The following is a 72089-nucleotide window of genomic DNA, read 5'->3' on the forward strand; positions in this document are numbered from 1 at the left end:
CTCCACCCCCCTGAATAATATTACGAGAGCAGTATGTACGGGCTATTCATGCCCGTGCCACCTCTTGGGTGGCTTAATCTTCATCAATCGAGAGCAGTACGTCCTAACCAGACGTTATATGATGATATCCTGAACAGTTGATAAATAAAAGTAATTGCAGAACTCCAGTTATCTAATACTTATAATAAATGGTATAAAACCTTATCATAAGCCAAGGGATTTGTAGATCAGTGTTTAAAGGGAATTCGGAAGTAATAATAATACAGCTGATGCCATCTGTCGGCAGAAGAGAACACTATCAACTAGCTGGTCAATATATAGTGGCCATAAGATACAGCTTACGCCATCTGTTGACATCAAATTACACCTTTAACAAATTACCCTGCAAAATACCACTAACGCCATCTCTGTTTTTTCCAACGCACTATAAATAGCCAAACAGCAACCCATAAGGTGGGTTGTTGTGCTCGGGTAGGAGGTTCCAAGCTCCGCCCACAAATGGTATGGGGGTGCATAATAAATGGCATATCATTGGCAGATATTCTTTGTTGACATTCACACAACAGCCAATCACAGGAAGGGATCAGCTAAAGGCTCCATCCACTTAATAAATCATATTTATTCAGCACACCATCCTTGCTTATAACATTCTGCTTCAACTTTAATCTACCTAAAAAGTGAAATGTTAAGTATTTAAAAGTATTAATATAGTGATAATTAAATACTGCAGGATGTAACGAGTGTTACAGAAACATGGGCTGGCTACCTAACTTGTGACGTCATCAGGGGGGGTTGCCTCACACAAATAATGATACACTGCTCTGCCCTCTTATTAGAGTAAATTATTCAGTTAGATGGAGATTTCTGTCAGGTGTAAAACAGAAATTGTTGTTCTTTTTCACAACAACTTTGTTGTTGTGCACAAGGACCTATTTCTTAGTTTAAATATTATTCATAAAAGAGTGTTGGTATTCAGGCGATGAGTCACAATAACGTGGCTGAAGTATGTTGACCAGACCACACACTAGAAATTGAAGGGACGACGACGTTTCGGTCCGTCCTGGATCATTGAGAATGGTCCAGGACGGACCGAAACGTCGTCGTCCCTTCAATTTCTAGTGTGTGGTCTGGTCAACAGTGTTGGTATTCCCCGCAACAGCCAATCACAGGAAGGTGTCTCTGGAAGCTCGGCCTCCTCGGACTCAGTACATCGTTCTAGCTCATGGCTCTGTTTCATCTCTTGTATATACAAACTATGACTTTTTTCGATTAGTTATAATTAATAATATGAGATATAAAAGTTTTTACACAAAATGGCTAAATTCTGCCATTAAATGGACTTTGTCTGGAATACATACACCAATTTATTACCATTCATCCATTATTAATTTCAAATGTAATGTATACTGTCTAGTTTTTTTCCTCTCGCCATTACTTGGTGCAATATTTGAAAGTTGTCTATTTATTTATCGATCTATCTATTATCTTGTATTAACTCTGCATTGAATTAGGACTAATTTATTAAATAATATTATTTAGTATTAATTAATATTTACAATTATTTATAGCTTAGTTACTTTCATGTAACTCGCAAGTGTACATTCTTAACTTTAATAGCCCAAATTAGCACATCTTGCTTTTACATTAGCCCAAACAGTAGCAAGTAGCGAAATTAAAACTTTTAGAGGTTTTACCGAGTCCTATGTTTTGGTTTTACTTCGTATATAGACACAGAACGACTTTGGATCTTTCTTTATGTGTTAGGCAAGTTTTCTTTCGTAGTTCCTTTTTGGCTGATCTGATTTTCAGGGTGTCTGAGTTTAGTGCCCTTTTATATACTTCATGGTCAATGATGCTATCCTATCACTATATTTTATATTATTCTACTTAACTACTACTCTGATGTAAAAGCAATAAAGATATCAAGCCGATTTTATTAGATTTTGATGATTATTATTATTATTATTTGTTGCCAGAAACGCTATGCGTTAGTGGCTTTGTAAGAATATTTATTTATTTATTTATTTACAAGAAGGGTCAATTGTTTTGTGAGAGTACATAACACCGGTGTTCTTACATTCTTGCGAAGCAACCTTTTATTTTTTATTAACAAGCTTAGGTATACACAGCAATGTGCTGCTACCCTATTTCATATGCAAGATTACAAATGTAGATAAAAAACTAGCTATAAGTTCATCTAATATCCCCATCTCACAGGATGGTTAGTCATACATGGAATCAGGAGAGAACATGAAATACAAGGCTGATCTAGTAGCCTACACTAGCAGAATCTGGGGTACAGGCGAATATCTTCCAATATTCGTGTATTCGTGAGTGAATGAAGTACAGTAGTTTCAGAGCTCAAAGTACCTCATACCATTTGCTCTGGATCATTGATAACAGGGCAGTCACGGATATAATGTATGTCCTAACTCTTGGCCACTAACACACATAGAGTTGAGGGCAGGTCCTTAATGTAACTAGTAAAAGTGAAAACATAAATAGGTACATTGTAGCAGAATTTGAGTTTACCATAATAGCTACAATATGAATTGATGGGGATTATTACACTGGGGAAGTTGCATGTCTTAAATAAGTTCTAAAATTGGGGAAGTGGGTAGTACAAGATACAGTGTGAATGAGAGAGCCAACATCAACCTTATTACCTAGAGAAAACTGACTAATGCTGTTTGTAGGCGAGGGAGTGTTGCCAACGCATCAGTGGGCAACCTACATGCGAGCTGGTTGAGTAGAAGTGTTGCCAATCTCATTAAATTAAATATTCCTTTTGTATGCAACGTATTAGCCAATGATATTCCATTATATCTGTACCCTGAAATACAAGTGTCCTACACGCCCAGCGGCAAAAAAATAAAAAAAGCAAGGAAAACCCAGCACTCCTAAAAGCAACAACACTTGAAACTATTGATTCCTTTATGAATAACGTACGACCTCACGAGCACTATACGCTGATGGGTCTGTTCAAATGTCAACAGGTCGCACTGCAGCGGCCTGTAGAATATACAAAGACAACATATGTACACAGAACACTAGTATGAGACTCAATAACCGGCTTAGCGCCACACATGCAGAACTAACTGCACTACAACTGGCCACTAATGCACTGAAGAACAGTGGAGAAGTAATTTTCTGTGATTCAAAGTCTTCAGGCCCTTAAAAACCTAACATGCAAAATATATACTAGGAATGTTGTAACATCCATTATTGGCAACATTATTAATGCAAAGAGCAAAAGTTTCAGAGTCTCATTTGTATGTTTTTATATTGAGGCGGGTATTTTCTTCCCTGACTCCATGTATGACCAACCGTCCTGTGAGGTGGGAATATTAGATGAACTTATAGCTAGTTCTTGATCTACACTTTGTGATCTTTCATATAGAATAGGGTAGCAGCACATTGCTGTGTATACCTAAGCATGTTAATAAAGAAAAAAGTTTGAAGCACAAGGTAGGAAACTATGAGGATGAAATTAGGTACATTTTGGTTTTACTTTTGAAAAAAAGAATAGGTTGGATTTATTTTAATTAATTAGGGAGTGAGTTCCATATACTGGGTACTTTTATTTGCATGGAATGTTTGCACAGATTTAGTTTAATTCTGGGGATATCTTTATATATTTATTTCTAGTATGCTGCATCACGATCACAGACATCACGATCACAGACATCACGATTCGCTCTAGCACCCAACGCTGCCGGAGGGGTAAATATAAGGCAGATATATTACCAGGCAGAACACTACCATGCGTCACAACCGCTATAAGGTCCTTGCTACGCCCCTCGACGAGCAGACGTTCTCCAAAACCTCCCTCCTGAAGCTCCTCAAAAACGTCGGCGGCATAACACCTGTCGACATCGGTCAGGAAGGCACTGACATCGTCTTCTACTTCACAAGCGAGGAGGACCTCGACATCCTGCTGAGTCTCCGCTTTGATTTTAGCGAGACGGACCACCTTCATCTCAACTTCCCACGGCTGTACCTTGCTGCTCGAACTGTCATTATTAGTGAACTCGTGGATCGTGGAACAAGACGCAGCAAATAAAGTATAAGTATGGATGTATTTTTGTGTGGTTACAGGTTACAGTTGTGTGTGTAAACTAAAGTCTTTGAAAAGTAATAAGTTATTATGAAACGCGTTCAGGCGTCGCGTCAGACTAGAAATAAAAATGAATTTTGGAGAACTGATTTTTCAATTACCATCGACAGTGAAAAGGAACATAAGAAATATTGAGAAAATTCGTGTTAGAATTATTAATCTTACCTTTTCGGTCATATTTAACAACATTATATATATATATATATATATATATATATATATATATATATATATATATATATATATATATATATATATATATATATATATATATATATATATACAAAAAAAAAAAAAAAAAAAAAAATATATATATATATATATATATATATATATATATATATATATATATATATATATATATATATATATATATATATATATATATATATATATATATATATATATATATATATATATATATATATATATATAACTGAAAACTCACACCCCAGAAGTGACTCGAACCCATACTCCCAGAAGCAACGCAACTGGTATGTACAAGACGCCTTAATCCACTTGACCATCACGACCGGACATAATGAGGTGATAGCCGAGGCTATTTGAACCACCCCACCGCCGGCACTCGGATAGTAATCTTGGGCATAGCATTTTACCAAATCACCTCATTCTTTGGGGCACACGTGAGGAACACAAATGCGAACAAGCCTGAATGGTCCCCAGGACAATATGCAACTGAAAACTCACACCCCAGAAGTGACTCGAACCCATACTCCCAGAAGCAACGCAACTGGTATGTACAAGACGCCTTAATCCACTTGACCATCACGACCGGACATAATGAGGTGATAGCCGAGGCTATTTGAACCACCCCACCGCCGGCACTCGGATAGTAATCTTGGGCATAGCATTTTACCAAATCACCTCATTCTTTGGGGCACACGTGAGGAACACAAATGCGAACAAGCCTGAATGGTCCCCAGGACAATATGCAACTGAAAACTCACACCCCAGAAGTGACTCGAACCCATACTCCCAGAAGCAACGCAACTGGTATGTACAAGACGCCTTAATCCACTTGACCATCACGACCGGACATAATGAGGTGATAGCCGAGGCTATTTGAACCACCCCACCGCCGGCACTCGGATAGTAATCTTGGGCATAGCATTTTACCAAATCACCTCATTCTTTGGGGCACACGTGAGGAACACAAATGCGAACAAGCCTGAATGGTCCCCAGGACAATATGCAACTGAAAACTCACACCCCAGAAGTGACTCGAACCCATACTCCCAGAAGCAACGCAACTGGTATGTACAAGACGCCTTAATCCACTTGACCATCACGACCGGACATAATGAGGTGATAGCCGAGGCTATTTGAACCACCCCACCGCCGGCACTCGGATAGTAATCTTGGGCATAGCATTTTACCAAATCACCTCATTCTTTGGGGCACACGTGAGGAACACAAATGCGAACAAGCCTGAATGGTCCCCAGGACAATATGCAACTGAAAACTCACACCCCAGAAGTGACTCGAACCCATACTCCCAGAAGCAACGCAACTGGTATGTACAAGACGCCTTAATCCACTTGACCATCACGACCGGACATAATGAGGTGATAGCCGAGGCTATTTGAACCACCCCACCGCCGGCACTCGGATAGTAATCTTGGGCATAGCATTTTACCAAATCACCTCATTCTTTGGGGCACACGTGAGGAACACAAATGCGAACAAGCCTGAATGGTCCCCAGGACAATATGCAACTGAAAACTCACACCCCAGAAGTGACTCGAACCCATACTCCCAGAAGCAACGCAACTGGTATGTACAAGACGCCTTAATCCACTTGACCATCACGACCGGACATAATGAGGTGATAGCCGAGGCTATTTGAACCACCCCACCGCCGGCACTCGGATAGTAATCTTGGGCATAGCATTTTACCAAATCACCTCATTCTTTGGGGCACACGTGAGGAACACAAATGCGAACAAGCCTGAATGGTCCCCAGGACAATATGCAACTGAAAACTCACACCCCAGAAGTGACTCGAACCCATACTCCCAGAAGCAACGCAACTGGTATGTACAAGACGCCTTAATCCACTTGACCATCACGACCGGACATAATGAGGTGATAGCCGAGGCTATTTGAACCACCCCATATTGTCCTGGGGACCATTCAGGCTTGTTCGCATTTGTGTTCCTCACGTGTGCCCCAAAGAATGAGGTGATTTGGTAAAATGCTATGCCCAAGATTACTATCCGAGTGCCGGCGGTGGGGTGGTTCAAATAGCCTCGGCTATCACCTCATTATGTCCGGTCGTGATGGTCAAGTGGATTAAGGCGTCTTGTACATACCAGTTGCGTTGCTTCTGGGAGTATGGGTTCGAGTCACTTCTGGGGTGTGAGTTTTCAGTTGCATATTGTCCTGGGGACCATTCAGGCTTGTTCGCATTTGTGTTCCTCACGTGTGCCCCAAAGAATGAGGTGATTTGGTAAAATGCTATGCCCAAGATTACTATCCGAGTGCCGGCGGTGGGGTGGTTCAAATAGCCTCGGCTATCACCTCATTATGTCCGGTCGTGATGGTCAAGTGGATTAAGGCATCTTGTACATACCAGTTGCGTTGCTTCTGGGAGTATGGGTTCGAGTCACTTCTGGGGTGTGAGTTTTCAGTTGCATATTGTCCTGGGGACCATTCAGGCTTGTTCGCATATATATATATATATATATATATATATATATATATATATATATATATATATATATATATATATACATATATATACAGTATATATATAAATATATATATATATACATACAGTATATATATAAATATATATATATATATAAATTATATATATATATATATATATATATATATATATATATATATATATATATATATATATATACATACAGTATATATAAATATATATATATATATATATATATATATATATATATATATATATTTATATATATATATATATATATATATATATATATATATATATATATATATATATATATATATATATATATATATATATATATATATATATATATATATATATATATATACATAACCATTAGGAAAAATTAAACGAACAAATGGTGCACTTTCATGTATTAACTCATTAACATAAATTAAATAGTGAGAATATTTACACACAGCTCATGACAGTCTAATCATCATACACAAAGTGACATGACTATAAGAGATGACATGACTCGAACAACAGCTGACATAATACCAACAACAGCTGACATAATACCAACAACAGCTGACATAATACCAACAACAGCTGACATAATACCAATAACAGCTGACATAATCCCAACAACAGCTGACATAATCCCAACAACAGCTGACATAATACCAACAACAGCTGACATAATACCAACAACAGCTGACATAATACCAACAACAGCTGACATAATCCCAACAACAGCTGACATAATCCCAACAACAGCTGACATAATACCAACAACAGCTGACATAATACCAACAACAGCTGACATAATCCCAACAACAGCTGACATAATCCCAACAACAGCTGACATAATACCAACAACAGCTGACATAATCTCATAATTTCAAGCGGTTATCGTTGGGTGATGTTTAGGCTTCATCCCTTAGCAGGGTAACAGTGTTGCCAACAACAGCCATGAGAGTCCTACAAGCATGCAACAGGTGTGTGGCCCTACACACACCTGAAAAGTTTGCGACACCATATCTCCCTACAAATATGCCTTCCTGATATATCAGTGTAAGGCATGAACATGTTAGAGTTCATGCCTTCTTTAACTTCCACAAACTCCACATATTTTGTGCTAGAAAATGGCAATGCCAGCTGCATGGGGTGGCTCACAATTAAAAATGTGCACAGCATTAGAAGTATTACATGACAAGCATGTTATGTTATACATTTATCTGCTTATTTGGTAAGTACAAGATCGATACATAAAATATATTACAACGTTAGCAGACAGCAATTCATTTAGCACTTGCCTGGACGGTTCTTGGACTATAAAGACATGAGTGGAGTGCTAGCTAGGAATATAAGAACATGAGTGGAGTGATCTGAGACTATAATGACACGAGTGGAGCGCTCTGGGACTATAATGACACGAGTGGAGCGCTCTGGGACTAGAAGGTGGTCTGTGGGCGGTTCTGGATCCAGTCTTGTATGCCAGGAAGAGCACACACCTTCTCAACATAGGAGCGTACAGCCGGGAACTTGTTAAAGAGGTCCTCGTTGGTGAGTACCATCGTGCAGAAGGCCCGTCCGATCATCAGGTCAGCCCAGGTCACCTGATAATCATAAACAAATACAAATCAACAATCTCGGTCATGACGTGACTCATCTGGGGTATGATGTGACTCATCTGAGTCATGATGTGACTCATCTCGGCCATGATGTGACTCATCTAGGTCATGAATAAATCACTTTAACCATGAATGACTCGCCTGGACCATGAATGACTCACCTGGTCCCCGAAGTACCACTCGTGGTCCTGGATCTGGGAGTCGAGGCTGGTGAAGAAGGGCTCCACGTAGTTGGGGATGAGTTCCTGCTCTATCTTGGTGTTCCTCTCCTGCTGGTCCTCTGTGGTCCTCCTGCGTCAGACAACACTGATCTGTCACACCTCTGGCTCTCCTCATACTAGCACCCCCTCACATACACCTGGCTTTCCTCATACTGGCGCCCCTCACATACCTCTGGCTCTCCTCATACTGGCATTAATCACAGACTCCTGATATACATGTGGCTTTAGTAAACGTGAGACAAGGTGCAATTATTATTACTTATTCTGTCACGACGCTTGCTACTAAGCATGCAGGGGCCACATATCTAAGGTCATCCTGTAAGGTCAGCAGATAACTGGTAACAGTATGACGTGTTGACTTAGACTCGGCTACAAGTGTCTCTGGCAGTTCGTGCCACTTGCTGACGTGAATCTGACTAGATGTACACTATTAGCAATTTACATTTTACATACAGATAGTGACTATGTAACTAAACGTGAAAAATTGTAGACTTTAGATGTATTTCTATCACAATTAGTTTAGTTAGTTTAGTTCATTTATTATGCACCCCATACCCATCCTCTGGGCGGTGGTGGAATGGGTTACAGAGGCACATAATGGGCTCAGGGACTGAACCCCACAATTCATTTAGCTAAGCAAGTTACAATCTTGATGAGCTAGTTACAAAATTCAGTATAAGTCGTCACATCAACAATGGGTTCGAGATCGACCACAAGTATAATTTCTAAATTAAGCAACTGACATATGTGGAGAGCTAGTGTCACAATTGATAGTTTGTCCTGCACACCGCCCCCCATCCTGTGGGCAGCGGTGGATAGATTACAATCACTTAATTACTACCTACAGTTTGCAAACTGGGGATAATTGGCTAAAATTTCTATAATCCTTTAGTGCCCTCGTACCACAAAGATACTTAATATGAGAAAGGAATTTAATATTCCGAGCGTTGTTGATCGTGTTATTGAAATTAACTGTCAAATTAGTATAACAATGCTTAGGCTAACTCATCCTATCATAATTGTCCAAGAAATGTGCAGTTATTTTATGCACACATATATTGTCCAAACTTTTAGCCAACCTTTAGCCAAATATCCCAAGTTTGAGAAAATGACTGGAAGAGGCCGGGGCTGGAGCCAGCGTCGTGGCCAATGTTGTCGTGCTCTGAGGACCGGGGCTGTGGTCACCCATGCAGGCGCTGGCACCAGCCCCAGTGTGGGAGTATTATTGTGACCTCTACCCCGCCCCAACTGGTACTGGGTGGGTGTAGAGGGTGGTGGTGGTGGGTGTAGAGGGTGCTGGTGGTGGGTGTAGAGGGTGGTGGTGGTGGGTGTAGAGGGTGGAGGTGAGTGGGTGTAGAGGATGAAGGTGGGTGGAACAGGAGGCCAGTCGGGACCTACATAATCTTGTGGAGGTGAAGGAGGATCTCTGAGACGGTCTCGACGAGGGAGTCACAGAAGGCGGCCTCCAGGTTGTCCTGCGGGACGAGGCCGGCCTCCCTGGCCACGTACCTGGCGATGGCCATGGACTGCCTCAGCACCTTGTCGTCCACCATCAGCACCGGCAGCTTCCCTCCTGGGATACCTGGCACACCAAGCATGGGACTAGTGGCCTCGCCCCTACCTGGCTGACAATGTGTCAGTCAGGTAGGGGCTCCTAGAGAACCTAATGTGTCAGTCAGGTAGCTTTTACGTCCAACAAATGGCACTGTTTAAAAAAAATGTTTTTACCTGTAACAGGTGTGGCATCTATATAGTAAGTATATAAAAACACCCGGGTATTCGAATGGAACGTTGTGAAAATTTCTAAGCAATCAGTGAAGAACTTTCGAAGATTAGCGATTTCGAACAAAACGAACATTTAAATTTTTATTTATATAGATTACACTCTTTTATCAACTCATTTAATGTAAATTTTATAGTATAGCTTATATATAAATTAATCTTGTATCATCATTATTTCATAATTAGATATAATTATTGTATATCCATCCCCAGTTTCGAGAGAAAGGCTAGTACTCACTCTTCTTCCTCTCCGGCCAGTCCTCTGAGGACACCCGCTCGTCAGTGTAAGCGATGTCCGCCATGGCGAAGATCCACCGTACGAGCTCGGCCCGCCCCATGGCGTCGAAGTAGATCAGTCTGTACTCTGGCATGCTGGCGCCCTCTCATCCAGGTCACTGTGGGACCAGAGGTGGAAGTCATTTTAGGAGCAAAGGCGGAGGTTACTGTGGGAGCAGAGGTGGAGGTCACTGTGGGACCAGAGGTGGAAGTCATTTTAGGAGCAAAGGCGGAGGTTACTGTGGGAGCAGAGGTGGAGGTCACTGTGGGAGTAGAGGTGGAGGTCACTGTGGGAGGAGAACCTTTGTGTTGGTGGAGTTGAACCTGTGTGTCGATGGAGTTGAACCTTTGCGTCAGTGAAGTTGTGAAGTACTTACATATTGATTTCATCCTGGACAGCAAAAGCTCTCTCACGACAGGCAGGCCAGGCTGGCGTGTATGTTGGCGGGGTTGGACTTCCCCTCCTGGGCCCCGTCAAATAGCTACAGGGCATGTGACTGCTCATTAACATCCAAGAATTTTGGAATATTAATTTTTTTTTATCCAATGGATATAGTTTGGGCCCGTGTGTGCCACACTCCACGAGGAGCACAGAGCCCCGGGGAGCGTCCACCCCCACAACTGCTGTATGTACCAGTTGTCAATAAAGCAATAACTGCCACTATAGAAAGCGTAAACTACAACTAGTAAAGTGGTAACCACCACTAGTAAAGCGGTAACTACCACTAGTAAAGTGGTATCTACCACTAGTAAAGCAGGTACCAACGAGCCAATGAACGCCGCCACTAAGGTCTGCGAAGTATATACCGATAATGTCTGGCACACTCGGAGTCCTTCAACACTCACACTCCAGGGACATTCCCTGGCCGGACAAGAATGCCTTCGCATCTTTCATTTTCCTACTTCCTCTGTTCACCCAGTAGTAAATCAGTACACGGGAGTTACACAACTGTTGTGTCTTCGGGAAGGACAATAGTTGCCCCTTGGCAAAAATTCTATGGAAGCCTTAAAGTATATATATACACAGGTTTCCTGCCCTCGAGAAAACGAATTCTAGTGAGCCTTGGAGGCGACGGGTCCAAGTACCCAGCCCTCACCAGTACGCTGAGAGGTACTGGTGAGGGCTGGGTACTGGACACCTACCTCCTCCTCTCACAAAGTCTGGTGTGCTACTGCTGCAAGCCTGCACACAGGGTTGCCAGATCCAAATTGCGGAAAGTAGCGAGCTGACGGCCAAAAAGTAGCGAATTTGTAATAAGAGCAGCCCAATTTTTTTTTAGTGAATGATATGGGTTTCAAAGTAATATATTTTGATACATAGAGTACACTACACGATGTTAATTGTTTTATTAATATTATTTCTGCACATACACACATATTATATATATATATATATATTATTAAATATGACCGAAAAAGTAAGATTAATAATTCTAACACGAATTTTCTCAATCTTTCGTACATTTCTTTTCACTGTTGGAGGTAAATCAAAAATCAATTCTCCAAAATTCATTTTTATTTCTAGTCTGACGCGACACGAGCGCGTTTCGTAAAACTTATTACATTTTCAAAGACTTTAGTTCACAAATACACAACTGAATAGAACTGAAGATGAAGATGAAGCAACCCAAAAAGTGGCACGGGCATAAATAGCCCGTAAGTGGTGGCCATTTTAAGCCATTACCAGTATCAGGAGCTGATACTGGAGATCTGTGGAGGTGCGAATGCACCCTGCGTGACGGGAGATGTTTCCCTTGTGAATGTGTTTAAGATGAAGATGAAGCCACCCAAAAGGTGGCACAGGCATGAATAGCTCGTAAGTGGTGGCCCTTTTGAGCCATCACCAGTATCAATAGATGATACTGGAGATCTGTGGAGGTGCGACTGCACCCTGCGTGACGGGAGATGCCTCCCGGACCAAATGGTGACCAGATGAATAGAACTTAGATTGATTGATTGATGAAGATTAAGCCACCCAAGAGGTGGCACGGGCATGAATAGCCCGTAAGTGGTGGCCCTTTTAAGCCATTACCAGTATCAAGAGCTGATACTGGAGATCTGTGGAGGTGCGAATGCACCCTGCATGACGGGAGATGTCTCCCTTGTGAATGTGTTAAGATGAAGATGAAGCCACCCAAAAGGTGGCACAGGCATAAATAGCCCGTAAGTGGTGGCCATTTTTAAGCCATTACCAGTATCAGGAGCTGATACTGGAGATCTGTGGAGGTGCGAATGCACCCTGCATGACGGGAGATGTCTCCCTTGTGAATGTGTTAAGATGAAGATGAAGCCACCCAAAAGGTGGCACAGGCATGAATAGCTCGTAAGTGGTGGCCCTTTTGAGCCATTACCAGTATCAATAGATGATACTGGAGATCTGTGGAGGTGCGACTGCACCCTGCGTGACGGGAGATGTCTCCCGGACCAAATGGTGACCAGATGGTGAATAGAACTTACGCATCTCCGATTTTATATCTACATTTGAGTGAGGTGGAAGGGGTGATGTGGCATTAACACAAGACAGAACAAGATGTGGCATTAATAGGGTATTAATTTCATCAACACAAGACAGAACAAGAGTATTAATAGGGTATTAATTTCATCAACACAAGACAGAACACGAAACAATGGATATTGAATAGAAGTGTTTGTAGAAAGCCTATTGGTCCATATTTCTTGATGCTTCTATATTGGAGCGGAGTCTTGAGGTGGGTAGAATATAGTTGTGCAATAATTGGCTGTTGATTGCTGGTGTTGACTTCTTGATGTGATGTTGACTTCACATCAAGAAGTCAACTCCAGCAATCAACAGCCAATTATTGCACAACTATATTCTACCCACCTCAAGACTCCGCTCCAATATAGAAGCATCAAGAAATATGGACCAATAGGCTTTCTACAAACACTTCTATTCAATATCCATTGTTTCGTGTTCTGTCTTGTGTTGATGAAATTAATACCCTATTAATACTCTTGTTCTGTCTTGTGTTGATGAAATTAATACCCTATTAATGCCACATCTTGTTCTGTCTTGTGTTAATGCCACATCACCCCTTCCACCTCACTCAAATGTAGATATAAAATCGGAGATGCGTAAGTTCTATTCAGTTGTGTATTTGTGAACTAAAGTCTTTGAAAATGTAATAAGTTTTACGAAACGCGCTCGTGTCGCGTCAGACTAGAAATAAAAATGAATTTTGGAGAATTGATTTTTGATTTACCTCCAACAGTGAAAAGAAATGTACGAAAGATTGAGAAAATTCGTGTTAGAATTATTAATCTTACTTTTTCGGTCATATTTAATAATATATGTCTACAGGAAAGACTGCTACCAAAATATACTAATATATATATATATATATATATATATATATATATATATATATATATATATATATATATATATATATATATATATATATATATATATATATTGATTTTTTGCCGCCAGAGGTGGATAGTTCATTAAACATCCCCTATTCAACCAGTGAGTGGTAGTTTGTTGTGCACCCCGAACCCCGACCAGTTGTGTAACTGCAAGCCTAGCATGAACGAACCGACAATAAACATTCTTGAACTTGAAATGGACTTTTAATGTTTTTTCGGCAGCTTTATTTCCTTAGTTTCCGAGCTGTTTTCTTTACCGTGTATGTTGTAATAAACTATTCCTATATTTACAGTTGTTTCTCCCTGTGAAGATTATTAAACAATGGTGATTATAAGGGCCCGGAAGTTCAGCGTGGCCAGGGCCGCCAGCAGCCCTTGGGCCCGCCCCGGCAGCAAACAGTCTTTAATTTGGCACCTTTGTGGCACCTTTGTGGGACCTTGGTATAAGCCTAACATGTATATATATATATATATATATATACACTGGCTGCCTGTCCCCCCCACACAATGATTTATTATTACCTATTATTTTATCGTTTAATTTAAATATTAAATAAAATAATTTATTTAATTATTATAGTATGTACTTAATAATTTAATAATAAGTAGTAAGTACATAAAAATAATTAAAAAGTACAGTTTAGTCATAGGAGATTCCTAGATTGGAATTCACTACCAAATTTCAATATCAAGTATTTTTAGTGTGAAATGCTGTTATTATATGCATAAATTGTTGTTTTAATAATATTACGCTTAACCACTTGGGCTGGATGGTAGAGCGACGGTCTCCTTTCCTACAGGTCCGCGTTCAATCCCCGACCGCCCAAGAGGTTGGGCACTATTCCTTTCCCCTGTTCCATCCCAAATCCGTATCCTGATCCCTTCCGAGTGCTATATAGTCGTAATGGCTTGGCGCTTTCACTTGATAGTTCCTCCACCCCTCCTGAATAATATTACGAGGGCAGTATTTACGGGCTATTCATGCCCGTGCCACCTCTTGGGTGGCTTAATCTTCATCAATCGAGAGCAGTACGTCCTAACCAGACATTATATGATGATATCCTGAACAGTTGATAAATAAAAGTAATTGCGTAACTCGTTATCTAATACTTTTCATAAATGGTATAAAACCTTATCATAAGCCAAGGGATTTGTAGATCAGTGTTTGAAGGGAATTCGGAAGTAATAATAATACAGCTGATGCCATCTGTCGGCAGAAGAGAACACTATCAACTAGCTGGTCAATAGTGGCCATAAGATACAGCTTACGCCATCTGTTGACATCAAATTACACTTATAACAAATTACCCTGCAAAATACAACTAACGCCATCTCGTTTTTTTCCAACGCACTATAAATAGCCAAACAGCAACCCATAAGGTGGGTTGTTGTGCTCGGGTAGGAGGTTCCAAGCTCCGCCCACAAATGGTATGGGGGTGCATAATAAATGGCATATCATTGGTAGATATTCTTTTATTTATTTATTTATGCATATACAAGAATGTACATAAGGAATGTGAGGATACAACGTCATTCTTTGTTGACATTCACACAACAGCCAATCACAGGAAGGGATCAGCTAAAGGCTCCATCCACTTAATAAATCATATTTATTCAGCACACCATCCTTGCTTATGACGTTCTGCTTCAACTTTAATCTACCTAAAAAGTGAAATGTTAAGTATTTGAAAGTATTAATAAAGAGATAATTAAATACTGCAGGATGTAACGAGTGTTACAAAAACATGGGCTGGCTACCTAACTTGTGACGTCATCAGTGGGTGTTGCCTCACACAAATAATATCAGCGGTACAATGCCTCCGCCCTCTTATTGGTCTACATTATTCAGTTAGATGGAAATTTCTGTCTTGTATTTAACAGAAATTGTTGTTCTTTTGTACAACAACAAGGTTATTGAGCAAAAGGACGTATTTCTTATTTTGCATTTTATTCATATAAGCGTTGGCATTCCCCGCAACAGCCAATCACAGGAAGGTATTTATTGGAAACTCTGCCTTCACCAAAGTTGATTCCTAATGAACTCTAACAATAAATTCGTTTAATAAACGAGTATTTAGGGTCAAATTACAGATAAATATTATAGAATAACGGTGTTTTAGCTTGCAGCTTCGTTAGACAGAATCTCTGGTCTTAATTTTAAAAATAAAGAACTAAAAAGCGTATTTTATTGCAAAATTTTCGAGAAATAAATCCCAGTCTCATATTTGCGAACATCTATGCATTGATTTTTTGGCTTAAGTTCTTATCATAATCCCTTTTGCAATCTCAACACCATCTGGCTCGTATCTTGTAACTATCTTCGTTACTTAGCCTCAAAACCTTACATTTGTCTTACATATCCTCAACAGTAGATAATAAAAAGTAACTGCAGAATTCTAGTTACCTAATACCAGCACGGTATAAAACCTTATTATAAGCTACCAGACGTATAGATCAGTGTTTAAAGTAATAATAATACATTATTATTAATGTAATAATAGTATTAAAATAATAATAATAACACCAACAGCCAACAGATGCCATCTGTCGGCACATAAGAACACTATCAACTGGCTGGTCAATAGTGGCCATAAGATACAGCTTACGCCATCTGTTGACATTAAATTTCACTTATAAAAAATTACCCCACAAAATACAACTAACGCCATCTGTTGCTTTTCCAACGCACTATAAATAGCCAAACAGCAACCCATAAGGTGGGTTGTTGTGCTCGGGTAGGAGGTTCCAAGCTCTGCCCACAAGGTGGTATGGGGTGCATAATAAATGGCATATCATTGGTAGATATTCTTTGTTGACATTCACACAACAGCCAATCACGGGAAGGGATCAGCTATAGGTGCTATCCACTTAGTAACCACACATCCACAGTTAGATGGAGATTTCTGTCAGGTGCAAAACAGAAATTGTTGTTCTTTTTCACAACAACCTTGTTGTTGTGCACAAGGACCTATTTCTTAGTTTAAATTTTATTCATAAAAGAGTGTTGGTATTCCCCGCAACAGCCAATCACAGGAAGGTATTTCTGGAAGCTCGGCCTCCTTATGGACTCAGCACATCGCTCTAGCTCATGGCTCTCTGTTTCATCTCTTGTATATACAAACTATGATTTCTTTCGATTACTGTTATAATTAATAATATGAGATATAAAAGTTTTTACACAAAATGGCTAAATTCTGCCATTAAATGGACTTTGTCTGGTATACGTACAAACATACACCAATTTATTACCATTCATCCATTATTAGTTTCAAATGTATTGTATACTGTCTAGTTTTTCTTCTCGCCATTACTTGGTGCAATATTTGAAAGTTGTCTATTCATTTATCGATCTATCTATTATCTTGTATTTATATTTACAAGTTTCTGTGCTTGGAAGAGAACTCTGCATTGAATTGGTACTAATTTATTAAATAATATTATTTAGTATTAATTGATATTTACAATTATTATTAATTACAATTATTTATAGCTTAGTTACTTTCATGTAACTCGCAATCGTACATTCTTAACTTTAATAGCCCAAATTAGCACATCTTGCTTTTAAATTAGCCCAAAAAGTAGCAAGTAGTGAAATTAAAAATTTGGGAGCGCGGGGCTCTCAAAAGTAGCCCAATTCGCTATTTGTAGCCCAATCTGGCAACACTGCCTACATCTCTCTGCTGTATTTCATGAGAACCCATGAGGTGAGGGTTGGGGGTGGTATGTGAGGGGATGGGGATTTAGGTGGGGGTCTTGGGTAGATGTTGTGGTTTGGGAGTGCCGGGTGGGGGTAGTGGATGGGAGTGCAGGCACAATACTGAGACTCAAAATCAATAGAACGCGTATAGAAATTCACATAAGGGACAGAATAAACACAGCAGAAGCAGCGCTAGGAGGAGATTCCGAAGCCTTAACACAAACACACAACTACATTTATATATGCTCTAGTCCGGCCGCATCTAGAATATCCTCCAATACCATAAAGACAACTAACATGTAAAAGCTTCAAGTACTGCAAGATAAGTCGTCAAGAAGAGTACCAGAACGCCGTCAACCATATCTCCAGACAATTCAGGAGCTCCCTGAGCTCCTCAACACACAAACACTAAACATAAGACTTCAGTACCAAGCCATCAGGGTGTGGAACACTATCCTGATGTTAGAAGACCCAATGTTATAAACATTACTCCAAGATGAGACGCCCCACTCCCACAGCTGGTGGCCCAAGATGAGACGTCCCACTCCCACAGCTGGTGGTCCAAGATGAGACGCCCCACTTCCACAGCTGGTGGTCCAAGATGAGACGCCCCACTCCCACAGCTGGTGGTCCAAGATGAGACGCCCCGCTCCCACAGCTGGTGGCCCAAGATGAGACGCCCCGCTCCCACAGCTGGTGGCCCAAGATGAGACGTCCCACTCCCACAGCTGGTGGTCCAAGATGAGACGCCCCACTCCCACAGCTGGTGGTCCAAGATGAGACGCCCCACTCCCACAGCTGGTGGTCCAAGATGAGACGCCCCACTCCCAAAGCTGGTGGTCCAAGATGAGACGCCCCACTCCCACAGCTGGTGGTCCAAGATGAGACGCCCAACTCCCACAGCTGGTGGTCCAAGATGAGACGCCCCACTCCCAAAGCTGGTGGCCTGCCAGAGGTCAGTGGGTACCTGCCAGGGATCAATGAAAGTGTATGTGTGAAGGTCGCCCGCACCACTGTGAAGGTCGCCCGTACCACTGTGAAGGTCGCCCGCACCACTGTGAAGGTCACCCGCACCACTGTGAAGGTCACCCGCACCACTGTGAAGGTCACCCGCACCACTGTGAAGGTCACCCGCACCACTGTGAAGGTCACCCGCACCACTGTGAAGGTCACCCGCACCACTGTGAAGGTCACCCGCACCACTGTGAAGGTCACCCGCACCACTGTGAAGGTCACCCGCACCACTGTGAAGGTCGCCCGCACCACTGTGAAGGTCGCCCGTACCACTGTGAAGGTCGCCCGCACCACTGTGAAGGTCACCCGCACCACTGTGAAGGTCACCCGCACCACTGTGAAGGTCACCCGCACCACTGTGAAGGTCACCCGCACCACTGTGAAGGTCACCCGTACCACTGAAGGTCGCCCGCACCACTGTGAAGGTCACCCGCACCACTGTGAAGGTCACCCGCACCACTGTGAAGGTCACCCGCACCACTGTGAAGGTCACCCGTACCACTGTGAAGGTCACCCGCACCACTGTGAAGGTCACCCGCACCACTGTGAAGGTCACCCGCACCACTGTGAAGGTCACCCGTACCACTGTGAAGGTCACCCGCACCACTGTGAAGGTCACCCGCACCACTGTGAAGGTCACCCGTACCACTGAAGGTCGCCCGCACCACTGTTTTTAGTGGTTGATATTGAACATCTTATTTCTGATAATATAATTATTTGAAGCTGTTGGTGTGCACAGAAGCTGGGAGAGCCAGTGTCACTCAGTGTGGCCCCTGTCTCACTGTGGCCCCTGTCTCAGTGTGGCCCTGTCTAAGAGTGGCCCTTGTCTTAGTGTGGCTCCTGTCTCAGTGTGGCGCTGTCTCAGTGTGGCTCTGTCTTAGCGCGGCCCTGTCTGAGCGTGGCCCTGTCTGAGCGATCCCTGTCTGAGCGATCCCTGTCTGAGCGATCCCTGTCTGAGCGTGGCCCTGTCTGAGCGATCCCTGTCTGAGCGATCCCTGTCTGAGCGATCCCTGTCTGAGCGATCCCTGTCTGAGCGTGGCCCTGTCTGAGCGATCCCTGTCTGAGCGATCCCTGTCTGAGCGTGGCCCTGTCTGAGCGTGGCCCTGTCTGAGCGATCCCTGTCTGAGCGATCCCTGTCTGAGCGATCCCTGTCTGAGCGTGGCCCTGTCTGAGCGATCCCTGTCTGAGCGTGGCCCTGTCTGAGCGTGGCCCTGTCTGAGCGATCCCTGTCTGAGCGTGGCACTGTCTACAATGTCACCACACACCGTTATCTCCAGGTGAACTTCCCTCCTACTGTGATCTGAGCCCCTTCGGGCAGGAGTCAATCACCCTACTAAGGTGACAGGTGAGTGACACCTGGGTGACACTGGTCCTGAAGGTGACAGGTGAGTGACACCTGGGTAATACTGGTCCTCAAGGTGACAGGTGAGTGACACCTGCATGGGTAACATGAGTAGTGTCAATAACTGTCACCTTGAGAGCTTGTGAGCACACACGGCATGCGGGGCCTTGATCAACACCGAGGTGAACACTCACAGAACATTGCAATTGTTCATCTCACCTTCATGCACAACATTCACCTGTATTTTAGGCTGCTTTTCATTTCTAATATAAAATGTGTCGTGTCATTGTTCCTGAGGCTTCGGGTTTGATATTCATTTAAGGGGGTGGGGTTCACGGGGTCCCTTGGGTGAGGGGAGGGGGGTTTCTGGGTCCCTTTAGGGTGTTTGTGGGTCCCCCAGGGTAGTGGGGGTGAGTGTGGGTAAGCCAGGCACCTCCTCCCTCCACCGCCTGAGTGACTCACCTACAGGAAGCCATGTCACAGCTCCCGCCAACCCGTTCACCCACGCCAACATTACCCTCCTTTTCATATCTTCTCGGGAGCTCCTGCAGGTCTACCTGTAAACTGTGGTAGTAGATATGTGTGTGAGTCTACCCTCTGGGGGCGTCATCCGGGCCCGCTGGTTGCCACAGCACTCCATGAATAAATTGTGATGATGTTGGATGAGGCGGCAACTTGGAGGTGATTCATGACTCACCTGCGTGCGTCAAGGCTGCGTCCAACTCCCACTCGCCATATGGTTCATTTCACCTCTATTTACCATGACAAGTGAGCTCTAAAGGCTAGGGGATTAAATGAAGATCATTCTCTGTGGTATTTGAACATTGTAAACAGCAGTAGCGACGGGGGGCAGCCTAGTGGCCCCAAGAGCAACAGTGTAGCGAGGTAGAGTGGCCCAAGGTGCACCTGTAGCCTGCTTATATGGTGCAGGTGGCCCCCAGTGGTCCCCAGTGGCCCCCAGCGGCCCACACACGCCACCCAACACTCACGCTAGCCACTGGTGGGTAGTTAACAACCTCGTCTCACGGGAGAAGGCCTCTATGAATGGCACAAGTTGAGGAAGTAGTTGACAATGACCCATCCACCAGCAGATTGGCTATTTCCTACCCCCCCCTTCGTTAGGTTCCTACCCCCCTTCGCCTGGTTCCTGCCCCCCTCCCCCCCTTTGGCTTCCTCCTCACCTCCAGCACTCACACCTGCTGCTATACTCGGCGGTGTTGGTGATGTGATCAGCAGGTGTGTGTGTGTGTGTGTAAGGTGTGTCAGACGCGCGCTGCCATACATGTGACAACATGGTCAACACGGGGAGAGTATTGACACCCTCTCACAGGTCACAACTATTCCAGTTGAAGACAACACTTCGCTGTGGGAAGGACGAAGCCACACGGGAAAAGTGAACACTCTGGGTCACGCTGAGTCCCGTCCAGCAACCTGTGGCAAGCGACCGCAGTCCGCCATTTTTAAACCCCAGTGCTCATAGTGTTGGACATTTAAACCCCAGTGGTAGCTGTTGTGGCCATTTAAATCTTACGAGTGTCTCCCTCTTAATAGCCGTGGACAGTTTGGTGAGGGAGATCAGAGTGCTTGGTGTCCGCGGTGATTTTGAGCGCGCACTGTTGAAAGACTGCCTTGAGTTGCACACACTGCAATGCTTTCCAGTGAGCGTGAAGCTCTCACTGGCCAGTGTGGCCGCCAGGACAGTTACTTAAGGGTAAACTGTGTGCCTCTTAACAGGTGTGTGTGTCTCCCTCACCTGCCAGTCTCTGGCCAAATATTTACACCACCGCTGGCGCCAGCTGTGTTGGTTCATAACGCGGCCAGCGAGGGAAGGCTGCGGCCTTCTGCGGTGTTTGTTGCTTGAAGCCCTACCAGCGCTGCTGGGGGAGTCAGGTGTGTGTTTACACCTGGAGGTGGTGGCGTCAGGTGTGTGTTTACACCTGGAGGTAGTGGCGTCAGGTGTGTGTTTACACCTGGAGGTAGTGGCGTCAGGTGTGTGTTTACACCAGAAGGTGGTGGCGTCAGGTGTGTGTTTACACCAGAAGGTGGTGGCGTCAGGTGTGTGTTTACACCTGTAAGTTGTGGCGTCAGGTGTGTGTTTACAGCAGAAGGTGGTGGCGTCAGGTGTGTGTTTACAGCAGAAGGTGGTGGCGTCAGGTGTGTGTTTACAGCAGAAGGTGGTGGCGTCAGGTGTGTGTTTACAGCAGAAGGTGGTGGCGTCAGGTGTGTGTTTACAGCAGAAGGTGGTGGCGTCAGGTGTGTGTTTACACCAGGATTGTGAAGTTTCGAGGCCTGTAAATGGTTTAATAAATATAAACATTTATAGAACATAAATTAAATAATTTATTATATAAATGTAAAGCAAGATCTTTCCATGGTCTATAGACAACAAGAGGTGTTGGCTGAAGACAAATCCCTTATACTCCGTTATGGATTACCACTAAGTAGTCCAAAGAGGAACCATATCAGATATAACCACAGTACAGAAAGAATCAGTAAGAGACCAGGGAGTAACGTGGGGTGACCTTACCTTTAAAGAACACAATAAGGTAGTTGTCACAAACACAAGAAAAATGACAACAAAATCCTCTCACACAATAGATGCGAGGCCAGTGATGATACTTGTTAGTTGAGACACTATAGTGCTCTCTAGGGTGGGATATTGTTGCTCACTAACAATCCCAGGCCAAGCTAGAGAAGATGCTTACCTGGAGAACGTCCACATAACTGTTATGCCAGAACACATAACAAGTAACCCATATAAACTATTGGGGGCACTTAAAGTCCCTCAGACTATGCTCTTTGGATCCCAGGGGAGATATGCATATTAATTTACAACTGGGAAAGTATTAGAGGGACTGGCTTCAAATGGAAACCAGTCATGTGGTGTTATTTCCAAACATGGAAGTAACAGTACATGAGAGCTGAAGGTATGGCAGGAAGTGCAAAATAGCCCTATTGGAGGGCAGAGTTGCAATATGTACGCTGAGACACAATGGTACATACATTAAGGGCCCATCAGCTTCACCAGAAGCACTCCGGGGACCCCACCTCTATTATGTTACCAGATAATTGCTCCGTAAATCATAACACTGTTATTTACGATTCATTGTTCCATTTTGTGTTGATATATTTAGCACATTATTAATTAATATGCCTTTTGTTAAAGTGTATCACCCAGCTGTACATTTGTATCGTGTCACTCCTTACTCTTCCCATCTGTAGAGAATATGACTTACACTCTCCTACTCTCTCTCTCTCTCCACAGCGGAGGTTACTAATTCCAAATTACCAAAACTGAAGTGCATAATGTAATGACGCCTAACAAGGGCAAGATATTGCTGAAGAATGATAATAGTTATATTGCTGATCTTTCTTGTTTTATATCCAACATTTATATTTTCATTTTTAAGCTTAGGATTTTCAAATTCAAAAAATTCAAATTCAAATGTTTATTCAGGTAAAGTACATACATACAAGGTGTGATACAAACATTGATGGATTTATAGAGCTAGCTAATTTTGGGATCTCGATATAAGCCTAACGTGTATGAATACACTCTGGCTGCCTGTCCCCCGACACAATGAATTATTAAATTATTACTACTACTCCCAGGCTTAGAACCCTATATTTATTGGAATTAAATTGTTTCTGCAAATTTCTCGTCCATTTTAATAGCCAACCTAAGTCGAATTGAAGTTATTTTGTCTTCTTCAGAGCCTATTCTTCCCATTATTTTGTATCAATAGCAAATTTGCTAGAGTTGCTTGTTCTACAGTCAGCGGTACATCGATGTTAAAACAACACCAGTCATGATGAATCTCTTCACATGTGTGTGTGTGTGTGTGTGTGTGTGTGTGTGTGTGTGTGTGTGTGTGTGTGCACGCATGGATGCATGCGTGCGTGTGTTGGGTGCAGGAGACAGCTAATGTGAGGCGGAAGGTATAGAGCGTGCCTGCACCTGCGGCCTGCAGGGAGTACAGTATGTGGTGGTGGTGGTGGTGTGTGTTGATAAACACCTCGCTGTTTATCAACAGTTGCTGTTGCTGATAAACAACATCCGGGACCAATATCTCTCTGCTTCACAGCATCGTGTCCACGGTGGGTTTTTGTTTATTTGTTTGTGGGTTTGTGTGTATATATATATATATATATCAGGGAACTTAAATCAGGGAAACGCAAGTTCTAATCAGTTGTGTATTTGTGAAGTCTTTGAAAATGTAATAAGTTTTACGAAACGCGCCCGTGTCGCGTCAGACTAGAAATAAAAATGAATTTTGGAGAAGTGATTTTTGATTTACCTCCAACAGTGAAGCATAATGTACGAAAGATTGAGAAAATTCGTGTTAGAATTATTAATCTTACTTTTTCGGTCATATTTAATAAAATATATATATATATATATATATATATATATATATATATATATATATATATATATATATATATATATATATATATATATATATATATATATATATATATATATATATATATATATATATATATATACACACACACAAGAGTTCTTAAACCACTTGGTTTAAGTGTCGGTTGCAGGTCGGCGTTCAATCCCCGATCGTCCAAATGGTTGGAGGCCATTCCTTCCCCCCGTCTCATCCCAAATCGTTATCCTGATTGATTGATGAAGATTAAGCCACGCAAAAGGTGGCACGGGCATGAATAGCCCGTAAGTGGTGGCCCTTTTGAGCCATTACCAGTATCAAGAGCTGATACTGGAGATCTGTGGAGGCGCGACTGCACCCTGCGTGACGGGAGATGTCTCCCGGACCAAGTGGTTCGTTATCCTGGTCCCTTTCCAGTGTTATATAGTCTTAATGGCTTGGCGCTTTCCCCCTGATAATTCTTGTAAAGCCATTAGCACGCATAGCGTTCCGGGCAGGTCCTTAATTCTAATTTTCCCCGGAATACGACCCGTCAAATAGTTTACAACCAGGTATCCGTTCACTGTTGGGTGAACAGAGGCTACAGTTAAGGGTTGGCGCCAGTCAATCCTCCCCGGCCAGGATACGAACCCAAGCTAAAGCGCTCGCGAAGCGCACGGCGAGTACTTTACCACTGTGCCACGGAGACAATATAAACACCCCGCTCTGCCCCACACGTCACCACTGTGTAACATACTGACATTAGTTAGCAGCGGGTGTATGCCATCCCAGCTGCCATCACCGCGGGTATGGGGGGCCTGCATTACCATCAGAGTCGTATCAACCCAAGGTCTATACGGCTCATAAGGCAACATTCGGGACGAATATCGTAATTTCTACATTTTAACTTATCGATTTTCTATAATAACTACGAAATACTGTGAGTGTGTAAATGTTGAGCGATATCTTGGTGTTGTTATCGTGAAGGAGACTGGTGATAAGTGAAGTGAGGCACCATCCGGCAGCCAGTGTAGAAGAGCGAGGCCTTCCTGCAACACCCCCCCCCCCCCACTCAACACTTCCATGCGTAGTACACACTAACCTACATATCTATTTCAACATTTTACGTGGCCACTTCTTCAGAGTACATATATTGTGTGGTGTGTTCTCACCTGGTGCTAGTGATGGCGGTGAGTGCTCTCCACGGCCGACTACAGTAGGTCGTGTTCATATATCCTATTCCTCACCTAAACATCTTCGTGCGTGTTTACATTTAATTAGGTTTTGTTCCACAACAGATATGCACAAACCGGCACTGAAATAAATATAGAGAAGTTTGAACAAAGAGTGCTACGAGCGTACTGAGGTGGGAGACAGGAGTATCTCCCAGTGACACACGGCCCGCCACCTTGTGAGACACCAACGTCCAGTTTCTTAAGTGAATGACAATGAGTAATCGTGCAGCGGAGGTGGTGAAGCCGTGGCTGGCACCCTGAGCACCCCCGGCCTGGCCCACGGCACTGCCTCCCACCCCAGAATGACCAGGAGTGGGGCGTAATGGCACCGTGGGCCAGGGACTCGTCCTGGTTCCTGACTTCCTCCCCCCGTCAGGTGGCCGCCTCCCTGGTGGCTTCCATGCAGAATGTGACGTCGTCAGTATGGGTGGTGGTGGCGGCCTGCTGCCAGTGTGGCTCCCTTGGACTAGGCTGTCGGGACGCTCAGGACCAACACCATGGCGCCTGGTTCGACTCTGACAAGGTTACCACAGTTATTTATACCATTTTGTTAAACTGCAATTTATATTCTTACAAAGTATTGATACCCACTAAACAATAAAGCTTTCTTTTGTATTAACTTAATATAATTTCACAAAATGTTACTTTTAACAAATAATAATCCTATTATTTATCATCATATCATTTGTATAACTGTATAAAAAGCTATCTTTAAAATAAAATAAAGTAATAAATCTATTGGGATTTCTTCAAGAAAACATCATCTTGGTGTAACAAGAAAACCAAAACAAATTATTTATCATTGAAAGAAATATAGTTATTAAATTATAAATTGTGGAAAAATAATGATGAGGAATTTATCCAGACACATTGCTGCTTAAATAATACCCACCATCGTTACTTGGTAAACCTGGTAACTCCCTAAACAAGACTATACAAGGTGCCACGGTAACCCCTGACACGTAGGGTGGTCAAGTGCCACGGTAACCCCTGACACGTAGGGTGGTCAAGTGCCACGGTAACCCCTGACACGTAGGGTGGTCAAGTGCCACGGTAACCCCTGACACGTAGGGTGGTCAAGTGCCACGGTAACCCCTGACACGTAGGGTGGTCAAGTGCCACGGTAACCCCTGACACGTAGGGTGGTCAAGTGCCACGGTAACCCCTGACACGTAGGGTGGTCAAGTGCCACGGTAACCCCTGACACGTAGGGTGGTCAAGTGCCACGGTAACCCCTGACACGTAGGGTGGTCAAGTGCCACGGTAACCCCTGACACGTAGGGTGGTCAAGTGCCACGGTAACCCCTGACACGTAGGGTGGTCAAGTGCCACAATAACCCCTAACACAGGGACGCTGATCAAGTGCAACACATCATTAGATAAACCCTATTAATTTATACAACTGCCAAACACAGGTGAGCACCTTTATCTTATCACTAATGGATTTACTCTCAACAGGTACAAGTGGAGCATCCTTTCTGCTACGTTAACCCAGTAGTGTTGTCTGAGGGCGCTCCTAACGTTGCCTCGACACTTCCAGACCAGTCTTCCACACACAACAACCATCCAAAAACCTTCCAGTCTGAAACTCTCCATCACTCCAAACCCCCTCAGCACGCTAAGCTGCTCCAGCAGCCTAAGCCCCTCCAACGCAAATCAACATCAAATGGGTTGGCGTCTGTCTACAGCGACGCACCTCAGGGTGTCGAGACGGCAAACACTCTCGAGCTCAACAAGACAGTGTTTGACAAGCCGCTTTTGAACGGAGTAGACACTAAGTGCACCGCCGTCGTTCATAAGAATGGTCGGGTTAGAAGCCTTTTTGTCGAATCATTTGCTGCTAAGCTGGAGGCTGACTTGAAGAAGCTCGAGTGTGATCGTCAGCGAGCCGAGGGTGAGGTGATGAGACCGTTGGCGGAAACGAAACTATCAGACAATACCGATTTTGTTCCTAAATATATCTGTAGAGATAATAAACACAAAAATGACTTCTTTTTAGATGACCAAGCACCGGACAGTCCGTATCATTATGGAAACTTTAACGACGAGAAACGATCATGTGAGGTATGGAAGCCATCTGAACTGGAGGACGTCTTTGAGTGCTACAATAAGGCCGCCTTCTATTGTTATGGCACCACCCTGCCGGTAGGTGATCAAACTAGACATCGCTAGTTGTTTATGCAAGCAATACTTTTCCATTCCATAAATACTTTCTATTATCATAGGTACATCCGCATTTATGCAGCTACCCTAGGCTATACGAGGGTTTACGTAGTCTGCGTCTTGAGCTAGCTTTGTGATACTTAAACTATCCCCATCTCGCAGGATGTTTAGTCATACAGGACCATGATCAACAGCCTATACCTACAAATATTGGATGCATTATAAAGATATCGAGATAAACTCGAGAGAATAAATTAATTACAAAGCTCTAGGTACCTCATATCGAGAGGTTGAAGAGTCTAATGACTGGACACAATAATGTAGTGTGTACAATTATGACCCAGTTTCTGCTCAGGCTTTACACCTGGAGTGCTCAGGCATGTGGGAGTCATCACCTGTACCCACCTGCAACAGGTAACGGTAACCCAACCTGTTTCTGGCAACCACTCTGTCGCAATCTCTGGTGGGCATTTTGTGCTGCATATATACATTATGTATCAAATCTAAACATATCAGACTTTTTATACGAGTGCTTTGAGGCTTTTGAGAGTTATCATCGGGTCCAGCGTTGGGCATCGGAACCAGATTATACCATACAAATTCTACATAACATTTATGGTTGATTTATAATTAATTAATTTTTCTGCACCCCATACCCATGCCGTGGGAAGTGGTAGAGAGGGTTACAGCGGCACATAATTGGGTCAGGAACTGAACCCCACAATTCATTTAGCTAAGCAAGCATTTATGGTTGAATGTTTTAATATCATTATTTATTATTTTAACTAGATGGGGTACCCAGCTGTGCCCAGGTCTCTCTTTTTAAAGTACTTTTTAAAGTACTCGTATGTGCATATAAATACATTTGCATGTGCGAACTTTCAATATTATCTCTTGTATCCATTTCAGATTAGAGAAAAATTTACCTCCAAAAGCAGAGGAGAAAAGTACGAAGAAATATTCCCGGTGACGTTCCACAATAACAACAACATTATTAAAGTGTACAAGCCAGCAGGAGAGTGCGAGCAGCCCCTGGCAGTGAGTAGCCAGAGTGCCGGAAGACGTCCTGGCCACCCACTCACCCACCACCAACTCCTGCAGTACATACAGTCATGTGTTCGTGCAGACATTCGTACTGATGTGACCATCCCTTGCCCCGATGGCAAGACCAGCCTTGCATCCGATCATAATATATACTTTGGTAGTAGGAGCTTTAATAACTTACTAATGTTTGATCTAGTCAAATCAGTGATGTCTGAATGTAGTGATAAGTATCCCCACTCTTTGTCGTTGTGTGTAGACTACCCCGTTCACCTAGTACAAAATAGAGTTCTTAGTATCCTTGATAAGCAGGAGGACAGTAGCCGGGGAAGCCCCTCTGGCATGCAGGTGTTCAAGAGTGGCTCCCTGTATGGGCCGTCGGACCTGCAGGAGACGGCGTCGCAGGAGGTGGCCAACAGGCTGGTGGAGTCCGTAGTGGCCACAGAGGTCCGCATACATGACCAACACTGGCACAACTTCACCAAAGAGGAGCACCAGATAAAAGAGGCTATTTCCACAGAACTTTTTGATGATCTCATAAGTGAAACTGCAAGTTTATTTGGTTGTCTTCTAAAACAAAAATTTCTCCAGTAGAACGTTTATAACTATAAAAAGCGCGTGTCAAACTAGATGAAAACGCGGAAAATTTTCATGAAAATACTTCTCATATGTAATAACGCAAGAAATAGTGCAAATTTCCAAGTACTTCCCACGTTATAAATTGTTTATTATCACGTGGTCAGGGAGTCGTTAACTGTGAGTATTTATTCTGCCTGGCCACGTGCATGGCTGGAACAATGAACCTGACAACCACTTGTGGGACTTTCATTACATTTTCTGTGAATTGTTATTGCTATTGTGGTTGTGTCTGTCAATATAAGAATGGACAATTTATTTATAATGTACATAAGAGCCGCATTACTAGGCCTAGTAAGCAAGGACTATTTTTCCTACCAGTGATTATGTATATTTGTGAATATATCACTTTACATGTTAGCATGTCCTTAATAAAACATTTTATTAATTGCTAACTTAATTAGGCCTAGTTTTTCTTACGTTGGCTAGAATTAAGGAACAATATCCATATAGATTACGTCAGGTTGCTAAATTAATTTTGGATAAAAATTAAAAATTCAAGTATTGTTTATTAAATTGATCATTCATATATATATATATATATATATATATATATATATATATATATATATATATATATATATATATATATATATATATATATATATATATTGGGAGCAGGTTTTCTCTAATACACATGTCATTAATGTCATTAAATACAACAACATTGTGACTATTATTAATTTTCTTTTGTATATTTTCCATTCTACGCAAATATCTTCTACCATTTGGATTCTGGAGGGTGAAGAAACACCAGATCACTTAATCTTTCCATTTGTATTGGTTGATGTTTCGTCAGCAGTGTGACAAAAAACAGAGCAATGCAAAAGATGTACAGTGACTACAACACAGCACTTGCAACATCAGGATCTGCGGGTTGGTACAAGAAGTCAACCAACTACGAACCACTTAGTTTGATGAAAGGGAGCAGTAGAGCAACAGAAGTACACTTACATCGCATCAGGCTTGGATACCCATGTGCATGGGAAATAGGCTTACAGGTTCCGGAGGATGAGAGGAAATGTCAGCACTGTGGAGAAATGCCAGATAGACCACTGGAACATTATCTAACACAGTGCACAGTTACAGCCACAACAGACCACTGGAACATTATCTAACACAGTGCACAGTTGCAAACCCATTAAGATTTCAACTTAGATTCAACAGCGCAGAAGTTGTTAAACACATGGGACAAAATGTGTGACTAAAGCGACCATACGAGTTATAAATACTCATACTCCGCCCAAGTAAAACAGAAACAAGCAACACTTAGTGGGCCAGCCAGAGGCTTAGGGCCCGTGCAGGAATATCCCTGCAAAAAAAAAAAAAACATACTGGGTCGGACAAAACACAAAATGCAGACAACGATGTAAACAACACAATGATAAGTCAACTTGTTTTGATAACGTATCGCCTGTAAAAAGCTTTATCAACCCTACTGATACAATAGGATACACGGGACCAGCGTCCTGGCCTTATCTTCTCAAACACAAAACGAAGCTCAACCCCCGCAAGCACAATTAGGTGAGTACAAGACAAAGTTAGAGAAGATTCGGAGGTATGCCACCAGACTCGTCCCGGAACTGAGAGGTATGAGCTACGAGGAAAGGTAAAGGGAGCTGAACCTCACGTCCTTGGAAAACAGAAGAGTAAGGGAAGACACGATAACCACCTACACAATTCTCAGGGAAAATGACAGGGTGGACAAAGACAAACTCTTCAGCACGGGTGGAACACGAACAAGGCGACACAGGAGGAAACTTAGTACCTAAATGAGCCGCAGAGACATTACCATCCTACATCCTACAATACCTCAAATCCTACCTTACTGACAGGCTCCAATGTGTTTCTGTGAATAATACAATTTCTCCCACACTACCCATCAACATTGGTGTTCCCCAGGGCAGCATACTTGGCCCTCTCCTCTTTCTCATCTACATTAATGACCTTCCAAATGCCTCCCAACACCTCAAACCAATTCTATTTGCTGATGACACAACCTTCATTTACTCCAGTCCTGATCCCCTTGCTCTAAATGCCACAGTAAATACTGAGCTTAATAAAGTCCATCTGTGGCTAACTGCCAACAAACTCACCCTTAACATTGACAAAACTTTCTATATTCTGTTTGGCAATAAATCCTCTAATCAAATAAATCTCAAAATAAACAATACCCAAATTTGTAACAAATTAGATGGCAAATTCCTTGGCATTCTCATTGACCACAAGCTGAATTTCCAGGGACACATTCTAAACATATCAAAAAAAGTTTCAAAAACTGTGGGCATTCTTTCTATGATCAGATATTATGTACCACGCCCTGCCCTGGTGACTCTCTATTACTCCCTTATCTATCCATATCTCAACTATGGTATTTGTGCTTGGGGCTCTACTACCCAAAATCACTTACGTCCTCTAATTACTCAACACAAAGCTGCTATTAGGACAATATCCAATTCTGGCCCCAGACATCACTCGGTACCCCTACTCAAATCTCTGAATATGTTAGACATTAAGTCACTGCACATTCTCTCATGTGTATTATACATATATAAAACGCTAAACTATAATGCCAATCCTGATCTCAAAAGCTTCATAGAAGGTTGTAACAGAACCCATGAGCACCACACCAGAAATAAATACAGTTTTGATATTCCTAGAGTACGACTAAATCAAACCAGAAATGCTCTACAAATCAAGGGGCCCAGAATGTGGAATGACCTTCCCAACCATGTTAAAGACTGTACCTCTCTCAACCAGTTTAAGTTAAAAACGAAGCTATACCTAATAAATTCCATGTAACCCACCTTACCCCCCTGTTGTCAACCCATGTATATTTTTTGTTTTTTTGTTTTTCAAATCAACGCTGTTTGAATGTAATTTTCTGTAATAATTTGTAATTGTATTTGTGCTGCTTTTTCAACAATCTTCCCCCCCTCTTTTACCTCTATTTTTTATATGTACTCATCACATCTTTTCTTTTTACCCATTAGTTTTAAGCTGTAGTCATTAATGTTTTTCCTGCCCGAAACGCTTTGCGTAATAGTGGCTTTAGGCATTGTATGTACTAGCTCTATCTATAAAGCCAACAAACTTTGTAAATCTCTTTATGTATGTACCTTACCTAAATATAGATTATTATTATTATTATTATTATTATTATTATTATTATTATTATTATTATTATTAGAAAGATATTTTTCAGTGTCAGAGTAGTTAACAAATGGAATGCATTAGGCAGTGATGTGGTGGAGACTGACTCCATACACAGTTTCAAATGTAGATATGATAGAGCCCAGTAGGCTCAGTCTGTACACCAGTTGATTGACAGTTGAGAGGCGGAGACCAAACACCAAAGCTCAACTAGGTGAGTACACAGGGCAGCTGCATTCTGACCTCGGCCTGGCGCATAAGGGCAAATGTTTGGTCACTAGGATAAGTAATCTAGGTAACAAGTGCGCATGCAAGTACCTTCATTAATTGTTACTGCCTCTGCACTGCGTCGATGGCGCCAGAGATCCTCATTACAATGATATTTCCAAGAAAAACTTAATTCTGTGCTACTTTCAGGGGGAAACAGGAGTTTAGGTTAGTTCATTTATTATGCACCCCATACCCATCTTGTGGGCGGTAGTGGAAAGGGTTACAGACGCACATAATGGGCTCAGGGACAGAGCCCCACAATTCATTTAGCTAAGCAAATTACAATCTTGATGAGCTAGTTACAAAATTCACTTTAAGTCGTCACATCATCAATGGGTTCGAGATCGACCACAAGTACAATTTCTAAATTAAGCAGAAGCAAAAAAAATGGCATCACAGATCAGTCAGGTACCTCGAAGAACTTCACCTGCTTGAGCAAGCCCGTGAGCTCCTGCCTGTAGAGAGGTTACCTCCCTGGGTGGATGACCCATGCAGGATTATCATCAATGAGATGACAACGAAAAAGTCCAACGTGATTTCCACAAGAAATGAGGCACAAGTTTCTTGAAGAAATTTATACAGAAACTGGAAAAGTGTATATTATTATTATACCAACATATAATTACAATGTTACATTGTCTAGTGGATATGTTTTGTGCTATCCATACATATAGTGGTTAGTGCTAATCATATGAATGCCTTCTGCCCTTTGAGTGCGAGTGATTGTCTTGTGTGAGACCTAGTTGCTTGAAGCAATGTAGTTTTTATTGAGAACTCTAAGGTTAATACGAACATGGATAGAGTGGCTTTACTTAAGAAAGCACAGTGATTATTTTGCACAAAATTTGCATTGACGCATGCAATGTAAATTGTGTGTCCACGGGTGATTATTAATCTCATTAATAATATAAAATATATGTGTTGTTTGAGTGCTTGTCTCCACATGTAATAATCCTGCCTGGAGAATGTTGACATGTGGGCCGGAGTGCGTGCGCGAGTGAGAGCCGGCCAGGACGGGCAGGCACACGCACGCACTCTCAGCCACTCGCTCACACCCCCTCCACATGCAACATGTCTCTTCTAATAGACTCGTTAATCGCTTTCTGCGACGTGACAACCATAGGACTGTGCGGGCTGATGAAGGTGCCGCAGATCTTGACCATCGTCAAGGCGAGGTCTGTCAAGGGCCTCAGCCTCGCTAGCCTCCTACTCGAGCTCACCAGGTAATGATAAGAAGGGGAAGGACAAGTTGCCTCTTTACTAACTCGCCTCTAACCTAATACCCAGGGTAGCCTAACCCGGGCAGCCCTGGGCTGGGCTCTACTCAGCAGTTCACAACTGTGGTCCTACTCAGAGAGGTGGTTGTACTGCTCTTTACTACCACCAAGATCTGACATGTTTAAAAGTAATTAAAACTAGAGACCCCTGTGGAGAGTATATCTTCGCTTGCTTCAGAGTCAAGGGTGGCGAGGCTGTCCCGACTGTGGGAGGAATATACAGAATTCCTAACACGAATGTGTCTGAATTCAACTCTAACCTTAGAAATCTAATCCTAGAGAACAAACTGAACAAAAACCATTTAATAATTTCTGGGGCTTTTAATATTGACCTCTGCGAGCCTGATAACTCTCCTGCTGCTAGTTTCCTCAACTGTATGAATTCCTGCTTCCTCATACCCTTTAATCACTAGACCTACTAGAATCACTGATAGTACTACCACAGCTCTTGACCACATCTGGACTAACATAACCTCTCCACTTCAGGGATAATCATTGATAGAACCACTGACCATTACCCCACATTTCTCCCAACCAACATTAACAAACCACCTCTAGATGCAAGGAAGATAAACTTTAGGCTGCACAACTTCTATAGGCAATTTTATTGTTGCTGCTGCTAATATCAACTGGGAGAATGAATTAGGTAATATAGGGAGCATCAACCTAGCAGTACAAACATTTCTTCAGAAAACACACTGCCTTTATAACACTCACTGTTCTATGCTAACTAAAGAAGTCACAACTAGAGGGCTAAACAGTCCACGGCTTACAAAGGGATACTTAAATCTATGAATAAAAAAACATGACCTTGAGAAGAAGTATAGGTTAGGAGATGTCTCCAAAGAATTTTCAAAGATTTACTTATCAATGCTGTCAAAAATAATTAGGAGAGCCAAAACAAAATACAATGAAAATAAATTCACCCAAATTAAGGGCAACATTAAGAAAACATGGAGCACTATTTCCCAAATATTGGGATCAAAAAAGATTTTGAATAATAAACCAATACTCCTGTCCAATGATGATGGTGTGCTTACAGCCTCTGACACTGCTATTGAATTCAATAGGTTCTTCTCCATTGGAACATCCCTTGCTCATGATATTCCATCCTCCCTCACTAATATTAAAGACTACCTTACAGGTAACTATCCAGAGTCTCTGTACCTAACTCCTGCTAACTCCTCTGATGTTAATGAAGTACAGTAATCCTCTCCCTTAAAACAAAGTGCCCTTGATGAGATACCATCTCTAATTTACAAAAAAGCCTCTAGTTTTCTAGCTCCTGGTCTGGTTTCAGTTTGAGCTCCACCAAAATCTTCTTAAATTACATCATTATGGAGTCAGAGGTGACTCCCTGCAATACCTTCAATTGTACCTTAATGACAGGCTCCAGTATGTTTCTGTGAATAATTCCATTTCTCCCACCCTACCCATAAACATTGGTGTTCCACAGGGCAGCATACTTGGCCCTCTCCTCTTTCTCATCTACATTAATGACCTTCCAAATGCCTCAAATCATCAAACCAATCTTATTTGCTGATGACACAACCTTCATTTTCTCCAGTCCTGACCCTCTTGCTCTAAATGTCACAGTGAATACTGAACTAAAGAAAGTACATCTTTGGCTAACTACTAACAAACTTACCCTTAACATTGACAAAACTTTGTATATTTTGTTTGGTAATAAGTCCTCAAATGAAATTAATCTAAGAATAAACAATATCCAAATTACTAACAAAGTTGATGGTATATTCCTTGGTATCCTCATCGATAACAAGCTGAATTTCCAGGGACACATTCTAAATATAGCAAAAACGGTTTCTAAAACTGTTGGCATTCTTTCTAAGATCAGATATTATGTACCTCGCCCTGCCCTGATGATGCTCTTATTATTCTCTCATCTATCCTTATCTCAAGTATGGTACAGTATTTGTGTACTGTAAAAAAAATGTAATTTCTTATAAGAGTCATCGTCACTAAGCGGGCGGCTCTAGTAAATTATGGCAGGTCGGCCCCATGTGACGCGCTCGGTCGACCCGAACGTGTATCCACGAATATCGTTAGTCGACGACACTTATCGTAAGTCGAGTTGCATTTTCCGATCAAATTTATATAGTACTGTAACTTGAAATTATCGTAAATCGGGGCAATCGCAAGTCGAGGTGCCTATGTATTATATTTTGCCTGTTTAGTCTATTTGTTTAATACATTTATGGTTTTATTGAATAATAACATTTTGCAAGTTATTTCTGATTTTAATTACTTGATTTAAGAAAGCATTTTGCTTAGTTTTAGTGAAATAATTTGCCAATATTTTTAAAGCAAAGTGTTGTGCATTGAATTTACATGAAGGTCATCTCTAGTTTCCTTGGTAGGATTGGGAATCTGGTGGTTTGTGAAATATGGATCCTGTAGTACAGTGGTCTATATTCTCAACTCGCTATTGGGGATCCAGAGTCTGATTCCTGTGTAGGGATCAGAACTTTTTTTTTTTTTTTAATATGTGCATTATTAAAAATTTAGATTTTTTAGGAGCTATCAGACTGTGTTTTTGGCAGGTGTCCTGATGTTAAGTCTCATGTTTTTATTCTTTTTCAGCTACTCCATTATGCTCAGCTACAATGTGTACTCTGCTTATGCTCTCAGCACCTACTTTGAGTACCCTTTAATGGTTCTCCAAGACGTGGTGATGGTGGCAGTATTTCTGGCCTTCACTGGTCGGCTCTCACCAACAGCTTTTCTTCCCATGGCTGCTGCTTCATACTTTGCTTACTCTATAGCCTCGGGAAAACTTCCTCATGTCCTTATAAAAACATTGGTGGTAAGTTTCTTTTTTATTATATTAATACTTATATTCATTACTAGTCAAGTTATGGTGCATTGTTATAAATACCCAAGAGTCACAGCTGTAAGTTGAGCTTACATTTTACCATATTGGTTAGGAATTTAAATATTGTATAATAAAAATAATAGTCATCTCGCTCCAATATTTTCCCAAAAGTTGTATCAAAATTGGTTCTTCTTGTCTTTCCATACCATCAAACTGCTCTGGGAAGCCTAATTTCCTGATGGGAAATTCTACTTTTAGAAGACGGGAAATTTTTCCAATAAAATATGCTAAGATTTCACAGTAAGGATAGTGACCTGGTTAAATTCTTCATATTCCTTTTGAGAGTTAATTTGACTAACTTTCCAATAAGTAACCACTTCCTAACAAATTTCCAGATTGTCTTTTGGGTTACTGTTATAAGTCTTTTTGTGTGGTGATTAAACAAGCATGTTTTATATATACTTGCTGTGTATAATGATGAAACAGAGAAATTGTATTATGCTATAAGTGAAGAGGTAAAGTAGATTACTGGAAAGGAATGAAAATTATAACAGCCAGATGGCATATTGTTACAGTAGAGAAATGATGTATGAAAACCACATGCCAGAAGATGAGACAATGACTTGTCTCGTTGACATTGTCATTGACAATGACAATGGTCCGCCTGGACCATTGTAAAATCGGTTGTTAAGTCCTTCTGTTCCTTATTTCTATGCTATACTTAGGACTCATAAACCTGGTGTTCTTCGTCCTATCATTTCTTCAAGAGGCACTGTCGGCTATCCTCTTGTCTCCTGGCTTGCTAAAACTCTGACTTCTTATCTTGGCACTTTTTCTCCTGCCCACCTTCGTCACTCTCAGAACTTCATAGAAAGACTGTGTCTGTATGATACTAAGTCTTCATGTCGAGAGACTGTTTACTAATGTTCCCCATGATGACGTTCTCTCTTTCCTTAGTCATACGACAACTGATGGCCCTCTTCATCTCCCACTTCCCACTGACGTTTTCCTTGAACTCGTCAGACTCTGTGCTAACTCTTAATTCCTTCTATTTCAACGGAAAATACTTCTCTCAAACTTTCGGTGTCGCTGTGGATTCCCTTCTCTCCCCTGTTCTTGCCAATCTCTGTATGGAATATTTTAACTTCTTCCCACTATTGATACTCGTCCCCCTCTCTGGCTTCGCTATGTTGATGACATTTTTGCTTTATGGCCTCATGACCTTAGTCTTTTCTAGCCTTTCCTCTCCTCTCTTCTTTTAATCTGGCTCCTTCTATCCATTTCAAAGTTGAATGGGAATCTAATTCCCTCTTTCCTTTTCTTGACGTTCATGTTCACAGCTCTGTGTCCAGGTTCTTTTTCTGTCTACTGCAAACCTATGCATAGTGGTATGTACATTCACTTCTTTTCCTACCATCCTCCTCCTCCTGTTAAGAAAAGTGTTCTCGTCTCTCTCTTCCTCTGCACTCTATGCATTAGTGATCCTCAGTTTCTTAATTCTGAAATTTCCTTTATTTACAAATCTTTCTCTTATGTCTTACAACTGTGCCTATTCTCAAGCTAAACAAAATTTCTTTAGGCACCCTACCCTACTACCTAAAGATTTTTTTTTTTTTTTTTATAGTTTGAGTGGATATAAATAGGATCAGCATTGTGTGGTCCAATAGACATTCTGCAATCCTTTGTTCTTGTGCATCTGTAATGGCTGGATATTTAGACAAATATTCATGTATCATGAGTGTAGGTGATGCATGAAGGTAATGTAGTGAAATGATTCATGGTAAATTTTAAATTTAAGGTCTCATTAAAACAAATAAAAAGGCGAGAACCACTTTGTAGTATTATTATTGTGTATTGTTACCTTGCATATTACTGGATCTAAGTTTGGCTCTCAAGGATTGAGTAGCTGGACATTGTAGAACCTGATGCAAGCAACTAAACATTCACTGTGCCAACCATCTGGAAATCAGCAATGTTGTTCTAGCAGTACTATTTTAATACAGTAATATTTTAAATGAAAGGAGATATAATATACACCATAATATACATGGTTCTACATATTGGCAAAATTTGCTTACAAATGGGCATTACAGTACTGTACTTTGTCATGGTGACTAGATTCCAGCACCAGGATGTTTGGATACTTGCCAAGGGCTGAATAATTGTACTTAAATGGCAATACAGTATATGGTTAATATCTCCATTGGTGTTATGCCTAGTGTCCAATCTAGTATCATTCTACAGAACGGACTTCTTTCAGTTCACACCTTAAGTTCCAATAAACTTAAAGTAAACTTAATTAGTGCAGTCGGGTTCGTTCTCTTCTCACAGTTGTGAATTCCAGCTTCGAATCTTGGACGGGGCAGAAATGGTTGGGTGCGTTTCCTATCACCTAATGCTCCAGTTTACCTAGCAGTAAATAAGTATCCAGGAGTCAATTGCTTGTTGTGGGATTGCATCCTGGAGAGGGTCAGGAGTTCAACATTGGGGTGGTTGCCCAGAAAGCTATGTCAATAGGCCATTTGATGCATCACGCTATTGTGATTTCTGTGTGTAATGAAGTTACACACAAGAAAGTATAATTAAGGATTTGGTTGTCCCTTGTGTTTTAGACTTGCAAAGTGGGTGTATTATAGTATGATTGTCTTTGATTTTTGGTTCCCATTTCTCATGTTGACTAAAACTTGACATTGTAAATTTTTTAATTTTTTTCATTGTCTTAGATTTTTGTGGCTGATATTTGGAATTAAAAAATCCAGTAAAGTTCAAATCTTTGGAGTTGGGAGGTCAGGGTTATTTGGTATGTAGACTATTGTAAACAATTTATACCCGTTGATTTTATTTATATTTATTTATAGTATATATATCTACAAGTGTGTGGATCACTTGTAGGACTGTTTTGAATTGATACCTGAGAATATTTATTTTATATATTTATAGAAATGCTATGTAATATGATGATGGCAAACTTGTTATTGACTAAAATAGCCTTATTGATACTTCATAAGATGTAGATATACTGTATTTATTTTATGAGAGGTTTCATATCGAGGAATTTACCAGTTTCCCAAGTTATTGTACAATGAGCATGATAACATTGGTCAGATAGAATGTACTGTAATGCATTTAAGTAATTTATAACTTTTAAATTTACTTTTAAATTAAATTTATAATTCAGTTTTATGTTTTAGTGCAGTTTGATTAGCAGTTATCATGTTTACTTCACAGGGTTTGTGCACACCCATTTCAGCCAGCAGCAAGGTGGTAGCTTTAATAACCATTATACGTTCTAAGAATTCGGCCATGGTCTCCATTCCTTCGTGGTCAATCTCTGCATACACTTGTGTTAGTAAGTACAATATCTATATTAATATCTTCTCACAAATACTTTGTGCAGCTCCACTTGAACAGATCAATTTGTGATAGATTCCATTGGTTACAAACAGTCTTCTGTTTGTTAGCAATATTATCTTTGCTACTTTATCTGTTGATGATAAAATCACTTGGCAATGAACTAATAAAGTAGACATTACCAAGATTTTTGGTAATGATTTCCAAATACATCTGGTCACAATCCCGCATGACTGGGGAACTTTTAACTCTGCCTCTGCACCAACCCGAGTTATCGACCTGAGAATTCCATATTTGCTGTTGTGCAAATGTAGAAAACACTGGACAGGAGTTGCAGTGTACAGTACAGCTCAATTTACCTGGTGCAATTTTCGTACCATGTTGGGGTCTGTTTTGTTATGCCTACCTTTCAGGGTGCCAATCCTGGTTGATGGCAGACATGGCATGACTCCAAATATAATTTCCATAAGTCATTGCTCTCTTTGCCTCTGTGAGGGGGCCAGGTTCTGGCTCATGGTCTCCAATAGGCTGAACTCAAATTGACTGATGCCCCAGACTAATATAACACAATAATATAATGCCTGATAGCTCCAGGAAACCAGAGGGGCTCGCCCAGAAAATGGCTTTTCATTACATTTAACGCTGGTTTTTTCCATATTTTGTACGATTTACACTATTTGCTTGGTTGGGATTTTACAGGAACGTAACCTCCCCCGCACAAATCAAGGAATACATGTACAACCGCTTTAGCTTGGTCTTTTTTTTTCTTTTAATGGAGTTACAAGATTCTTTTTTGCCTGCAAAATCGATACATTATATGAAAATGATGAATGTTTCCGATGTGGATGTAGTAAAGATGTTGGCAACATTATAAAGATTGAATTCCCAAAACTTAGTATCTCATTTTCTATGAACTATATGCCAGTCTTGTTAATAAATAACACCCCTGAATTAAGAAGAGTAATAAAGTATTTTGGAGCAAGTGTTTGTAAACTAGATACAGTATACTGTACTGTAAATTGAGATGAAGTGAGTTGGTTGGTTTAATGGGAAGCTGGAGGCAGGATAAACCAGACTTAAGAGAATGAATGTGTTAAAGGAAGATTGAAAAATTAATGAGTTGTCTGTGATATTAAAAAAAATTGCCTTGAAATGAGCTCGCTATATGATGGTAGCATGTTTATACAGTACTTGATTCAATGCTTGCTTCTCCACCTGTTTTACTGAACAAAATTATTAATTGTCTTTATGATTGCAGCTCGTATATTCACAATCTATGTGGAGTCGGCTGATCCTGCCCTTCTGATGAATTTTTGCACCTCTTTCGTTCTGAACATGTGCATCATCATAGCAGCTATTGCCTATAAACCAAGAGAGAAAAAGGATTAAGTTCTGTAAAGAAATTTGAAAGTGACTCCTAATACATTTCAAGATATGTATTTAGGGAGATAAATCAATTAAATGTTCAATGAGAGAGAACTGAAAACATTATTCCTGAAAGTGCTAATATTTGCTGCTGCATTGAAGTTTGTTTTATGACTGTCTACATAGATTGGCAGCCAAAATAGTTTTACATTTCTTGACATTCCATACTGCATGAACCAACCAATTCTCAGGGTGTTCAAGACAGTGTACATGATTTCAAAATAGGTTAATATATAGTTACTGATAATTAGTTATTTCTCTTGGAATAGCACACCTTGTTTTTACTCAAGTTCCTGTATGTAAAACATCTGTAACAAGTGACAATAAATATCACAAAGTTTACAACAAAAACATTACACAAATGAATTTTATATTGCTGTGGGATGTTAGTTTTATCAATTATATTAGCACAATGATAGTATAACTTTGAAAAATATCTTGTAGCATTAGTGGATGTAGACATATTGCAGTCACTCATTAAATTGTTTTTGGAGCTAAAATATTTAAGGGAGGTATTGGAAAATATTGTGCATCTAGAAAAGAATTGTGTCCTCAAGATTGGAGGCCAATTGCTTGGGGCTAGCTGTCCCCAATTCTTCAGGATGAAACAAGGGTGGTAGGGGACTGTCATAAGCAGGTCAGGGTCAGCCCCATTACCTCTGTTTATGAAGAATTGGCTTCTATTGTGACTACCAATGACTCCTATGAAGTCTGAAATGGGGGGGGTTTGTTTTTCAGTTTAAAGTTTTCAGCTGTTCATCACACAATGTATTAGGTTGTTACAACATTGCATTAAAGTAACACAAATAAAGGCAACATTGTCATTACATTGTGTTTCCTGGGGTATATTGCATGTTCTGAGAGATAGTGGGAAAAGGGGGGGGGGGGGAGGAGGGGGGAGAGAGAATGGAAGTGGACAGTATGGAGAGAGAGACCTGGGCACTGCCAGGTATCTAATATAGTGCCATAATTCCATATCAGTGTATAGTTCAACCTCCAAATCTGAATTTTCAAATACCAGTAGTTCAAATAGGGTATTTCTCCAACAAAAGCTGGAGCGGTAATACCGTGTTGTGCATTGGTCAGCAGTTGGCTCACAATCGAGTGGTCCTGGGTTTGAATCCCTGGCAAGGCAAAATGTTAGGACGTGTTTTCTTGCATCTGATGCCTCTGCTCACCTAGTAGTAAATATATATCTGAGAAATAGCTAGCCAAGTATTAAATTGCATCCTTGGGAAAGTCATTTGTTAGCCTTGGGACCTTGAACATTCTAAAGGGCTTCCTGTCTCCAGCAATGAGAAACAAACAGTTTGGAGATTGAAATGATCTATAAAATGACACATGAATCTTGTTGGCATGGTAACTGCCATTTTTTAAAGGATTTACTCCAGCAAAATATGTGTAATGTGTAAATAATATACCAAAGATCATGGCTGTCTATAGAAACTTGATTTGGATACTCTTATCTTTAAACTGGTTATAAAATTTATCCAATTTAGTGAGAGGTCACTTGTAGTTGAAGTCCTGTCATATCCAAAGGTCAACAGTTGGCATTTTAATGCTAGATTATGTTTAAGATGATTGTTACATAATACATTACAATTATAGTACAATATAAGTAAACAATTTCACTCCAGTTTCTCTCTAGCAAGTGATGTAATCAGTGCATTCCATTGTTTGTACCATCATAAGCTTTCCATAAACAAGCAGTCTAGTTTTGATCTAAAGGTCTGTTGACGTTTGAATTCCTTTGTAATTATAATAATCCATAACATTAATTTTAAAATTCATCGGTCAATTGAATAATTGTGTGGGTGGGCAGGCAAGTATGGATTAGTTTGTGGGTTCAGGGGTGTGTTTTGTGGGTTGTGATCATACTAATAATTTCCTAAGTGCAGTTACAGGATGAAAGCTATGCTTGTGATGTCCCGTCTTCCCAGTACTTTGATACATGATGTTTTGAAACTAGTGATGGGTTTTCAAGAATTCCTGTCAGTTTTGTTGATTCCTGTTACTATTTTGAATGTAGCGATCATATCACTTTTTTTTTTATTTTGTCCTCTAGCTTTAGTATATTTAACACCTAAATATGGTGGGTGTGTTGGTGTCCCAGTGGGTGGATAGGGATGTGTACTCACCTAGTTGTGCTTGGGGGGGGGGGGGTTGAGCTTCAGCTCTTTGATCCCACCTCTCAACCATCAATCAACAGGTGTACAGGCTCCTATCTACACTTAAAACGGTGTATGGAAGTGTGTTGGTGGGTGGACAGGGATGTGTGTGTAATTAGCCAAGTATAATTACCTAAGTGTAGTTACAGGATGAGAGCTATGCTTGTAGTGTCCTGTCTTCCCAATACTCTGTCATATAATGCTTTGAAACTACTGACAGTTTTGGCTTTCACCACCACCTCACTTAGTTGGTTTCAACCGTCTACCACTCTGCAAAAGAAAACTTTCTAATATTTTTTGGGTACCTTTGTTTCCTTAGCTTGAATGTGTCCTCTTGTTAGTGAAGTTGCTGGTTTCAGGAGTTCCTCTTGGTCAATTTGGTCAAATCCTGTTAGTATTTTGTAACTGGTGATCATATTTCCTCTTTTTCTTCTATCTTCTAGTTTGTTAATGTTTAACGCTTCTAGTTTCTCCTCGTAACTCTTGTTTTTCCATTTCAAAATTAATTTTGTAGCATTCCATTTCACCTTTTCCAGTTTATTGATGTGCTGCTTGAGATTTAGGGCACCAAACAACCGCTGCATATTCCAACATTTCATTCCAAGTATGTTGGTGGGTGAACAGGGGGTGTTTATGGGCATGCTGGTGGGTGTGTTCTGTTGTGCTTTATTCCGTTTATATTTGAATGGAAATATAGTACTGTACATGCAATGCATTTAATGCATTTCATGACAAAGGGTTTGTGTTTTAATCCTAAGTAATGCTATAAATATATGTTTTCAGTATTGTAATATGTGAATAAAATTATTGGTATTCTGTCTGAATCAGTTTACCACTTGTGTGTTAATGAGTGTTGATTTGGAAGAGACCATTTCAACATTTTTAATTTGTAGGTGCTGATTAGATTTTGTGGGCATATTTGGGCAAAGAACAGTAGTTTACTGGGGAAAATGTATTTTTTATGGATGTCTTGTCAGGGTTTGTCTAAAATTTATTAAAAGGTTGCATATACTATACTGTTCTGTGAAGATGCTATTGGACTTTCCTACATCACCTTCAGATCAGAGCTGTATGGAAAGTTAGTTCATGTTTATCTAGCTAGTTTAGGAAATTTTCAATCACATTCAGTTCATTGTATTTGAAATTGGCATTAGATGCATATATTGAAATTTACCCAATTTACTTGAGGTCTAGTGACCTCAATGAGGACAGGAAGCCAGTGGCTTGTCAAAGGCCCCCCCCTCCCCCCCAATTTGCCTTGATGAGTAGAGTAGCTTCTGTTACTTTTAGAGTAACTCCTTGGGAAATCGGTGAATCATTCTCAGTCCTCCATAAATACCAAATTGGATGTTAAATTATGGTATGAATGATCATCTGGTGTTAGAATATATATTTTGTGGGCCACTTCTTTGTTAAAAATGTTAAATATACAAACGACTTATTTAATAAACTCAGTATAATTTGATTATTTTTGTAACTATTGTCAAGGCTGTAAGTACATGGCCAATTGTTAGAATGAGAATATTGGTGAATTGTTATATATTTTAAAGTAATGAATGTAGTAAGATGCCCTTTATGATGATGGGCCCCTTAATAACTTTCCAGGCAAAGTGCTGCTCCAGCTAATCTTTGTGGAGGTGCCCCCAAGTCTTTCAGACTCGCCTTTCTCTACTGGGAACCAGAATTGAAGCCTGTCTAATGAGGTGAGGGCTTAGAGATTAACCCAAAAGTGAGAAAGGCTACTAGAAATCATAAGTGCAACCAAAGACGCAGGTAAAAATTGGGTATCTGCAGGTAACACAACAAACAATATAATCTCAGTGGTGCAGTGGTAAAACACTTGCCCTGTCTAAGCAAATCTCTTGCCATTTTAAAGTGAGACTTGGTAGCACCTTCTTGGACTCTTCAACAATACAAAAGTGTTCCCCAAGATAGTGTTCCAAGTACAGTACTACTATGGTTCCTGATTGCCCGCAATGGTTTTCTTTCCTGCCTTCCTTCTGGCATTTTCTTGGCCCTTATGACTATCTTGCCCTGTGCTGGGTATTGGCCATACATGTTTAACTCTTGGGCAATAATTGGCATGCCACCCTTCTCCTTATTGTCTAAACTGCATTGTCCCTCTTACAATCGTGCATATCCTTGTTGAATATCCCAACTTTCATGACGTGCGTGTCTTGCTTCCCGTCTGTCTCTCGTGGTCACTTGTCTCTCGATAGAATTATTGTAGAATCCAATACCTTTGATATTGCCTGCCTTGTGCGCTTTTGTTCTCATATTGATATTTAGCGCCTTTTGAACAATTTCCTGTGACTTTGATGGTGCTACATAATAGTAGTACTTTCTACTGTTAATTTCCTAACCTTATCTCCCATCCCCCTGCTCTTAGACTGATTCTGATCTTGGTTCCCAATGGGCAAGGGCGAGTCTCTGGGCTGTTGCTCCTCTCTACACCTTGTCTGGATTAGCACTGTGCTAGAGAAACTACTGACAGCCTCACCCTAAAAGGGAGTTTTATTACATTCATTGCTTGATTTATGGATACCCTTTAGCAGTTTAATGTACAAGTGTAATTACTGTACCTAAGTGAGATTACAGAATGAGAACTATGCTCATGGTGTCTAGACTTCTTGCCCAAAGTTCTTTATGTGGTTCTCAGGTGATCGTTTTCTCTAGAACCACCCCTAGATCTTTCTTTATCATACTTTTGGTTTTCTTCACATAATTTATGTAGGTTGTGTGTGGTCTGTTCTATTCCACCTATCATAACATGACATTGTATAAAGAGTACAATGTTTAGTGCCATTCACAAGCAATACGACATGGTAACAACAAAATACATGTTTCAATTCAACCATGACTTGTAGACAAAAGCTTTGAACTGTCATTGATTTATCAAACTAATTTGTGTCATTGTTTTGTAATCCCATAAAGATTTCTTTGTTAGCATACAGATTTGTGTATGATGTGAAGACCCAGTCTGATGAATAGCAAGTCATAGTATAGTAATAGCATACGAGTTATAATTCTTAACTGTTTATCTTTGTAAGTCAACTTATTTGTTAAGGTAATTTTTTATCAAAAGGTAATTTACTATCTAAAGTTCACCACCTTCACTTTTCCATTTTATAAATATGCATAAGATTGTTTTTAAATGTAACATAATCCTTATTTTTAAACATCATTAATGCTAACCTTAATGGCTATATACATTATTTTGCATAGAAAATTAAACATAGGCATGGCAAGCATGTTTGTATTTAAGGGTGTCACGTGACAAATGAAACATTGTTTTTGCACATACATACAGTGGAACCTCGGTTTACGAATGCCCACTTTACAAATTTTTTGGTTTACAAGCTCAATTTCTTTGAAAAATTTGACTCGGTCCTCACTTGGCAAGTTTGTGAATACTGTACATGTATGGGTCGACGGAGCACGTGGTTCCTGGTGACAAGGGCTCAGCCCGATTCAATTTACCAGTGCCTCCCACCTAGTTATAATAAAGCTTGTATTCTTTGTAAAGAATTTCCCTTTTTTCTGTTTTTTTGTTTCTGAACATAAGTAATTATTATATATTATGCCATGGCTCCCAAGAAATTAAGTGGTAAGATTCAACCTAAGAAAGCAAATGTGAGGATGACGATAGAGAAAAATCAAGAGATCATTCGTAAACATGAAAATGGTATGTGGGTTGTTGATCTAGCTAGGCAGTACAACAAATATTAACGATATGTACCACACTTGCTAAGAAAAAGGACACACTGTAGTGTGCTATAGTGGCAAAAGGCGTAACAAGTCACGAAACAAACACAAACACTTGAGGATGTTGAAAAGTTATTAATTTGGATACACAACAAGGAATTAGCAGGTTAACAGAGGAAAAACATTTGTGTTTGGAAGGGGACTCCCCTTCCAAACACTAACACCTCTCCTTCCCCCCCCCCCCTCCCACCAATACCTCGCCGTCTTCCATACGCCAACTAGAGTCATCAACAAAGGTGAGATATAATTTGTACATAGTGTAGTACAAAATATTTGTAGTGTAATATATGAAAAGTTAATATTTTTGGGAGTGGAACAGATTAATTTAATTTACATTGTTTCTTATGGAAAAATTTGTTTCAGTTTACGAACCGTCTCTGGGAAAGCATTAAATTCGTAAACGGAGGGGCCACTGTACAGTACTGTACCAGTACTGTAATTTCTTGATGTATTTTTATATTTATTATCATGTATAGTAATACAGAATTTATACACATGATTAATTTACATGATCACCAACCTTAGCAGCTCTCGCATCATGTAAAAGAATTTTAATTTTGTATTAAAAAGGAAGTAGGTGATTATTTGGGAAAAAATGAGGCAAGTTAGAAATACTGAGTAATTTTATCTTGGGTAATGTATGGTTTGCTTATAGCAATGTTCAGCATATGCTTTTGGTTTGGCTGTTTCAGCTGTTTCTTAGGATAAGCAACTGCTTTTATTATGTAAAGACAAAAATGCCATTAGATCCATAATTAAAGTTTGTGTTAGGTACAATAGCGCAGTACACTAATTACTAGGCTGACCCGCTCCTCCATGGGAGGTAGTTTATTACTACTTCATGGCTGCTAGCTTCTATAGCATTTAGTACATTAGTACCATTAGTATATAGCACTTCCTGGTTTTTTATCCAACCAGCTTGTTGTCAAATCCAATTGGTTAACAAGTATGGAATCTAATAAAGATTTACCTTACTGTGTTATGTCTGAGGTAGTGACTCAAGACCCAAGAATTTGATTTGCTCTCTGCCCATATACATTGTGGGCAACTCTGCCTTGCTGGCCCTCTAGTCTATAAAACCCAAGATATATATATGTAGACAAAAATAAGATTAAAGCTAAGAATTTGGAAGCACAAATGTAATTTTTTTTTTGGACTTGTTGAATTTTTCTATTTAAAGAATGCGTAAGTGTTATCCTGGAAATTTAATTGTAAATGCAGAAAAGAAATTGATAGGAGATTTTGATGTTTATTGCATTTAGTTCACCCATGTGTGCTTCCATGTGCAAGGGATTCCACCTCTTTAATTGAATTGGAGTACCACTTGTTTCAAAATAGGCCATATAAAGTGTTACTGTATTCTTTAATGCCATATTTATAGTTTCTTTTATTTTGGTTACTTTTTATATGAACAATTGTTGTAGTTATATGTGGGGTTAATGTTTTAGTACTGTACATGTAAACAGTATTAATTAATCTGTTGATATCCTTTGTTTTATAGGTTTATGGTAAATTAATGCATCTATTGGATGCTGTTTTTCATATGTCATTTCTCATTTCTAGTAACTGCAGACGAGTATGTATAAAACGTTCTGGAGAAATTTTTTACCCATTTGTGTATTCATATAAATCAGAATCCGGCAGTCAGATTCATATACTGTAAATCAAAGAAATAATATTGTAAATAAAATCTTGGGTGAAAGAATCATGGGAAGAAACTGTCGAGTCTCTGAAGTAGTTTTGTAAAATAGTTATCCATACTTGAGTACCTGTTACTTTAGAATAGAGGAGCTTTCTAATAATTATCTAAGTTTGTTAGGAGAAAATATGGTATATGTTTGTATAACATAGGCACAAATTTTCCCTGATTAGTAGTTTTCGGAATTCATTGATTTTTATAATAGTAAGCATACCATGCATTTTTTTCCTACATTCCAGGGTTTCTTGTTCATAAGGCATAATGGCCTTCACATTTTTATAATATTTATGCATAGTGCAGGTTTTGTGTGTTTCTATATTTTATTTCTAGTCTCATATTTCTAGATTTTTAATAAAAAGTATGAAAAATGGTACAGTATATTTGTAATTCGAATGTATAGCTTTAGGTAATAGGCCATTTTTGGACTTTTCTCTTAAAATAAACAGCTACCCAACTCCATACAAATATTTTACAGATAATAGTACAGTACAAGACTGTTAGTTCAATATATTTATTAATGTACACAAGGTAGAACCTAAACATTGGTGGAGCAACAAGCAACTGTCTGCAGAACATTTGTTTAGCTGTAGTTTGTATTTGTGATAATTCTTTGTGGTGCATTAAAATAGTTTCTCCAGTATTTTTTTTTTTTATCATGCCCATTTAATGCAAGCTAGGATGTGGAAGATACTGAGGCATACCAAGCAAGAATACAAATGATGAATTCTCCGGGAATTTGTGGACGGGAAGCCTGTATGTACTCACCTAATTGTGTTTGCGGGGGTTGAGCTCTGGCTCTTTGGTCCTGCCTTTCAACTATCAATCAACGGGTGTACAGGTTCCTAAGCCTATTGGGCTCTTATATCTACACTTGAAACTGTGTATGGAGTCAGCCTCCACCACATCACTTCCTAAGGTAGGTGTGTGTGTATATATATAATATATAATTTTTTTTTTTTTTTTTTTTTTTTTTTTTTTTTTTTTTAATTATAATATGCATGAACTTTAGACTGACTTATATCGAGGTCCTCCAAGGTCGGACTTCTGATGCTCCCCAGAATGCAACTCAATAATTGCCTAGCTCCTGGTTATCTATTTACTACAGTGTGAACAGAGGCATTAATTGAAAGGAAATGTGCCCATCCATTTTTGTCCTGCATGGAATTAAGTAATTATCAATAGAAGGCACTAAGCCGGGAAGGCTATGGAGCACCATCAAATGTATGGGATAGTCATGGTGCGCTAAATATCACTAAGGATGCCAATACGAGAACAGACGCATAAGGGGAATGATATCGAAGGTATTCAATTCCCCAAGAATTTTATCGAGGGGACAAATGGCCGCGAGGAATGGTCGGGAAGCTCGACGCATGCACTAATTGGAAGTCACCTCCCCTCCCTTTCTGGCCCGTTGTCGTTGTGAGGGGGCTTGGTGGGGGGCTGCCAGAGTTTGATATGCTCCATGGGTCAGTCCCCTGTCCTTTTGAAGCTTTATGCTCCTGCTGCTGTCTTCACCAATTTTGCCAGAAATCTTTTCCTTTAACTTGTTTTAATTTTTCTCCCCCCTCCCCTCCTCTTCTCCTTTCTAATTGTCATTTCCTGCCGACCTTTTGCCAATCTTGATTATTCTTTCGGACTTCTGTTTTGATGCCCGGGTGTTTGGGGAGGCATACTCACTCTCCTGTAGAACTATAGTACCCAACGTCTCAAACGAGAGGACGCTTTTATTGTCAATCCTCCTTTCGTCGCTGAACCCGATCTCAACAGACTGACGGTTCTTATGTGGTGATTGTGGGGCGTATACACATGGAATTGACAGTACGATTTAATACTAAGTGTAATAAGTACACTTACTTACTGTCATAAACAGTGTCAATTCATAGGATGGGTTGGATGGAATTGACAGTACGATTTAATACTAATTGTAATAAGTACACTTCCTTACTGTCATAAACAGTGCATAATTGCACTTATGGGGCATGTGGTCTCCATCTCATGTTGGCCTCCGAATGCATGATAGAGCTGATAAGTTAGCCAAAGAATCTGCCTTTAAAGGAGCCGTTGAGTGTAACCTTGGATTGTCAATGAGCAATCTGAGAGCAGCAGTACACCGAGAACTTCAACAAGATCTTGTAGATCTGAGGCAAAGTGAAATTGACACCAGTAATTCCATCTATCATCATACTATCATGCAAGAGGAGCCACACATCTATGGATCATCCAATAAAATCAGCAGACTTCTAGATGTTACTACTGCTCGGCTTAGACTCGGTTACAAGTATCTCTGGGAATTCTCATCTGCTGATGTAGACCTGACCAAATGTAAACTGTGTCAACAAAATTATTCGCACACCCTCCGTCACTATGTGATGGAGTGCGAAAAGATACGTGAATTTAGAGACAATTCTATAACCAATGTTCCAGCGATGTGTCAATATTTCATTCAAAATGATCTGCTACCAGAAATTTTAGCCAAATATCCCCAGTTTGCTAACTGTAGGTAGTAACTAAGTGATTGTAACCTATCCACCGCTGCCCACTGGATGGGGGGCGGTGTGCAGGACAAATATATAAATTTTGACACTAGCTCTCCACATGTCAGTTGCTTAATTTAGAACCTGTACTTGAGGTCGATCTCGAATCCATTGTTGATGTGACGACTTATATTGAATTTTGTAACTAGCTCATCAAGATTGTAACTTACTTAGCTAAATGAATTGTGGGGTTCAGTCCCTGAGCCCATTATGTGCCTCTGTAACCCTTTCCATTACCGCCCACAAGATGGGTATGGGGTGCATAATAAATGAACTAAACTAACTGGGGCTGTTACATTTACCCAACCCCCTCCCCTGATTTAATTCTCCTCGTTTTCTGTTAAGACACTCAGAATTTTAGGATGAAGTTTTAAATTTAAATTTGAATGAATGAATGAATTAAATATAGGTCAAGATACCCTAATGGGTGAGCGTGGAAGTGGGGATAGGGGAAGAATTAGTGGGGGTGAGAGGAAGGGTTTTCAGTATGAGGTAAAGTGCCAGGGCTAGACCCAGCTGCATGGCATTGAAATCGTTATGACCAGACTAGGCAGTGAAGGCAAGGAATCGGATCTCTGTGACATTTCGTCTTTCTGAGCACCCACGGAGACAGCAGCCCTCAGCTGGGTGTGCCCTGGAGGCTCTCACCAGATGTGGTCTTAGATCTGCTAATCAGCATCGTGCCCCGCCCAAGGGATTTGCAATACACAAGTTTTAAATATAAGGAAATTGTTTTTCGGCTTTATTAAAAATATGGATTTTATACAAAATTTTAAAATATCCTGAGTTACTTTACAATTTATTTATATATTTTAGTTTTGTTTTATTAGTTTTATAAAACTGTAATATCAATATAGCTATAGGTTAAGTACTAATTGTAATTAAGAAGCAATAAAATTATTATCTACAAAAACTAAAACGGTTAGGTGAGGTTGTGGTTTTCTATTCAGTTTTTCAGGTAAACTCAAATATTCACAATATATTTGACTACGATTTAATACTAAGTGAAAATAAGTACAATTCCTAACTGCTATGAATAGTACATAATTGCACTTATTTGTCTTCTTACATTTACCACCCCATTTTTGGAGGACGGGATGATCTGTAATCCTTTACACCACCGCCCACGGGATGGGTATGGGGTGCATAATAAAGAAAGAAATTGAATTGTACTCTAATAAACATAAATGTACCTTCTTGTATAAAAGTAATTAATAAATAAAATTAGTCTATGTATCAGCATAAATAAATATATAAAATCCATTTTATAATAATAAAGTCGCTAATTAGTTCACATGTATTTATTTTATGTATTGAAATTGAAAGCAGAAATGTCTTAAATATAAAATAGACATTTTATTAAAAATGTCTTAAATATAAAATAGGTGTTTTATTAAGTACTTATTTGCCAGTTGGAATATCTACTGAACGTATTCCAGGCTGCTTAACTTGTAAACATGCCAGTGACCCCAGTGCAATGTTGTCAGATTGGGCTACAAATAGCGAATTGGGCTACTTTTGAGAGCCCCGCGCTCCCAAATTTTTAATTTCGCTGCTTGCTACTTTTTGGGCTAATTTAAAAACAAGATGTGCTAATTTGGGCCATTAATGTTAAGAATGTACGATTGCGAGTTACATGAAAGCAACTAAGCTATAAATAATGGTAATTAACAATAATTGTAAATATCAATTAATACTAAATAATATTATTTAATAAATTAGTCCCAATTCAATGCAGAGTTTTCTTCCAAGCACAGAAACTTGTAAATATAAATACAAGATAATAGATAGATCGATAAATAGACAACTTTCAAATATTGCACAAAGAAATGGCGAGAGGAAAAAACTAGACAGTATACATTACATTTGAAATTAATAATGGATGAATGGTAATAAATTGGTGTATGTTTGTACGTATACCAGACAAAGTCCATTTAATGGCAGAATTTAGCCATTTTGTGTAAAAACTTTTATATCTCATATTATTAATTATTACAGTAATCGAAAAAAAGTCATAGTTTGTATATAGAAGACATGAAACAGAGAGCCATGAGCTAGAGCGATGTGTTGAGTCCATAAGGAGGCCGAGCTTCCAGAAATACCTTCCTGTGATTGGCTGTTGCGGGGAATACCAACACTCTTTTATGAATAAAATTTAAACTAAGAAATAGGCCCTTGTGCACAACAACAAGGTTGATCTGAAAAAGAACAACAATTTCTGTTTTGCACCTGACAGAAATCTCCATCTAACTGAATAATTTACTCGAATAAGAGGGCAGAGCAGTGTATCATTATTTGTGTGAGGCAACCCCCCCTGATGACGTCACAAGTTAGGTAGCCAGCCCATGTTTCTGTAACACTCGTTACATCCTGCAGTATTTAATTATCACTATATTAATACTTTTAAATACTTAACATTTCACTTTTTAGGTAGATTAAAGTTGAAACAGAATGTCATAAGCAAGATGGTGTGCTGAATAAAGATGATTTATTAAGTTTAATGGAGCCTTTAGCTGATCCCTTCCTGTGATTGGCTGTTGTGTGAATGTCAACAAAGAATATCTACCAATGATATGCCATTTATTATGCACCCCATACCATTTGTGGGCGGAGCTTGGAACCTCCTACCCGAGCACAACAACCCACCTTATGGGTTGCTGTTTGGCTATTTATAGTGCGTTGGAAAAAAACGAGATGGCGTTAGTTGTATTTTGCAGGGTAATTTGTTATAAGTGTAATTTGATGTCAACAGATGGCGTAAGCTGTATCTTATGGCCACTATTGACCAGCCAGTTGATAGTGTTCTCTTCTGCCGACAGATGGCATCAGCTGTGTTATTATTATTTTAATAATATTATTACATTAATAATAATAATGTATTTTTAATAATGTAATAATAGTAATGTAATAATAATAATTAATAATAATGTATTATTATTACTTTAAACACTGATCTATACGTCAGGTAGCTTATAATAAGATTTTATACCATGCTGGTATTAGGTAACTAGAATTCTGCAGTTACTTTTTATTATCTACTGTTGAGGATATGTAAGACAAATGTAAGGTTTTGAGGCTAAGTAACGAAGATAGTTACAAGATACGAGCCAGATGGTGTTGAGATTGCAAAAGGGATTATGATAAGAACTTAAGACAATTCTATAATCAATGTTCCAGCGATGTGTCAATATTTCATTCAAAATGATCTGCTACCAGAAATTTTAGCCAAATATCCCCAGTTTGCTAACTGTAGGTAGTAACTAAGTGATTGTAACCTATCCACCGCTGCCCACGGCATGGGGGGCGGTGTGCAGGACAAATATATAAATTTTGACACTAGCTCTCCACATATGTCAGTTGCTTAATTTAGAACCTGTACTTGAGGTCGATCTCGAATCCATTGTTGATGTGACGACTTATATTGAATTTTGTAACTAGCTCATCAAGATTGTAACTTACTTAGCTAAATGAATTGTGGGGTTCAGTCCCTGAGCCCATTATGTGCCTCTGTAACCCTTTCCATTACCGCCCACAAGATGGGTATGGGGTGCATAATAAATGAACTAAACTAACTGGGGCTGTTACATTTACCCAACCCCCTCCCCTGATTTAATTCTCCTCGTTTTCTGTTAAGACACTCAGAATTTTAGGATGAAGTTTTAAATTTAAATTTGAATGAATGAATGAATTAAATATAGGTCAAGATACCCTAATGGGTGAGCGTGGAAGTGGGGATAGGGGAAGAATTAGTGGGGGTGAGAGGAAGGGTTTTCAGTATGAGGTAAAGTGCCAGGGCTGGACCCAGCTGCATGGCATTGAAATCGTTATGACCAGACTAGGCAGTGAAGGCAAGGAATCGGATCTCTGTGACATTTCGTCTTTCTGAGCACCCACGGAGACAGCAGCCCTCAGCTGGGTGTGCCCTGGAGGCTCTCACCAGATGTGGTCTTAGATCTGCTAATCAGCATCGTGCCCCGCCCAAGGGATTTGCAATACACAAGTTTTAAATATCAGGAAATTGTTTTTCGGCTTTATTAAAAATATGGATTTTATACAAAATTTTAAAATATCCTGAGTTACTTTACAATTTATTTATATATTTTAGTTTTGTTTTATTAGTTTTATAAAACTGTAATATCAATATAGCTATAGGTTAAGTACTAATTGTAATTAAGAAGCAATAAAATTATTATCTACAAAAACTAAAACGGTTAGGTGAGGTTGTGGTTTTCTATTCAGTTTTTCAGGTAAACTCAAATATTCACAATATATTTGACTACGATTTAATACTAAGTGAAAATAAGTACAATTCCTAACTGCTATGAATAGTACATAATTGCACTTATTTGTCTTCTTACATTTACCACCCCATTTTTGGAGGACGGGATGATCTGTAATCCTTTACACCACCGCCCACGGGATGGGTATGGGGTGCATAATAAAGAAAGAAATTGAATTGTACTCTAATAAACCCAATGTACCTTCTTGTATAAAAGTAATTAATAAATAAAATTAGTCTATGTATCAGCATAAATAAATATATAAAATCCATTTTATAATAATAAAGTCGCTAATTAGTTCACATGTATTTATTTTATGTATTGAAATTGAAAGCAGAAATGTCTTAAATATAAAATAGACATTTTATTAAAAATGTCTTAAATATAAAATAGGTGTTTTATTAAGTACTTATTTGCCAGTTGGAATATCTACTGAACGTATTCCAGGCTGCTTAACTTGTAAACATGCCAGTGACCCCAGTGCAATGTTGTCAGATTGGGCTACAAATAGCGAATTGGGCTACTTTTGAGAGCCCCGCGCTCCCAAATTTTTAATTTCGCTGCTTGCTACTTTTTGGGCTAATTTAAAAACAAGATGTGCTAATTTGGGCCATTAATGTTAAGAATGTACGATTGCGAGTTACATGAAAGCAACTAAGCTATAAATAATGGTAATTAACAATAATTGTAAATATCAATTAATACTAAATAATATTATTTAATAAATTAGTCCCAATTCAATGCAGAGTTTTCTTCCAAGCACAGAAACTTGTAAATATAAATACAAGATAATAGATAGATCGATAAATAGACAACTTTCAAATATTGCACAAAGAAATGGCGAGAGGAAAAAACTAGACAGTATACATTACATTTGAAATTAATAATGGATGAATGGTAATAAATTGGTGTATGTTTGTACGTATACCAGACAAAGTCCATTTAATGGCAGAATTTAGCCATTTTGTGTAAAAACTTTTATATCTCATATTATTAATTATTACAGTAATCGAAAAAAAGTCATAGTTTGTATATAGAAGACATGAAACAGAGAGCCATGAGCTAGAGCGATGTGTTGAGTCCATAAGGAGGCCGAGCTTCCAGAAATACCTTCCTGTGATTGGCTGTTGCGGGGAATACCAACACTCTTTTATGAATAAAATTTAAACTAAGAAATAGGCCCTTGTGCACAACAACAAGGTTGTTCTGAAAAAGAACAACAATTTCTGTTTTGCACCTGACAGAAATCTCCATCTAACTGAATAATTTACTCGAATAAGAGGGCAGAGCAGTGTATCATTATTTGTGTGAGGCAACCCCCCTGATGACGTCACAAGTTAGGTAGCCAGCCCATGTTTCTGTAACACTCGTTACATCCTGCAGTATTTAATTATCACTATATTAATACTTTTAAATACTTAACATTTCACTTTTTAGGTAGATTAAAGTTGAAACAGAATGTCATAAGCAAGATGGTGTGCTGAATAAAGATGATTTATTAAGTTTAATGGAGCCTTTAGCTGATCCCTTCCTGTGATTGGCTGTTGTGTGAATGTCAACAAAGAATATCTACCAATGATATGCCATTTATTATGCACCCCATACCATTTGTGGGCGGAGCTTGGAACCTCCTACCCGAGCACAACAACCCACCTTATGGGTTGCTGTTTGGCTATTTATAGTGCGTTGGAAAAAAACGAGATGGCGTTAGTTGTATTTTGCAGGGTAATTTGTTATAAGTGTAATTTGATGTCAACAGATGGCGTAAGCTGTATCTTATGGCCACTATTGACCAGCCAGTTGATAGTGTTCTCTTCTGCCGACAGATGGCATCAGCTGTGTTATTATTATTTTAATAATATTATTACATTAATAATAATAATGTATTTTTAATAATGTAATAATAGTAATGTAATAATAATAATTAATAATAATGTATTATTATTACTTTAAACACTGATCTATACGTCAGGTAGCTTATAATAAGATTTTATACCATGCTGGTATTAGGTAACTAGAATTCTGCAGTTACTTTTTATTATCTACTGTTGAGGATATGTAAGACAAATGTAAGGTTTTGAGGCTAAGTAACGAAGATAGTTACAAGATACGAGCCAGATGGTGTTGAGATTGCAAAAGGGATTATGATAAGAACTTAAGACAATTCTATAATCAATGTTCCAGCGATGTGTCAATATTTCATTCAAAATGATCTGCTACCAGAAATTTTAGCCAAATATCCCCAGTTTGCTAACTGTAGGTAGTAACTAAGTGATTGTAACCTATCCACCGCTGCCCACGGCATGGGGGGCGGTGTGCAGGACAAATATATAAATTTTGACACTAGCTCTCCACATATGTCAGTTGCTTAATTTAGAACCTGTACTTGAGGTCGATCTCGAATCCATTGTTGATGTGACGACTTATATTGAATTTTGTAACTAGCTCATCAAGATTGTAACTTACTTAGCTAAATGAATTGTGGGGTTCAGTCCCTGAGCCCATTATGTGCCTCTGTAACCCTTTCCATTACCGCCCACAAGATGGGTATGGGGTGCATAATAAATGAACTAAACTAACTGGGGCTGTTACATTTACCCAACCCCCTCCCCTGATTTAATTCTCCTCGTTTTCTGTTAAGACACTCAGAATTTTAGGATGAAGTTTTAAATTTAAATTTGAATGAATGAATGAATTAAATATAGGTCAAGATACCCTAATGGGTGAGCGTGGAAGTGGGGATAGGGGAAGAATTAGTGGGGGTGAGAGGAAGGGTTTTCAGTATGAGGTAAAGTGCCAGGGCTAGACCCAGCTGCATGGCATTGAAATCGTTATGACCAGACTAGGCAGTGAAGGCAAGGAATCGGATCTCTGTGACATTTCGTCTTTCTGAGCACCCACGGAGACAGCAGCCCTCAGCTGGGTGTGCCCTGGAGGCTCTCACCAGATGTGGTCTTAGATCTGCTAATCAGCATCGTGCCCCGCCCAAGGGATTTGCAATACACAAGTTTTAAATATCAGGAAATTGTTTTTCGGCTTTATTAAAAATATGGATTTTATACAAAATTTTAAAATATCCTGAGTTACTTTACAATTTATTTATATGTTTTAGTTTTGTTTTATTAGTTTTATAAAACTGTAATATCAATATAGCTATAGGTTAAGTACTAATTGTAATTAAGAAGCAATAAAATTATTATCTACAAAAACTAAAACGGTTAGGTGAGGTTGTGGTTTTCTATTCAGTTTTTCAGGTAAACTCAAATATTCACAATATATTTGACTACGATTTAATACTAAGTGAAAATAAGTACAATTCCTAACTGCTATGAATAGTACATAATTGCACTTATTTGTCTTCTTACATTTACCACCCCATTTTTGGAGGACGGGATGATCTGTAATCCTTTACACCACCGCCCACGGGATGGGTATGGGGTGCATAATAAAGAAAGAAATTGAATTGTACTCTAATAAACCCAATGTACCTTCTTGTATAAAAGTAATTAATAAATAAAATTAGTCTATGTATCAGCATAAATAAATATATAAAATCCATTTTATAATAATAAAGTCGCTAATTAGTTCACATGTATTTATTTTATGTATTGAAATTGAAAGCAGAAATGTCTTAAATATAAAATAGACATTTTATTAAAAATGTCTTAAATATAAAATAGGTGTTTTATTAAGTACTTATTTGCCAGTTGGAATATCTACTGAACGTATTCCAGGCTGCTTAACTTGTAAACATGCCAGTGACCCCAGTGCAATGTTGTCAGATTGGGCTACAAATAGCGAATTGGGCTACTTTTGAGAGCCCCGCGCTCCCAAATTTTTAATTTCGCTGCTTGCTACTTTTTGGGCTAATTTAAAAACAAGATGTGCTAATTTGGGCCATTAATGTTAAGAATGTACGATTGCGAGTTACATGAAAGCAACTAAGCTATAAATAATGGTAATTAACAATAATTGTAAATATCAATTAATACTAAATAATATTATTTAATAAATTAGTCCCAATTCAATGCAGAGTTTTCTTCCAAGCACAGAAACTTGTAAATATAAATACAAGATAATAGATAGATCGATAAATAGACAACTTTCAAATATTGCACAAAGAAATGGCGAGAGGAAAAAACTAGACAGTATACATTACATTTGAAATTAATAATGGATGAATGGTAATAAATTGGTGTATGTTTGTACGTATACCAGACAAAGTCCATTTAATGGCAGAATTTAGCCATTTTGTGTAAAAACTTTTATATCTCATATTATTAATTATTACAGTAATCGAAAAAAGTCATAGTTTGTATATAGAAGACATGAAACAGAGAGCCATGAGCTAGAGCGATGTGTTGAGTCCATAAGGAGGCCGAGCTTCCAGAAATACCTTCCTGTGATTGGCTGTTGCGGGGAATACCAACACTCTTTTATGAATAAAATTTAAACTAAGAAATAGGCCCTTGTGCACAACAACAAGGTTGTTCTGAAAAAGAACAACAATTTCTGTTTTGCACCTGACAGAAATCTCCATCTAACTGAATAATTTACTCGAATAAGAGGGCAGAGCAGTGTATCATTATTTGTGTGAGGCAACCCCCCCTGATGACGTCACAAGTTAGGTAGCCAGCCCATGTTTCTGTAACACTCGTTACATCCTGCAGTATTTAATTATCACTATATTAATACTTTTAAATACTTAACATTTCACTTTTTAGGTAGATTAAAGTTGAAACAGAATGTCATAAGCAAGATGGTGTGCTGAATAAAGATGATTTATTAAGTTTAATGGAGCCTTTAGCTGATCCCTTCCTGTGATTGGCTGTTGTGTGAATGTCAACAAAGAATATCTACCAATGATATGCCATTTATTATGCACCCCATACCATTTGTGGGCGGAGCTTGGAACCTCCTACCCGAGCACAACAACCCACCTTATGGGTTGCTGTTTGGCTATTTATAGTGCGTTGGAAAAAAACGAGATGGCGTTAGTTGTATTTTGCAGGGTAATTTGTTATAAGTGTAATTTGATGTCAACAGATGGCGTAAGCTGTATCTTATGGCCACTATTGACCAGCCAGTTGATAGTGTTCTCTTCTGCCGACAGATGGCATCAGCTGTGTTATTATTATTTTAATAATATTATTACATTAATAATAATAATGTATTTTTAATAATGTAATAATAGTAATGTAATAATAATAATTAATAATAATGTATTATTATTACTTTAAACACTGATCTATACGTCAGGTAGCTTATAATAAGATTTTATACCATGCTGGTATTAGGTAACTAGAATTCTGCAGTTACTTTTTATTATCTACTGTTGAGGATATGTAAGACAAATGTAAGGTTTTGAGGCTAAGTAACGAAGATAGTTACAAGATACGAGCCAGATGGTGTTGAGATTGCAAAAGGGATTATGATAAGAACTTAAGACAATTCTATAATCAATGTTCCAGCGATGTGTCAATATTTCATTCAAAATGATCTGCTACCAGAAATTTTAGCCAAATATCCCCAGTTTGCTAACTGTAGGTAGTAACTAAGTGATTGTAACCTATCCACCGCTGCCCACGGCATGGGGGGCGGTGTGCAGGACAAATATATAAATTTTGACACTAGCTCTCCACATATGTCAGTTGCTTAATTTAGAACCTGTACTTGAGGTCGATCTCGAATCCATTGTTGATGTGACGACTTATATTGAATTTTGTAACTAGCTCATCAAGATTGTAACTTACTTAGCTAAATGAATTGTGGGGTTCAGTCCCTGAGCCCATTATGTGCCTCTGTAACCCTTTCCATTACCGCCCACAAGATGGGTATGGGGTGCATAATAAATGAACTAAACTAACTGGGGCTGTTACATTTACCCAACCCCCTCCCCTGATTTAATTCTCCTCGTTTTCTGTTAAGACACTCAGAATTTTAGGATGAAGTTTTAAATTTAAATTTGAATGAATGAATGAATTAAATATAGGTCAAGATACCCTAATGGGTGAGCGTGGAAGTGGGGATAGGGGAAGAATTAGTGGGGGTGAGAGGAAGGGTTTTCAGTATGAGGTAAAGTGCCAGGGCTAGACCCAGCTGCATGGCATTGAAATCGTTATGACCAGACTAGGCAGTGAAGGCAAGGAATCGGATCTCTGTGACATTTCGTCTTTCTGAGCACCCATGGAGACAGCAGCCCTCAGCTGGGTGTGCCCTGGAGGCTCTCACCAGATGTGGTCTTAGATCTGCTAATCAGCATCGTGCCCCGCCCAAGGGATTTGCAATACACAAGTTTTAAATATCAGGAAATTGTTTTTCGGCTTTATTAAAAATATGGATTTTATACAAAATTTTAAAATATCCTGAGTTACTTTACAATTTATTTATATATTTTAGTTTTGTTTTATTAGTTTTATAAAACTGTAATATCAATATAGCTATAGGTTAAGTACTAATTGTAATTAAGAAGCAATAAAATTATTATCTACAAAAACTAAAACGGTTAGGTGAGGTTGTGGTTTTCTATTCAGTTTTTCAGGTAAACTCAAATATTCACAATATATTTGACTACGATTTAATACTAAGTGAAAATAAGTACAATTCCTAACTGCTATGAATAGTACATAATTGCACTTATTTGTCTTCTTACTTTTACCACCCCATTTTTGGAGGACGGGATGATCTGTAATCCTTTACACCACCGCCCACGGGATGGGTATGGGGTGCATAATAAAGAAAGAAATTGAATTGTACTCTAATAAACCCAATGTACCTTCTTGTATAAAAGTAATTAATAAATAAAATTAGTCTATGTATCAGCATATATAAATATATAAAATCCATTTTATAATAATAAAGTCGCTAATTAGTTCACATGTATTTATTTTATGTATTGAAATTGAAAGCAGAAATGTCTTAAATATAAAATAGACATTTTATTAAAAATGTCTTAAATATAAAATAGGTGTTTTATTAAGTACTTATTTGCCAGTTGGAATATCTACTGAACGTATTCCAGGCTGCTTAACTTGTAAACATGCCAGTGACCCCAGTGCAATGTTGTCAGATTGGGCTACAAATAGCGAATTGGGCTACTTTTGAGAGCCCCGCGCTCCCAAATTTTTAATTTCGCTGCTTGCTACTTTTTGGGCTAATTTAAAAACAAGATGTGCTAATTTGGGCCATTAATGTTAAGAATGTACGATTGCGAGTTACATGAAAGCAACTAAGCTATAAATAATGGTAATTAACAATAATTGTAAATATCAATTAATACTAAATAATATTATTTAATAAATTAGTCCCAATTCAATGCAGTTTTCTTCCAAGCACAGAAACTTGTAAATATAAATACAAGATAATAGATAGATCGATAAATAGACAACTTTCAAATATTGCACAAAGAAATGGCGAGAGGAAAAAACTAGACAGTATACATTACATTTGAAATTAATAATGGATGAATGGTAATAAATTGGTGTATGTTTGTACGTATACCAGACAAAGTCCATTTAATGGCAGAATTTAGCCATTTTGTGTAAAAACTTTTATATCTCATATTATTAATTATTACAGTAATCGAAAAAAAGTCATAGTTTGTATATAGAAGACATGAAACAGAGAGCCATGAGCTAGAGCGATGTGTTGAGTCCATAAGGAGGCCGAGCTTCCAGAAATACCTTCCTGTGATTGGCTGTTGCGGGGAATACCAACACTCTTTTATGAATAAAATTTAAACTAAGAAATAGGCCCTTGTGCACAACAAGAAGGTTGTTCTGAAAAAGAACAACAATTTCTGTTTTGCACCTGACAGAAATCTCCATCTAACTGAATAATTTACTCGAATAAGAGGGCAGAGCAGTGTATCATTATTTGTGTGAGGCAACCCCCCCTGATGACGTCACAAGTTAGGTAGCCAGCCCATGTTTCTGTAACACTCGTTACATCCTGCAGTATTTAATTATCACTATATTAATACTTTTAAATACTTAACATTTCACTTTTTAGGTAGATTAAAGTTGAAACAGAATGTCATAAGCAAGATGGTGTGCTGAATAAAGATGATTTATTAAGTTTAATGGAGCCTTTAGCTGATCCCTTCCTGTGATTGGCTGTTGTGTGAATGTCAACAAGGAATATCTACCAATGATATGCCATTTATTATGCACCCCATACCATTTGTGGGCAGGAGCTTGGAACCTCCTACCCGAGCACAACAACCCACCTTATGGGTTGCTGTTTGGCTATTTATAGTGCGTTGGAAAAAAACGAGATGGCGTTAGTTGTATTTTGCAGGGTAATTTGTTATAAGTGTAATTTGATGTCAACAGATGGCGTAAGCTGTATCTTATGGCCACTATTGACCAGCCAGTTGATAGTGTTCTCTTCTGCCGACAGATGGCATCAGCTGTGTTATTATTATTTTAATAATATTATTACATTAATAATAATAATGTATTTTTAATAATGTAATAATAGTAATGTAATAATAATAATTAATAATAATGTATTATTATTACTTTAAACACTGATCTATACGTCAGGTAGCTTATAATAAGATTTTATACCATGCTGGTATTAGGTAACTAGAATTCTGCAGTTACTTTTTATTATCTACTGTTGAGGATATGTAAGACAAATGTAAGGTTTTGAGGCTAAGTAACGAAGATAGTTACAAGATACGAGCCAGATGGTGTTGAGATTGCAAAAGGGATTATGATAAGAACTTAAGACAATTCTATAATCAATGTTCCAGCGATGTGTCAATATTTCATTCAAAATGATCTGCTACCAGAAATTTTAGCCAAATATCCCCAGTTTGCTAACTGTAGGTAGTAACTAAGTGATTGTAACCTATCCACCGCTGCCCACTGGATGGGGGGCGGTGTGCAGGACAAATATATAAATTTTGACACTAGCTCTCCACATATGTCAGTTGCTTAATTTAGAACCTGTACTTGAGGTCGATCTCGAATCCATTGTTGATGTGACGACTTATATTGAATTTTGTAACTAGCTCATCAAGATTGTAACTTACTTAGCTAAATGAATTGTGGGGTTCAGTCCCTGAGCCCATTATGTGCCTCTGTAACCCTTTCCATTACCGCCCACAAGATGGGTATGGGGTGCATAATAAATGAACTAAACTAACTGGGGCTGTTACATTTACCCAACCCCCTCCCCTGATTTAATTCTCCTCGTTTTCTGTTAAGACACTCAGAATTTTAGGATGAAGTTTTAAATTTAAATTTGAATGAATGAATGAATTAAATATAGGTCAAGATACCCTAATGGGTGAGCGTGGAAGTGGGGATAGGGGAAGAATTAGTGGGGTGAGAGGAAGGGTTTTCAGTATGAGGTAAAGTGCCAGGGCTAGACCCAGCTGCATGGCATTGAAATCGTTATGACCAGACTAGGCAGTGAAGGCAAGGAATCGGATCTCTGTGACATTTCGTCTTTCTGAGCACCCACGGAGACAGCAGCCCTCAGCTGGGTGTGCCCTGGAGGCTCTCACCAGATGTGGTCTTAGATCTGCTAATCAGCATCGTGCCCCGCCCAAGGGATTTGCAATACACAAGTTTTAAATATCAGGAAATTGTTTTTCGGCTTTATTAAAAATATGGATTTTATACAAAATTTTAAAATATCCTGAGTTACTTTACAATTTATTTATAGATTTTAGTTTTGTTTTATTAGTTTTATAAAACTGTAATATCAATATAGCTATAGGTTAAGTACTAATTGTAATTAAGAAGCAATAAAATTATTATCTACAAAAACTAAAACGGTTAGGTGAGGTTGTGGTTTTCTATTCAGTTTTTCAGGTAAACTCAAATATTCACAATATATTTGACTACGATTTAATACTAAGTGAAAATAAGTACAATTCCTAACTGCTATGAATAGTACATAATTGCACTTATTTGTCTTCTTACATTTACCACCCCATTTTTGGAGGACGGGATGATCTGTAATCCTTTACACCACCGCCCACGGGATGGGTATGGGGTGCATAATAAAGAAAGAAATTGAATTGTACTCTAATAAACCCAATGTACCTTCTTGTATAAAAGTAATTAATAAATAAAATTAGTCTATGTATCAGCATAAATAAATATATAAAATCCATTTTATAATAATAAAGTCGCTAATTAGTTCACATGTATTTATTTTATGTATTGAAATTGAAAGCAGAAATGTCTTAAATATAAAATAGACATTTTATTAAAAATGTCTTAAATATAAAATAGGTGTTTTATTAAGTACTTATTTGCCAGTTGGAATATCTACTGAACGTATTCCAGGCTGCTTAACTTGTAAACATGCCAGTGACCCCAGTGCAATGTTGTCAGATTGGGCTACAAATAGCGAATTGGGCTACTTTTGAGAGCCCCGCGCTCCCAAATTTTTAATTTCGCTGCTTGCTACTTTTTGGGCTAATTTAAAAACAAGATGTGCTAATTTGGGCCATTAATGTTAAGAATGTACGATTGCGAGTTACATGAAAGCAACTAAGCTATAAATAATGGTAATTAACAATAATTGTAAATATCAATTAATACTAAATAATATTATTTAATAAATTAGTCCCAATTCAATGCAGAGTTTTCTTCCAAGCACAGAAACTTGTAAATATAAATACAAGATAATAGATAGATCGATAAATAGACAACTTTCAAATATTGCACAAAGAAATGGCGAGAGGAAAAAACTAGACAGTATACATTACATTTGAAATTAATAATGGATGAATGGTAATAAATTGGTGTATGTTTGTACGCATACCAGACAAAGTCCATTTAATGGCAGAATTTAGCCATTTTGTGTAAAAACTTTTATATCTCATATTATTAATTATTACAGTAATCGAAAAAAAGTCATAGTTTGTATATAGAAGACATGAAACAGAGAGCCATGAGCTAGAGCGATGTGTTGAGTCCATAAGGAGGCCGAGCTTCCAGAAATACCTTCCTGTGATTGGCTGTTGCGGGGAATACCAACACTCTTTTATGAATAAAATTTAAACTAAGAAATAGGCCCTTGTGCACAACAACAAGGTTGTTCTGAAAAAGAACAACAATTTCTGTTTTGCACCTGACAGAAATCTCCATCTAACTGAATAATTTACTCGAATAAGAGGGCAGAGCAGTGTATCATTATTTGTGTGAGGCAACCCCCCCTGATGACGTCACAAGTTAGGTAGCCAGCCCATGTTTCTGTAACACTCGTTACATCCTGCAGTATTTAATTATCACTATATTAATACTTTTAAATACTTAACATTTCACTTTTTAGGTAGATTAAAGTTGAAACAGAATGTCATAAGCAAGATGGTGTGCTGAATAAAGATGATTTATTAAGTTTAATGGAGCCTTTAGCTGATCCCTTCCTGTGATTGGCTGTTGTGTGAATGTCAACAAAGAATATCTACCAATGATATGCCATTTATTATGCACCCCATACCATTTGTGGGCGGAGCTTGGAACCTCCTACCCGAGCACAACAACCCACCTTATGGGTTGCTGTTTGGCTATTTATAGTGCGTTGGAAAAAAACGAGATGGCGTTAGTTGTATTTTGCAGGGTAATTTGTTATAAGTGTAATTTGATGTCAACAGATGGCGTAAGCTGTATCTTATGGCCACTATTGACCAGCCAGTTGATAGTGTTCTCTTCTGCCGACAGATGGCATCAGCTGTGTTATTATTATTTTAATAATATTATTACATTAATAATAATAATGTATTTTTAATAATGTAATAATAGTAATGTAATAATAATAATTAATAATAATGTATTATTATTACTTTAAACACTGATCTATACGTCAGGTAGCTTATAATAAGATTTTATACCATGCTGGTATTAGGTAACTAGAATTCTGCAGTTACTTTTTATTATCTACTGTTGAGGATATGTAAGACAAATGTAAGGTTTTGAGGCTAAGTAACGAAGATAGTTACAAGATACGAGCCAGATGGTGTTGAGATTGCAAAAGGGATTATGATAAGAACTTAAGACAATTCTATAATCAATGTTCCAGCGATGTGTCAATATTTCATTCAAAATGATCTGCTACCAGAAATTTTAGCCAAATATCCCCAGTTTGCTAACTGTAGGTAGTAACTAAGTGATTGTAACCTATCCACCGCTGCCCACTGGATGGGGGGCGGTGTGCAGGACAAATATATAAATTTTGACACTAGCTCTCCACATATGTCAGTTGCTTAATTTAGAACCTGTACTTGAGGTCGATCTCGAATCCATTGTTGATGTGACGACTTATATTGAATTTTGTAACTAGCTCATCAAGATTGTAACTTACTTAGCTAAATGAATTGTGGGGTTCAGTCCCTGAGCCCATTATGTGCCTCTGTAACCCTTTCCATTACCGCCCACAAGATGGGTATGGGGTGCATAATAAATGAACTAAACTAACTGGGGCTGTTACATTTACCCAACCCCCTCCCCTGATTTAATTCTCCTCGTTTTCTGTTAAGACACTCAGAATTTTAGGATGAAGTTTTAAATTTAAATTTGAATGAATGAATGAATTAAATATAGGTCAAGATACCCTAATGGGTGAGCGTGGAAGTGGGGATAGGGGAAGAATTAGTGGGGGTGAGAGGAAGGGTTTTCAGTATGAGGTAAAGTGCCAGGGCTAGACCCAGCTGCATGGCATTGAAATCGTTATGACCAGACTAGGCAGTGAAGGCAAGGAATCGGATCTCTGTGACATTTCGTCTTTCTGAGCACCCACGGAGACAGCAGCCCTCAGCTGGGTGTGCCCTGGAGGCTCTCACCAGATGTGGTCTTAGATCTGCTAATCAGCATCGTGCCCCGCCCAAGGGATTTGCAATACACAAGTTTTAAATATCAGGAAATTGTTTTTCGGCTTTATTAAAAATATGGATTTTATACAAAATTTTAAAATATCCTGAGTTACTTTACAATTTATTTATAGATTTTAGTTTTGTTTTATTAGTTTTATAAAACTGTAATATCAATATAGCTATAGGTTAAGTACTAATTGTAATTAAGAAGCAATAAAATTATTATCTACAAAAACTAAAACGGTTAGGTGAGGTTGTGGTTTTCTATTCAGTTTTTCAGGTAAACTCAAATATTCACAATATATTTGACTACGATTTAATACTAAGTGAAAATAAGTACAATTCCTAACTGCTATGAATAGTACATAATTGCACTTATTTGTCTTCTTACATTTACCACCCCATTTTTGGAGGACGGGATGATCTGTAATCCTTTACACCACCGCCCACGGGATGGGTATGGGGTGCATAATAAAGAAAGAAATTGAATTGTACTCTAATAAACCCAATGTACCTTCTTGTATAAAAGTAATTAATAAATAAAATTAGTCTATGTATCAGCATAAATAAATATATAAAATCCATTTTATAATAATAAAGTCGCTAATTAGTTCACATGTATTTATTTTATGTATTGAAATTGAAAGCAGAAATGTCTTAAATATAAAATAGACATTTTATTAAAAATGTCTTAAATATAAAATAGGTGTTTTATTAAGTACTTATTTGCCAGTTGGAATATCTACTGAACGTATTCCAGGCTGCTTAACTTGTAAACATGCCAGTGACCCCAGTGCAATGTTGTCAGATTGGGCTACAAATAGCGAATTGGGCTACTTTTGAGAGCCCCGCGCTCCCAAATTTTTAATTTCGCTGCTTGCTACTTTTTGGGCTAATTTAAAAACAAGATGTGCTAATTTGGGCCATTAATGTTAAGAATGTACGATTGCGAGTTACATGAAAGCAACTAAGCTATAAATAATGGTAATTAACAATAATTGTAAATATCAATTAATACTAAATAATATTATTTAATAAATTAGTCCCAATTCAATGCAGAGTTTTCTTCCAAGCACAGAAACTTGTAAATATAAATACAAGATAATAGATAGATCGATAAATAGACAACTTTCAAATATTGCACAAAGAAATGGCGAGAGGAAAAAACTAGACAGTATACATTACATTTGAAATTAATAATGGATGAATGGTAATAAATTGGTGTATGTTTGTACGCTATACCAGACAAAGTCCATTTAATGGCAGAATTTAGCCATTTTGTGTAAAAACTTTTATATCTCATATTATTAATTATTACAGTAATCGAAAAAAAGTCATAGTTTGTATATAGAAGACATGAAACAGAGAGCCATGAGCTAGAGCGATGTGTTGAGTCCATAAGGAGGCCGAGCTTCCAGAAATACCTTCCTGTGATTGGCTGTTGCGGGGAATACCAACACTCTTTTATGAATAAAATTTAAACTAAGAAATAGGCCCTTGTGCACAACAACAAGGTTGTTCTGAAAAAGAACAACAATTTCTGTTTTGCACCTGACAGAAATCTCCATCTAACTGAATAATTTACTCGAATAAGAGGGCAGAGCAGTGTATCATTATTTGTGTGAGGCAACCCCCCCTGATGACGTCACAAGTTAGGTAGCCAGCCCATGTTTCTGTAACACTCGTTACATCCTGCAGTATTTAATTATCACTATATTAATACTTTTAAATACTTAACATTTCACTTTTTAGGTAGATTAAAGTTGAAACAGAATGTCATAAGCAAGATGGTGTGCTGAATAAAGATGATTTATTAAGTTTAATGGAGCCTTTAGCTGATCCCTTCCTGTGATTGGCTGTTGTGTGAATGTCAACAAAGAATATCTACCAATGATATGCCATTTATTATGCACCCCATACCATTTGTGGGCGGAGCTTGGAACCTCCTACCCGAGCACAACAACCCACCTTATGGGTTGCTGTTTGGCTATTTATAGTGCGTTGGAAAAAAACGAGATGGCGTTAGTTGTATTTTGCAGGGTAATTTGTTATAAGTGTAATTTGATGTCAACAGATGGCGTAAGCTGTATCTTATGGCCACTATTGACCAGCCAGTTGATAGTGTTCTCTTCTGCCGACAGATGGCATCAGCTGTGTTATTATTATTTTAATAATATTATTACATTAATAATAATAATGTATTTTTAATAATGTAATAATAGTAATGTAATAATAATAATTAATAATAATGTATTATTATTACTTTAAACACTGATCTATACGTCAGGTAGCTTATAATAAGATTTTATACCATGCTGGTATTAGGTAACTAGAATTCTGCAGTTACTTTTTATTATCTACTGTTGAGGATATGTAAGACAAATGTAAGGTTTTGAGGCTAAGTAACGAAGATAGTTACAAGATACGAGCCAGATGGTGTTGAGATTGCAAAAGGGATTATGATAAGAACTTAAGACAATTCTATAATCAATGTTCCAGCGATGTGTCAATATTTCATTCAAAATGATCTGCTACCAGAAATTTTAGCCAAATATCCCCAGTTTGCTAACTGTAGGTAGTAACTAAGTGATTGTAACCTATCCACCGCTGCCCACTGGCATGGGGGGGGGGGCGGTGTGCAGGACAAACATATAAATTGTGACACTAGCTCTCCACATATGTTCAGTTGCTTAATTTAGAACTTGTACTTGAGGCCAATCTCGAACCCATTGTTGATGTGACGACTTATATTGAATTTTGTAACTAGCTCATCAAGATTGTAACTTGCTTAGCTAAATGAATTGTGGAGTTCAGTCCCTGAGCCCATTATGTGCCTCTGTAACCCTTTCCATCACCGCCCACAAGATGGGTATAGGGTGCATAATAAATAAACTAAAC

General features: G+C 38.9%; 3 protein-coding genes across 6 annotated transcripts; 2 read left to right on the forward strand and 1 right to left on the reverse strand.

Moving 5' to 3' along the window:
* Positions 1–7207: 7207 nt before the first annotated feature.
* Positions 7208–25837, reverse strand: LOC123764290 (hematopoietic prostaglandin D synthase). Of its 4 annotated transcripts, none has more exons than XM_045751872.2 (5): positions 25699–25837; positions 10667–10823; positions 10045–10228; positions 8587–8716; positions 7208–8410 (listed from the first exon to the last, which is right to left on the reverse strand). In XM_045751872.2, exons 2-5 carry the CDS (start codon positions 10797–10799, stop codon positions 8246–8248), a joined length of 612 nt encoding a protein of 203 aa, XP_045607828.1. In that variant the 5' UTR covers positions 10800–10823; positions 25699–25837; the 3' UTR covers positions 7208–8245. The 4 variants fall into 4 exon arrangements, with proteins under 4 accessions (XP_045607828.1, XP_045607832.1, XP_045607829.1 ...); XM_045751876.2 differs by lacking the exon at positions 25699–25837 and adding an exon at positions 21676–21808; XM_045751873.2 differs by lacking the exon at positions 25699–25837 and adding an exon at positions 21134–21247.
* A 246-nt stretch (positions 25838–26083) lies between these two features.
* LOC123764289 (uncharacterized) lies at positions 26084–29989 on the forward strand. Its single transcript, XM_045751871.2, has 3 exons — positions 26084–26284; positions 27220–27906; positions 28834–29989. Exons 1-3 carry the CDS (start codon positions 26084–26086, stop codon positions 29557–29559), a joined length of 1614 nt encoding a protein of 537 aa, XP_045607827.2. The 3' UTR covers positions 29560–29989.
* A 4014-nt stretch (positions 29990–34003) lies between these two features.
* LOC123764288 (solute carrier family 66 member 3) lies at positions 34004–50180 on the forward strand. Its single transcript, XM_045751869.2, has 4 exons — positions 34004–34247; positions 36903–37125; positions 40363–40483; positions 41744–50180. The coding sequence occupies exons 1-4, from the start codon at positions 34096–34098 to the stop codon at positions 41872–41874; spliced, it is 627 nt and encodes a 208-aa protein (XP_045607825.1). The 5' UTR covers positions 34004–34095; the 3' UTR covers positions 41875–50180.
* The last annotated feature ends 21909 nt before the right edge of the window (positions 50181–72089 follow it).

Source organism: Procambarus clarkii, chromosome 82 (assembly GCF_040958095.1).
Source record: "Procambarus clarkii isolate CNS0578487 chromosome 82, FALCON_Pclarkii_2.0, whole genome shotgun sequence".
In the NCBI taxonomy this organism is placed as follows: domain Eukaryota; kingdom Metazoa; phylum Arthropoda; class Malacostraca; order Decapoda; family Cambaridae; genus Procambarus; species Procambarus clarkii.

Excerpts from the sequence above, each read along its gene's own strand:
- LOC123764290 (XM_045751872.2), bottom strand. The coding sequence starts at position 10,799 with ATGCCAGAGTACAGACTGATCTACTTCGACGCCATGGGGCGGGCCGAG. Across the intron at positions 10,229-10,666 it reads CTGGCCGGAGAGGAAGAAGA|GTATCCCAGGAGGGAAGCTG; the intron begins GTGAGTACTAGC and ends TTGGTGTGCCAG. Across the intron at positions 8,717-10,044 it reads CTTCACCTCCACAAGATTAT|GAGGACCACAGAGGACCAGC; the intron begins GTAGGTCCCGAC and ends TGTCTGACGCAG.
- LOC123764288 (XM_045751869.2), top strand. The coding sequence starts at position 34,096 with ATGTCTCTTCTAATAGACTCGTTAATCGCTTTCTGCGACGTGACAACC. Across the intron at positions 34,248-36,902 it reads CTCCTACTCGAGCTCACCAG|CTACTCCATTATGCTCAGCT; the intron begins GTAATGATAAGA and ends ATTCTTTTTCAG. Across the intron at positions 37,126-40,362 it reads TCCTTATAAAAACATTGGTG|GGTTTGTGCACACCCATTTC; the intron begins GTAAGTTTCTTT and ends TTTACTTCACAG.
- LOC123764289 (XM_045751871.2), top strand. The coding sequence starts at position 26,084 with ATGGCACCGTGGGCCAGGGACTCGTCCTGGTTCCTGACTTCCTCCCCC. Across the intron at positions 26,285-27,219 it reads CCTGGTTCGACTCTGACAAG|GTACAAGTGGAGCATCCTTT; the intron begins GTTACCACAGTT and ends TACTCTCAACAG. Across the intron at positions 27,907-28,833 it reads GTTATGGCACCACCCTGCCG|ATTAGAGAAAAATTTACCTC; the intron begins GTAGGTGATCAA and ends TATCCATTTCAG.